Consider the following 72089-nt stretch of genomic DNA (forward strand, 5'->3'; position numbering starts at 1 on the left):
TTTTGGGCCCCACTCCTCTGCCCCTAGGGGGTCAGACCCACCGATTACCCCTGGGCCCAAGGATGCTCCTGACTAAATTAGGATAAATTCCCTTAATCCCTACAGTAGAAGAAGGATTTTAAAGGTTTTAACTCTATTTCCCCAATTTGGCCCTGCATCTCTGCGACCAAGGGGGGGGGGGGGGGGGGGGGGGGAGGGACACAACCACCCTTTAATTGAGTCCCCTTGGCCTAAGGATATTCCAGACCAAACTTAGTCAAAATCTACTGGGCTGTTCAGGACTAGTAGCATTTTAAAGGAAGAGTTGACGAACTGACACAAAAGTCAGACGACGGACGCTGCGGTATGGCATAAGCTCACCATGGTCCTTCGGACCAGGTGAGCTAAAAACACTTTACATAGATTCCTGACAGGTTTCCGGATTTACAACAATACTTAAATGATGCAATGTATTCTTATAGTAAATTTTGTTTTTAATTAATTGTATCAGAACATGTGTTTTGCGAAAAAGGAGTATCAAAACTGTAACAAGGATAATCCATACCTTCTGTTTCTGTATAAAATCAATGTAGTGTAGCAGAATGCTCCTGAATTCACTAACTCTTTTGACAGTCAGTTCCCTAGCTATGTCCGCATCTATAGAATGTAAACATCAAAAATCAATCTATATGAATTCCATCAAATCAAACTTATCGTTTAACAGGACTTTTGACATATTTCATCTCATTTCTTTTTTTTCACAGTCTACACTTTTTCTATCAAAATAAATATTCATCAGGACACATAACATCCAACCACATATACAGGTTAAAACACACACATTTCTTCTATATTATTTATGCATATTTTATTTCTGGCAGATAAAATACAACTGCTGTATCCAGGAATTGTGTATAATTTTTTTTTTACAAAAAAGTAACATTTTACAAAAATAAAAAGCTTTATCGTATCCGAGAAACACTTTTTAACAATCAAATATTTAACTGGATTATTATATTCATACCAACTAGTCGTCCCTTTTTGAGAAAATCTTCCACAACTTTACTCGTCAGTGCAACATTTATCCTGTATCTTTTGTCATAGTTTCTGGGGAGACCAAGCTTTCCCTCCTTTATGGGTTCTTTCCTCTCCTCTTTTTCTAAAATAACAGTGTATGATACAAAAGCCATTGTAAACATATGAGCAATGCATTTTCTTGAACGTTTAATACCTTCATCTGTTGTTTGGTCATATATGGATACAAGGGTCTATCCGTCGTTTTATAACACTATAAAAATCTTATTGAAGATGCAAGGTAAATACAGTTTTCATGGTAAAGAGTTGGGAACTTTACAGCAGCTTTGTGTTCTCTTGAAAATATGTGAAAATAAATGTTATCAATAGTTATGTACCCCGATGGCCTTTTTTCTGTTGAAATGCTTGGTACTTTTCAAGGAAGGTCCAAAAATCATCGTATTGCTTTGTTTCCCTAAAAAGTAAAGACAAACAAAAGAGTTAAAATTGTAATTACCAACTTTTCATATATAACTATATCAGACAATGATCATAAAACCTGTATTTTGTTCAGAATATTTGCTGTCATGAATGGAACCATTTTATCTGTTTAATGCTTAAGGAAAGCAAGGCAATAAAAATTCTTTATATTATATATATACAGACAGAGATACAAGCATTCTTAATTTGAAGAATATCACCTAATTTACACTGCCTTGTAAAATCAGAACATTTGACTTGAATGAATCAGCTGTTTCAGCAAGCACTGTAGTAAACTAAAATTAAACAGCAAGCACTGTAGTAAACTAAAATTTCTTAATTAACTACCATTTTAATAAAGACTATTTTTTGAATACATACATGTATGTTCTTAATTAATAGTGTTACAGGTTTGGTATCATTTATTTAATCTCCTATTCAAAACTGTTATCAGGCTGCAGCCAGTCAAGAGGCAAAAGGAAATTCATAAGGTTAATTATGCAGCACTGCAATGCCAAAACTGGAAAATACCTATATATTTTATAAATTAGTACTGTTCCATACAGGCTGTTGACATTCTATTAAAATACATTTGTTTTGTGTTTATTACTGATGTTACATGGGCAGCACAAGATTGTGTAGAATGCTGTGATTTTGGATCTTGTATGTAGTAATTATAAGCATATCTTCTTGAAATAGAATACTGCATTGATTATTCGATAAATGTTGATTGCATTGTAAATGTGCGAAGTTATAGCCATGGTTGCTATTACAAAACATGTAGTTGATGAGTCAAAACTATGTGCAAGCTGCATTCAATGTGATTAAAAACATATCTTTAATTCCACTTAGATAAACGATGATCTAAGTGGAAATAAAGATCTGGTTTTAATCAGATTGAGCTTCATATATACCACTCATATAATCATGGACAAATAGGGGTCTGATATTAGGTAAGGAAAGTTGTTATACCTCTGATTACAAGGTGTTTCCTGCGAGATTCCTCCACAAAGGGATCATTTTTCCGTAGTACTGGTGGTGTAATTCATTATAATAACAAAGCTATACAGAGCTTTGGCCGTATTTTACTGGAGACAAAGTGGCACCCCTACACTTAAAACACTGTCTACGTGTTTGTCTGGTTATCTTGGTGGCTGTGTTTCATTGCTTCTTGTTTATAATGCACTTAATTGATGTTAAATATAGTTACAGTATTATTAGAAAAAAATATGTCCCTGATGTACAACTTTTGCATATATATAAATATATAATTAAGACAAAATATCACAATCAACATACTTATTTTTGTATAATACAAGTCTGTAAACATTATTAATTGACTATTTAGTTATAAAATACATACCTTTTGATAAAATCATCTTCATTGAAAAAGATTTTGTTAAGAGAATATCTATGTTTTCTAAAATCAAACGGTTCCTTTGGACCATCACTTTCACTGCTACTCTTTCCAGCTGTATCTTGTTGTGATGAATGACGTTGTTCGGAATCTGAAGAGGAACGTGATCGCCTTCTACTGCTATATCCCCTGGAAGAATTAACGTCCTCAGGCTCCTGTCTGTTTCCTGAAGTGACATTTCTGTGGTAACCCTCAGAAGTTGAAGGTGAGTGTGTTCTCTTTGTATTTTTTTTACTATGACCACTCTCCCTCTGAGGATCCCTGTCAGATCTGTGGATTTCCTTTTCTTTAGCATCAAGACTTGTTGCTGTATACTTTTTATGTTTATGTCTTTCTCCAACATCCCTCGATCGATGTGACTTTCTGGAGATCGACTTTCTATAACCATCCCTGTCACTATCACTTTCAGAATCATTTTGCTTACACTGCTGAATACTAGTATGATCGCTGTGACGGTGCTTACGTTTCTTGTCTTTTTTGTGCACGTGTTTGTAGTGTCTCTCGCCGTCACTACTACGATTATCATCAGAGTAAGATGTTCTATGCTTCTTTTTCTTCCCACTGTGCTTCTTTACGCGTTCACCTTCCATCCTTAGAAAACAAAACCTACCGTTACCAAACACATGTCATTTCATCAACATAACGTTTACTTTTGTTTTGACCGGAAGTTTAGAAACTTATAGTCGATAAAACGATAAAATCTAATCTGCTTGTCTACCTCTAATGAACTCAAACTTAATTTCATAAACTAAAATAAAACATTTGCTTTATTAATTTGGTCCTATTTTCAAAATTATGTCATATGTTATATATTCTATCAAAATATCTAAATATATTTATCGACTGTATTGTACTGAAAGATGTTTTCGTTTACTTCCGGATCCGTTGGATAGGAAGGCGGTTTTTATGAACCAAGAGGGCCACATTTGACATAAAACATGGATCTTGACGCTTATCTGTCGCAGTATGTATGCAAAGAAATATAGAGATCAATGTTGTATGTAATGCTTGTTTGAATTATGTACACCATTCTGCATGTATCGACGTCTTGGTTGTGGCGATATAATCAAAAACGTTAAATGCAGCATTGTGGGCAGACCTCTTGAGAGATTGTAATACGAGACTTTTCGTTGTTCGAATGAATATCTCTGTTTACAACAAATAATGTCCCTTCTTTACAGAACCAATCCAGAATGTAGTCTAGAGTTTTTTTCTGTCCCCTGCAGACTAAGCCATTTGACAGACATACACTGTATGTCTGGTGTACCAGGCCAGATATCTAATACACGTATATAATCTATCTGTCAAAATGTCTTAATCCGATGTCAGGGCCAAAGGAAAGTCGGGCTATGTTGAATGAAAACACGTAATGTAACCTGGTTGGTTTTTTTGCAATTGCCACTAAATTGGTCATATAGATCTGTGCTTGACAAGAAGAGGTCAATGAATAACAATTCTATTCAATAAAAAAGAAGTATCAGTGCATGGTATGCTTTGTAAAATTGGCAAAAAAAAGTGCACAAACATAGAGGTTAGAGCATCCTCTCACTTGAGGATTGATGGACAGCAATGATATACATGTTTAAAACATGTATATCATTGCTGTTAAACATTAAACAAATATTACACTTTGTATTTGTTTTTTTTGTTTTTAAATGAAATTGTTTTACCTTTCCTAGTTATAGATCAATTCCTTGTATGATTTGTTTAATTACGCATCTAAATTGTTTACAGAGGTAACCAAAAATGTGTAACATGACTGGACTCTGCCACTTTCCAGGTCCAACTGTCAACCCAGGTTCAATTTGGTTGGCCTCATGATCAGATTCCTCTGTTTAATACACTACTCTTATCGCAACTCTTAAAATACCACAAGAACACCCAGTGTAATTAAAACAGTCAACTCCTCCTTTATTAGCAGAAGACCCCTATTATGTTACAGTCAACTGTAGACCTAACAGGAACGAGTAATAAACAACTTAATGCTTTCCTTATTCAGGGTCAAAGCTAGAACTTTGTACAATTTACAAACGTTGCATAATGTACAATAATAAGTAGTGATCTATTTAATTATCTTATACTTAATTCTCTATTACATTACAGTATTCTTTACATTTATTTAATTGCACAAATAATATTCTATAAAACACCTAATCTATATATAATTATGTTTCATCACACTAATTACAAAATGATCATGATACACATCATTTGCAAGGAACAATGGAAATAACTCTGAATCATCCCTGTTACAAATGTAATAGTGCAATTGAAATATTTCTGACCTGTTCTGTTCACAGATATCAAGAGATTGAGAGCAAAGAATTCCTTCCTATGAAAGAGGAATATGTCTGTACAGACTTCTTGATGGATATGTCAGAATTTCAAAAGGTATCTTCATGATCAATTTTAACTTAATCATAAACATATAAATTGTTCTGTATAAAGGATGCGACACCTTTCAACATATATCATGACCGTAATTTCAGTTGATCTTTACTTCTTTTATATCTTGAAGGATCACATATATACATATATAATGTATAATATGCACTTTTATACTTTTATTAGTGGTGTGGCATTCATTGATATTGCGAATAGATCAGTAATCAGAATAAAGGATAACCTATGATACTTTAATTGTTTACCAATGGATGGCTGTCCATAATCATAACTAAGGAAGTTAATTATCAATATTTGTAAATTTGCGCATGTGTTCATGTATTACTCGTACATTTTAGTTTTCTGGTACTGTTTAGGATGATGAACTCATATACTGTATATATGGTAACCAGGACGTAAAGCACAAACAAACCAAATCATATAGATATAACTAGTCTATAATATACAGTTACAGGAAGATCAAAATAGCAAATTGTTTTGTACTCATGATCAGACACATTAAAAGTAAAAATGTGTGTGAAACCCTTTATTTCGTTGTAATATTTCTTAGCAAAAGGCACACAGCAAAGTTTATGTACCCAATATGGAAAGTCGGCTGAGTTTTTACAAGTTCATGGGCCAGGATCCAGAAACATGGACAACAAAGGCAGATGCAGGTATTTTACATGTTTAACTAAAAAAAAAGAGAATGTCCAGGTATAAACATGGAAGAGTATTTTCAGTCCGTTGTTAAACTGGTACAGCAAAACTGGTTGAACTTTGCATTAACTAAAAGTTTCATTATTAGGGCCCCGTATCAGAGATACGGGTGCCCTATAATAATCACTGTCTGTCCGTCCACAAATTTTGTTCCTGGCTAATAACTTTGGTATTAATTGACCGATTTACATGAAACTTGGTCAAGATGTTCAGTTTACAAAAATACACACTCAGGTAAGAAGTCAAGGTCAAAGATCATAAGGTTTAAAGGTCAAGGTCAAATTTTGCATCTTTTCACTGATGAGCATTTTGTTATGACATGATGAAGCAAAGTTGATCAGAATTAAACAAGGAGTCAATTGACCGAAGGTCAAGGTCATCGGGTTAGAGGTCTAGGTAAAAGGTCAAGGTCAAATTTTGTAGCTTTTCACTAATGAGCATTTTATGACATTATGAAGCAAAGGTGGTCGAAATTAAACAAAGAGACACACTGAGGTAAAAAATCGAGGTCAAAGGTCAAGGTCATTAGGTTCAAAGGTCAAGGTCTATTTTTGCATTTTTTCACTGATGAACATTTTGTTATGACACTGAAGCAATGTTGGTCAGAATTAAATAAGGAGTCAACTGAACAAAGGTCAAGGTCATTGGATCAACGGGCAAAGGTTAAATTTTGTATCTTTCCACTGGTGAATATTTCGTTATGATGCTTTGAAGCAATGTTGCTCAGAATTAAACAAAGAGTCAATTGATCTAAGGTCAGGGTCAAAGGTCAAAGGTCAAGGTCAAATTTTGTATCTATTTCCTGATGAACGTTTTGTTATGACATTATGAAGCAAAATTGGTCGGAATTCCACAAAGAGTCAACTGACTTATGGTCAAGGTCACTAGATCAAAGGTCAAGGTCAAATTTAGTATCATTTCACTGATGAACATTTTGTTATGACACTATGAAGCAATGTTGGTCAGAATTAAACAAGGAGTCAACTGACGAAAGGTCACTGGGTCAATGTCAAGGTCAAATATTGTATCTTTTTACTGATGAACATCATTTTTATGTTATTATGAAGCAAAGTTGTTCAGAACTTAACACCGAATCAAATGACCTAAGGTCAAGGTTACGGGGTCCAAAGGTTCAAGGTCAAGGTCAATTTTTGTATTTTTCACTGATGAACATTTTGTTATGATATTATGGAGCAAAAATGGTCGGAATCAAAGAATAATTCAACTGACCTAAGATCAGGGTCACTGGGTTAAAGGTCAAGGTCATTTGGGTCCCAAAGACAAAGTGGATCTCTGACTTAGACCCTGGCTCTTGATGGAGGAGGTATTTAAATGAAAAATTAAACATATCAAAGCTAACAAAATGAGTATTGCACCGGTATTTACATTTCTGTTAGCCTAGCAAATATGGAGGTGGAGGGAAACAAGACTCACATCATAGTACATGTTAAATGTATATTTTGCTTCCTTGCGATTCTTTTTGAAGTCCAAATATCAGACGTCAAGCTCAGCTATATGGGCAGATTGCTTCTTGATGATTATGATGGATATATTGCCACAAGACGGGGCCCTTACTAACCTGTCAGTGTTCTAGTATTACTCGAATAGTAAAAGTCCAACAATCGTCAAACTACCCATGTTAATACTCCTTGAAGAGTACCACACCAATATATCATATATAGGTCACTATGACATGTACTTTTGTTTTATTTTCTGCTTCACTGGTTTTGAGTGAGTTTAGATCCATTTCCATCAAAGCAGGAGTTGTTACTTTATCCTGTATGAAATTTGGCTTAATGTAATACATGATGTACAGGAATATCACAGGAAATCTTCACTGCTTTAAAGATAAATACAGAAACAAAAGTATGACTGTTATCAGCTTTGTGTACATGCTCCACTGTCAATATTTCTAATGCAGATCTGGCTTTGAAAGAATCATCTGAAAATCTTGTAGCAGAACAAAAACTTGTGGATGTGGAGAAGGAAAACATAGAAAAACTTATAGAAAAAACAGTGGAAGGTGAGTGACAGTTTGGAACACATGTGTAATGTAGCATATAGGTGTTATGTAGGTGCAGTGCGTAAGAAGTGTATATTAGCGTTGTGAACATGTCTTTTTTCTTACTTTTGATAAGTCCTATTGCTAAAATGTATAATGGGGTCTCAAAATGTTGGTGAGTCCCACAATTGAAAAAAGCATGAGCACAGGACTCAAATGTCTTATGTTTCAAACGTTACTGGTAGTCTAGCTATTATAGTGTACATGTAGTGCAGCTGAACTTTAGTGTAGGAATAGTGAAGTGCAATGCACACTATGTGTAGTCTAATGTAGTGTACTTCACTATAATGTAATGTAGCATATATATATGTGTACTGTGGTAAAGATATTATGTAGTGAGGTTATACTGGTGTCATTTGGCTCTTTAGACTAGGAATTATTCAAAACAGATTTGTTGAAAGAATTTAACCTTTCCAGTGAAAAATAGAGTTCCCCAAATGTGCACTGATGTATAATAGAATTATCATATTGCAAATTTCAGGAGAAGTTCTCTCTTTTGTGCACTTAAATATTGTATTTCAAAAGAGCTAAGATGATTGAATTAAAATTGATGTCAAAGTAATATTACAAAAATGGGTGATTTTTCTTTCAGAGTATGAAGCTCTACAAAAGAACATACAGCTAATAGGTGAAAAAATACAGGCCATCAAAGGAAAGGTACAATTTTATAGATATTACGTAAAATCAAAACCCATGAAGTACACGCACAATGCCCCTGCAGGGACAAACCAGATGGCAGGCGACAAGTGTACAGATCATTGGGCAGTTAACAATATGGCCAATGTATTAGAAATAAGTTTTGGTTTAATTGCTCTACTCCCAAAAGGAATGTCGGTGTAAATACTGTATAGAAATATCTTACGCTGCTGAGTGATAAAATTTATAGTCATGGGGGTAAAACTAGTGTCAGCCAGGGTACCTGAAACGTACATATCTTTTTTTGGCCATACATTGTTTTAAATGTGGTAAGTGATAGCCTATGGTAAATATGGAATACTTCTGCTGTTGATAAATAAAGATCTAAAGAACAAATTACAAAATTAAAGGAACTCTTCCAATATGTAATATATTGCCTTGTTTGAAATTTTAGTATTCCAAGTACATCTAAAATATTTAACATTTTCTTGCAGAAAACAAAACTTGAAATCTTAAAAGCTAAACAAAAAGAAGTGCTGGCTAATTTGGATGAGGGAATCACTCGTCCTGCAGAGTTCTATATCCACAAGAAGCAACAGGTACAATGAACTGGATCCTATATATCTTGTTCAACAGAATATCAAGTAAAAAATCAAATGATTGAATACATCTCACTAAGAAATCATTTGTGTTCTTTCAATCATTTCAAACCTGAAAAATATGCTGATATACTAGGTAGTTCAACTGAACTTAGTGAAAACATATATATTGGCAATGCTTATGAAAAAGTATTCGAAAGAAAAAGAAAAGTGTTGCCTGATCTCTTCACACATATATTAATAATGTGTTGTGTGGTGTGACAGGAGGAGAAGTTTACCAAGTTGGTGTCAGCCATAGAACTGTGTCAGGCATCCATCGGCAGGATTGAGGAGGAGAAAAGGGGTCTGGAGGAAACGTGTCGCAGACTCCGTGTCACATGGGAGGCCCAGCAGCAGCAACAGCTCCTAGATAGCCACAGTGAACAGTCACAGGTCAAGGTCATGGAGGACAAACTCAACAGGTCAGTGACTGGAGAAGACTTTGTTTACCAATGGTAACATTGTGGATGACGAGAAATCAGTTCAGTTCATTGGTTTACATTTTACACAAATTATATGTCTAACTTTGAGCTTTTAGAACGAATCAGAGTATTTAGATTTAATAGTGGATGTGCTATTTGTAAAGTTTTTGTTACTGTAATTATATACTCTCACTGCAAAAAAGATTGGGAGAGGGGAGCGGGTTGTACTGAAACCAGGTGGACTGTCCGTCTGTAGACACAATCTTGTTCACACAACTTCTACAGTTTTCAGCTAAATATCAATAAATTTCACTGATGCACGCAACATACTTTGCACCTGTGATTAACATTGGGATCTGGTGATTTTCATGGGAGTCATGCCTCCCTGTATAAATTTTGTCTGCAGTACTCCACTTGATTTTTGCATTTACATCATCAGTACCCTACATACTGATAGTTGTGCACTTGTGATTTATTCGGGATTTCCACCATTCCTACAGCAGTTGGACCTTTTAATATGAAAATTAAAATTTCATTTTAGACAAAAAGATTTGCTGTCATTCATCAAACGGCAGGGTAAAGTCGATATAAAGCAAAGATCAGAATTTGGACACTTGGTGCTGGAACTACTGAGTGACGAGGACAATGAGAATATCCCCAGAATGTTCCTTACTGCCAATGTAGAGCTAGACAGTCTGGACTTAGAACACCTAACCAGTGCCGAGAAAGAGGTACATAGATGTAACAATGACACTCATAGCAGGCAGCTGTAGGGTATTCAAGATGATGAGAATATTAAAATACCTGTTGTGTATACATTGTTTTACTTTTGTTAGACAACATATCTTGGTCACCATTAATTGAAGGCTGAATGTTAAATAAGATCTTGTTAGATATATATTTATGTGTTTTCCCCAGAAATGGGCAAAGTATAAGCAAATTTGATCTGACAAAGTAAAGGGTGAGTGTTTATATCATTGCAATATTTATACATGATTATTTCCACAGTCAGGTGACTGCAGCCTCCACACTGAGGACATCATATCAGAGGGTCTGTCTAGTAACGACCTGCGACAACTCGTCACCAAGATGCAGGACCGCTGGAATACTCTGTTCCCACTGGTCCAGGAGATGAAGAATGTTTCAGACAGGTAAATATTTTATCATGAATGTTTTAACTCTTTTATATATTTTATCTCCTGTCGTCCTGTAGCTTGCTACTGTGGAGGGCACAACACCACCTAAACCACATTGCTCATCGTATAAGGTCACATGGGTCAAATTTGTAAAAAAAAAAAAAAATCAAATGATTATTTCCATCTTCTGTAAAACCATGCAATCTCTATAGAGCTAAGGTAAAATTTTGTTGTTGTTTTTTTCAAATATATTACTTTGATCCTTTATCAAGGTCACAGGATTTAAGTGTTCAAAAATTCAAATAACTAAGAGTCATGCCATTTGTTTTCAAGCTTCCTTCCGTGTAATATAATCAGATTTGTTCAATTACCTTGAAACCCTTTTAAGATCATATTTATCATATGTGATACAAACAATTAGCCTGATAACTTGATAACTCCTTCAAATGATCTTAAAATCTAGAACTGATCATCGCTATTTGAAATGTTGTAATCCTCCATACTTTTGCATACGTAGATATTGTCATAAAAATCTTATGCAAAAGATGTCCAATTAGAAATTAGAAGAATCATGTATAGAGACAGTTTACTTAAAGACTCTTTGTCAACTATATAGTCAACTGCTTGTAATGTGTAAAAATATATACTAAGAATACCTATGTGTTGGGAATTTTTTGTTCATTAAAACTCTATACACTTTTTATGCACATCTTCTATTAGCCGGAATTTATTAATTACACGTTTTTATTTAACACAGTAAACAACAGATGACTTACTTGGTGTATATTTTTCTATCAATCAGACATGCTATAGACTGGATACAGGATAAGAACCTCCTACGTATACTGGTGGGCAAAGGTGGTTCTATCATGTGTACACTTCACGTACCCGAATCCTACCCGTTCTCAGGGGAGATAACCCTACAAAAGACCTCCAATCTGCCATCCAATGTGAAGGAAGAAGATATCTTGGTAACTGAATCATCCTACAAATTTGTTCAATGTTAATGAATATTGATAGGCCTAGAAACTTTGTATTTTTACACTGCATCCAGTTAAATCAAAAGCTAAATTCTACAGAAGTAAAATGACAAGAATTAGGGCTTGTCTATGGGTTTTTTTTGTGAATTCTTTCCTGGGAAACAAACACTCTTAACTTTCTGGATGAACGTGAAAAAAGTACCTGAAATTCTTCTCTGATATCAACTTATAACCTGTTGTATCACTGCATTTTTTGAAATGTTCTGTTATTTTTAACCTGTGAGAATTGACATATTAAAATTAATATGCTTTAAATTTGAAAGCTGTTCACTTTCTCTTTCCGTCTCCAGTTGTAGCTCATATTGGAAATGTGGATAATTTTGGTGTAGCTTGACGTAAAGGGAGATAACCGTATGAATTGTTTACTGCATACTTACATGTGCATTATTAATTTTTCAGCCTCCATCTGACAACAGAAGTTTACAAGGATGGGTTGATTACCTAGAAGATATTTTTGGAAAACCATGATCATCTCTGCCCATGTTATTTTGATAAAGACTCAATTACAACTTTTAACAAACACCTTCTACTCCTTTCTTATCTGTACCCTCTATTTGCCATTATTTGTGTACATTTTGTAAATTAAATACATGTATGAATAATTTAGCAATTTTTGTTGTTTTAATGATTTCTTAAGATTATTTTTCTTGCGCCCAATCAGACATGAGTTTAGAGTTTATTTTACCCTATTTAAAATGGTATTCTGGTTGGTGGTCTACTCTCAGGTTTAGAAGTAACCTGCAATCGTTCTATGAACAGGATCTTAAAATGATTATCTGCTCACAAACATGGATTACGTACTCACACCTAGGAGCATATATATGGAGTTTAATAAAGGTATTTAACACATTTCATATCTGTGCTATGAGCAACGCCCATTACGATGTCAAACGGACTAATGTGATCAATGACGTCATTTGAAGACGACATGCATGAAAGTGTCTTCCCTTGTTTGTCATGCTGCTACCATATAGATAGGAGGGAGCATAGGTTTACCCATGTTCATCCATATGTCTGTCATACATTCAGTTGTATTTCTACTACCTTATTCTTTATTTTGTTAAGCCCCATACAAATGCTCAGTTATATGATACTTTAAACAAGTTTGGGTTTCAGAGGAATGGGAATAAACGGTTAAAGTATATGCTACTACCAACAGAGAAATGTTTGTCATTACTCTGACCTTCTCCTTTAGCAATCAAACCTGGATGACTTGAGGTCACTGACACTGGCAATAAGAAATGTCATCATTCTGTTGTTGTAATTTTTAGTAAAAGATTTATGAAATTTTAACACAAAAGTAAGCTAGTGTTTAAAGATCTTGGTACATAGGTCGATTTTCCTTTTACTATAAATAGAAAATGTTTGTCACTACTCTACCATTCTTTACTGTGATGCGATTTGGATGAAACGTGATAGAAGTGGTCAGCAGGGAATTATCTTCACCATATTTGCATTTTCTTATCAGAAGGTCACTATATTTTTGAAAAAAAATGTTTGTCATTGCTCTTCCATCACATTTTAATAAACAATGTTTGTCATCATCTTAAAGCTCCGTCCTCACTTTTAGATTTTGATCAAACAAGGTCCAATGCTATACACCTCTGAACCAGTTCACAGTGTTCCATAGTCCAAGGTAAAAGTCACTTTTATCGATGGAAAATTTACCAATGAGAAAGTTTTGGAGGGTTTCATCTCTTTGGTTAACTTGTCCAAATGTACCTGGTTATATCATGTTGTGATAGATGCATCCTCGATAACTTCTCTGTCTACCTATTTATTGTTTTCAATGTATCCACATGCACCTCATCCTCGATATTGCAGGGGTTACACAGCCAGCTATTTGATTGGTCTCGGGTAAAAAAACCTGACTAATCATACCCTTTGAACATTACAGAGGAGCGACGCCCGACTTCACAACCAGTCAGTTTTACCGTTACGCGACCGAGAGATTCTTCTGTTTACATATTAAAGGATCAAACTATTCTTCCCATCTCACCTACAAGGTGATGCGTCTTCAATTTTACTATGACATATTCAATGGGTGCAGATAGCGAAACCCATGGAGTATTGAGGATGCAGGCACCTCTAAGTGCGTGGGTAGCCTGTTGTCGTCCTACCGTATCTAGGTCATGATCCGTTTTCATAGGACCTCGGCTGGTGCAGGATACAAATCAAAATCGTGTAATGTGTTAAGGTTATCTCCAATTAAGGATGGATACCAATCGAATAAAAGATATATATGTCTATTTTAGTTCAACAGTGTGTATCGTCTACATTTCGAAGAGAGTTGGCAAATGTGTTATTAATGAAAGTAATTGAAAGTTCTTTTCTATCAGCAATACATATCGTACAAGTTTTAGTTTTTCTTTTCCTTCTGAAGATATGTTTGAGTAGTGTATCTTCTGACAAGCAAGATCCGCAAACTCTGCTTTAATTGGACTGCAATTCAACCTAAGTTATTCAACGAGTAAAACACAGCTTCATTTGAACAAGAACATAATCTGGAAATGAAAGACCACAACAAAAGCTTTATTAGTAACTATTTTCCTCTGTTGTTTAGCATGTACTTAAAGTAGTTCCGGTTTAGCTATAGTTGCTCATGGAAAAAATTGGCGTACATATTCAATATTGCACTAGTAGATATTGTGTAAATTTTATCACTGAAACTTGAGATCGCCAATTTAAATATGTTCAAAGTATACCAGCATGGTTTGAATTCATAATTTGAACTTGGGAAATCGGAAGATCTAGGGGCTAAATAAGCATGTCATTCGTACCCATCGTCAGAATTGGCCCTACCTACAGTACTTCAGAATTAGCTGTGATGCATTGTTTTGTCATCCGGATACAAATATGTTTTAAATAATCAAAATAAATGCTGTTAATGGTTCAAATTATTTTATTCAAGTAAAAGACACAGTGTCCCATATTAATATTATAAAACAGTTAGCACAGGTTGAAAATTACATGACTGGATTTTAAGTGAGCTACCTGTTCATAGTTAAAATAAACATACAAATGTATCTATATGAATTGAACACTGTAATTAGATACCATCATGGTTTGTTGCTAACACATTTTTAAAACATATTATACAATAACATATGTACCTTAGAATGTCTATATTACAAGTCTTCGCCTACGATTAACCATAAATGTTAGTTAAGAACGAACTTATTTACAATGGGGTCATTGATTGAATTGCCAGGTTTTAGTAGAGAATAGCGGTGTGTATATGATATCAAATGGATGAAAGTAAAATTATAATGATCGGCACAGACTATGTACTGGATTAACTGTAAAATAGACTTTAGAATAACCAATCACACAGTTATCACTAGAGGAAAGTAAAAAAGCTAAAAAGAGTTTTGTTCAATCAAATTCAAATTATTACCATTTCTATAAATAATATAACTGCCAAAAAAATGATACAAAGAGTATCCAATCAATCGTACATCATGTCCTATTTATGATATAAAGTGTACCCTACCTTAAATAATACTCCATCTTCAATCGTACATACAGTATCAGTGTTTACTTCATGTCCTGGGGTGTTCTCGTGCTCAGTTCCCCCACTTTTTATAGAACAAAGCAAAGTGTTGATATAGGAAAACAATGGCAAACCAATTATAGTCTGTTTCATACTTACTCCACAGGTAACTTACCTGTGTGAAAGTTGCCCGTCTGACTTGTAGCTTTTCTGTGTACGTGATATGTTAGATTAATTTTGGATATATATTTTTTATGTTTTAATAAAAAAAAATGGGGGGGGGGGGTATGAAATTGATAAAATTAAATAATAGACACTTATTCCCTCAAAAGGGCTGCTGCATATTGTTTATCATATACACATGATACAATCATTACTTACATGATGTACAACAAAGATATATAACAATAATGGGCTTAATATAAGTTTAATAACTTGTGCCCAAACCATTTGCATGACAATACAATATGTTTAAACTAAACTATAAAAATAGCTAAATAGTAACAGTTTACAGTCAAATATATCAATACGTATACATTACATTTCATTTACATTACACTTTTTAAGCCTGAAAATACAAGACAAGCTAAAATATATACTTAAAGGACTATGGCAGAAAACTGCCCAAATTTCCCCAAGTCGGCATTTATGAATACAGGAAACAATATTAATAAATGAGTAAATAATTTCTAGCAGCGATAATGCACAGAATAGATATCAAACCAATTGAATATGATTTTTTGAGCTGCTGAGATATTAGGTATTGTAATATAATACTGTAAATATAGCCATATTCATTATATCTATGAAAGTGACTACAAATCATCCTTTGGCTGTTTCGGAAAGTGCTCAAAATAATGAAAATCATGGTAAATCAAGTTACTCAAAACTGAGACAGGTGTTTCTTGGATTAAAACAGATTGTATTTCCATATTAGTGTATGTCCGATGCAGCAGAATGTGTAACGCAGTTTACTTTTGACCAGAAGAAGTGAAACGTGCAAGTTCAAATCCATGTTCAGATTCTCTTTTTTTTTAATATTTAGGAATGTGATCTTTTTTCTTTAATTAAATAATGAAATATTTTTCAAATCAATGGATTTTTTTATTGATATTTTGATAAAATACAAATTGATATATCTTCTAAGGAATCATGTCATAAAATCCCTGTACAGTAAAGCTTCCCTTTGTAGATAAGACATCATTTTGAAAGCTATTTATGAATTGTTTCACCCTCCAATTGGCACTAGTAATTTAATTTATTATTTAAACACAAACAAATGATGCCGAGATACAACATAATGTGGGATTGTTGCATCAAAAATAAAAATGTCCGAGGAAAAAATAAGAACTGTTATTATCGCAAATATACACTACAGTCTGACAGTCAAGTGTCACACATTTCTGTTGTAATCTATCCCAGATGTAAGAGATGTGCTGCTGCGTTCGCGTACTCATAAAGTCCATCGTCCGGTTCTCAAGGTGTGCTTAGACTTAATGGTAAAACTCATCGTTATCTCACTAATTAGCATAGGTCCGCCGACCGTCGTGATCACTACTAGGTCAACAGGATGGAAATGAAGTTATTAAATTCTAACATCTTAGACTTTAGATTAATTTCTTTTTCATTATAGTTTAATTATCAACTGTTAAACACCACACTCTTAGTCACAAATATCCATTCTTACTAGGTATTTAGGCATCTTATTAAATGTTATAATAATTAAGAAAAGTTTCATTTTATAACTATTCATATCATTATTTTAATAATATGTTTAAAGTACAAAATTATTACTAAATAAAATAACATATTTATTATTGTCATATGTCATATCAGCAGCACAAGGACTACAGAATGGATATATTAGTTTATATATATATCAATTTATATATGATTAATATTGAAATATTTTGAACTTCAACATTTGTTATTAAAAATCTGAAAATCTTTTATGATGTATAATTAAATTAAATATGATCAGCTTTCAGCTTAGATAGAACACCACCTTAGATAGAAGGGTTAACCCAGGTAAAAACACAGGTAAATAAGGTAAATACTGCCAATACTACTCAGAAACAGACTATATATATAATCCTTCTAACACCATTCTTCTCCCCATGTTATTTTAAAAGGTGGGGGAACTGAAAACAAGCCCATGTCCTATAATAAACAATGTTAAGGAATGCAACATTGCACTAACAGCTTTTCGCACGGGTAGATTCGTTCTTTCTTGATGGCCCATAGATGAAAAATAACAATATCAGTGCACACGTCAGAATTAACATGAAACCCGTGTAGAAATGGAACATGCAGTGTAGGACAGCTATTGCTGTCGCTAGCGACGTAACCAGTACTTTTCTGTTGGTTACGGTGCTTATAACATTGAGGAAAGACTGTGTGGTTAGACCTATGTACTCCGCTCCCACCGTCACATTGTTCTTTATATTCGGTACTCGTAGAGACGCATGCAGAAACACCGCTGTCACAAACACAACAACATATCTTAGTACATACTGTTCAATCACATTTAGCCATTAGTTTGTACATGATTTATTGACTATATACATCTGGTGTAAAAATAAAATAAACATACTTGTGGTGCCAACATTTAATATTTATGATATTTAGGTTTTTCAATTTATCTCCATATTTGATGGCAGCAAGATTACACGAGTTGATTTGCAAGAAGGCTACTAAATACAAATTGGCTCTGATCTTTATCAAAATTAGCCATGATGATTTTATATCATCCGTACGCATTATGCATCTAAAATATGAGAGAGCCATTTGTACAATCCATGTCGCAGAAACAGTGCAAAATTTTGGTCGATGTCCTTGCCTTTTCACGCTGTCGTCAGATATACTGATTAATCTGATTCGTTAATATACTGAAATAGACATTCCTGGTACATGTATTTGATACCAAAGTTTTACTTTTTGCACAAAGAATGTACGTGTTAAACGTGTCGCAACGTTTCAAGACCGACTGGTCCCTTTGTCAAGCTACGACTGAGTGAGAGATTTGTATCATTTACTACTTGTGCAACGATGTGACGAAATTGGATATTTTTCATACCGCTCGATTCGAGACGTTTCGCCTTTCGATAGGGAGCGTATACACACTGCAGCATATAGGTTCAGGTAGGGTGTAGATATCGCCCCCTTCCCCTGTTATGTCAGTATCGGGTCATACAGATGACTCAGCTGGTGTCCCCCCTCGTCTCTGTTCATGTTCTGAGTTTTCCTTTTTGATGTAGTGTGTATACGCTCCCTAGCGATAGGCGAAACATCTGGGGTCGAGTGGTATGAAAAATATACAATTTCGTCACATCGTTGTACAGGTAAATGATACAAATCGCTCAATCAGTCATTGCTTTACAAAGGGACCAGTACATTGTTTGTGTAAAAAGTAAAACTTTGATATAACATATTTGCAAACTGATGAATCTTATTGAAGATGGTACATGTATTTGTTAGCTGTATCCATACCATTATAATCATTTTGATACCAAATATAGCTATATTTTACCATTTATAATTTACAGAGGATGTACGATGATTTACATATCATTCTATTGAATTTTGAAACATTCATTGAGTCAAATTGAAAATAGTGTGAATATTTGACTAATGATTCGCAGGTAAATAAAACATTACTATATATATAACTTACTTTTTACAACCGTTAGCTTGCAAAACATGTACCGCTCACTAAATGATAAAATGTAGCAATATGAGATGTCTACCAGACATCTTGTGGCGTGTGGCGTGAAAACGGTACACTTGTTCTACCCTGACGCTACACAATCAATGCATTGGAAACACTTAAGCGACAGCGATATTTCATATTAAACGTTTCTTCATTAATCTTTTGCTTTCACATTGCCAAGAAAATAACGTGAAACTTTGTATATAATCAAAATGTCATATTTAGTTTAGTTTAAACAGTATTTTATTCAGTATATGGCAGTGACAAAATATTACAAATCAACAGAGAGGATTCGAAAACAAGTACCTAAGTACTTATATTAATTCGGCTCCTTATTAATAAACTCGGCAGTGGGACGGCACTGTTACATATATTTTGATAGTATAACAGACAAAGAGAAGAAGAAGAAATCAGGGGGGAGGGTGGAGGGGATGCATCAGGAAATGAAAGAAAGTGGTTATGAAGAGAATAACGGGAAGAACTGCATTACTTAATTGAATCTGGTTGGAATGTGATTCATGAAGAGGTAAGCCTAATGAACTCTATATAAGGATGCATTAAATACATTGGACATCTCTAAATTGCTTTACGTTGATTCCAATCAAAAAGTATACTGATATCCTGCAAAATGCAAGAGTGTTGTAGTCTATATCAATTCAGTATCAACAAAACTCATTAAGTCTAAATATCATACTGGCATGTCACAAGTTTTGTCGAACAACATAGGTTTCAAAATCAATGTACATTGTTTAAACAAACGCAATAATTACCAAAAAAAAATAAAAAAAAAAAAAATAACATAAATAAGTCTTGCACTAAAATCGTTTCGAGTTACAGATAAATATTTGGACAGAGTCAAACATATTTAAGGTATATTGATCTGGCATATCAGGATTTTACATACAGCAGTAGATTTAAATTATTCCCATGAGGAAGATTTCTAAAACATTGTAATCTTAATTGTTCGAAGTTAGGACAAAAGAGGAGAAAGTGTTCAGTAGTTTCAGCAGAACGGTTACAAGAACACATGGGACTTTCAACTAAGTTACGTAAAAATAAGTGATTTTTAAGGGAACTACAGTTCATCCTCAGTCGAGCGTGGTGAATTTGGCCAAATCTACTTTTGCAGTAGTAGTAATAGGAAGGAACACGATTATTGAGATGATAGTCTACATTCACGGACTTCTTAAGGTTAGTGAGTGATGGGTTGTCCTTAACGTCATCCGGAAGAGCATTCCATAAGTCAACAGAGGAAGGTAGAAAAGAATCTTTATAGAGTTTAGTACGACATCTTATTTGACAGAATTTATTCGCGTTTCTAGTATCGTGGGAATGAATGTCAGAATGACGAGCGGGGAGAATGTTAGTTAAATAGGAGGGACACTGACCATGAACAATCTTATGAAGTTGTGTTATTTTATGTTTTCGTCTTCTTTCAATAAGAGGGTCCCAACTAGTTTCTAAATACAATCTCTCATGACTTGTTAATTTAGTAGCCCCAGTTACAATCCTGGCTGCTTCGAGTTGAATATTTTCTAGCAGTTGGCTTTGGCCTATCGTTATATTGTCCAATATCACATCACCATATTCTAACAAAGGTCGAATAAAAGTAAAATAAATAGTTTGAAGCGTTTTTCTGTCAATAGTAAATTTCAGTTTTCTTAAGAGGCCTATTTTCTTTTTTTTGAAGCTTTGTTAATTATATACTGAACATGATCAGTCCACCCTCCATTAGACGAAATAAAGACACCAAGGTGTTTGTGGCATGTTACCACTGTTAGTGGGTTGTTGTTCATAGACAAAAGGGGATGAAATGGTTTGTCATTTTTTCTGCTTACTGTCATTGACACTGTCTTACTAGGATTGAAATCGACAAGCCATGTTTTTGACCATTCATGAATTTTGTTTAGATTATCATTCAAGAGATTAGCGCTCAGATCCGGCAAATCCACTATAACGTATAAAGACGTGTCGTCAGCAAACAACTTTATAATACAATTAATATCTTCGACGATGTCATTTATAAAAATTAGAAACAATAATGGACCTAGAATTGACCCTTGAGGAACTCCAGCAGAAATGTAAGTTAAGTTTGATTGTTTACCATTGATGACAACATGGGCCTGTTCGTTTATGCGGAGCAACCGGTTTGACCGTTTATAAATGTAACAATTTCGGGTATAAATCCTGGCGGACCTGCAAATGTGTATGCAGGCCTTGCAAGGCTTTCTCAAGGCTCGCCTGAAAGCAGCATCAGATTACTAGGTCCGACCTTATTTGATAAACGAACAACAGTGGTCCGATCGGTTTGACCGTTTAAACGAAAACGGCCCATGTTGACAGCGATTACGTAAATAGCTCGAGAACCAATCAAATAATTTACCTGTGATACCTAAGTTTTGGAGTTTAGAAAGAAGGCCACGATGCCATACTCGGTCGAAAGCCTTACTAATATCGCAGAAGACCATTCTAATTTCTTTACCTTTATCTAAAGCAGAAAATATATCGTTAGAAATAGATACAAGTTGATTTATAGTGGAATCACCGGATCTGAATCCCGACTGACAAGATGAAAGTAGGGACTTGTCAGTTAAATAGTTATAAACATATTTATATATACACCTTTCCATCATTTTACCTATGATAGACAAAAGAGAGATAGGACGGTAATTTCCGAGAACAGATGGATCATCTTTTTTGTTCACGGGACTAACATACGCCCTCTTCCATTGCGACGGGAACTTATAAGTAGTAAGAGAGTGGTTAAATAATGTTTGAAGTGGATAACTAAGAACTTCGGCTGCTTCTTTGATTAGACGAGGGTTTATGAGGTCAGGACCAACAGCTTTTTTGCAGTCAAGAGAATGTATTACGTCAAGAACATCTTGGCGGGATATGACAATGTCAGAAAGAGTATGATTATGGGATTTGTGTAGTTCAGGAGGGTCAACATTAGTGTCGTTAATATTAGAATGTGAGCTGAAGAAAGTGTTAAAGGCATTGGCTTTGTCTAAGTCGTCGTGTATAAAGTTACCGTTATCGGAAATAGGAGGAATATGCGGTTTTTTTTTGCTTGAGTTAGACATAAGACGATTAACAATCTTCCACCATTCTTTGCTACTGGTATTAGTATGGTTAAGCTTTGTACATATTTTTTTTTAAATAATCACGTTTGAATTTACGAATGGCATTTATACACATGTTACGAGCTTTCCTGAAATTCGACCAGTCGTCAGTATTCTGTGACCGTTTAGCTTTGCGGTGTATATACTTCCGTTTACGAATCAATTTTCTAATTGCACTATTCATCCAAGCAGCATCATTCGCTCTTACAAGTATATCTTTATTAGGTATGTACTCAGTTGCAATTGTAAGTAAATAACGTGTAAATTGCTCTGTACTTTTGTCTATGTCGTTGATGTCGAAAGTGCTGTCCCAGTCAACTTTAGAAAGTCTGTCACGATATTCGTCGTAGTTGCCTAGGTCATATAGCCATACCTTACGTTTAAAACTGGATTTTAGGGGTTTTGAAATGTTAATAGTGCCATACACGGGACAATGATATCTAATAGGCTGATCGAGGAAATTTTCACCGACATGACACATGTTTACTAAAGAAGGATCACTTGCGCAAATTATATCTAAAAGGGAGGAAGACGATTCAGTGAAGAAAGTAGGACTGGCAACGCTTTGGGTAAGATTTAAAGTATGTAGTAAATTACATAGGTGTAGACAGTGATTAGTGTCACTTAGTAAATTTGCATTGAAGTCACCAGTTACAATTATATTAGAAATTCCGGTACTGAAAGCAAGATCTATAGAATGGGCAATGTAATCCCAGGAAGAAACTGGTGCATCGGGGGGCCTATAGAAAGTCCCATATAAAATGGACCTTCCAGAAATATTTAGCTGCAACCATACGCACTCAACTGAGGGTAACTCTAGGTCGGGTCGACGTTTAGAGGAAATTTCATTGCTTACATATACTGCCACTCCTCCTCCTTGCCTATTGGGTCTGCAGTAACAATAAGGGGGTGCAAAACCAGGAAAGTCAAAATCAGAAGTTATCTCGTCAGGACTAAGCCACGTTTCGGTAAAGGACAGGATAGTTATATTATGTAGTTCACTGAAAAGAATATCAAGTTTTTGTTTCAAACTTAGGACATTCAGGTACACGAAAGAATAGTTGGCGTCATTAAATAAAGTTGTAAAATTAGAAGAACATGATGAAACCGAGGAAAGATCTGATTCAGACTCACTTGGCCCAGGGTTACTCTCAACATCACCAGAGAGAAGGAGCAAAAATCTAATTATTGACAAAGTGATACATAGCGTGGTAGAGAGAGATACAACACTCTTAACTTCATTAGGTACATTCATATCAGTAAAAATTGTTTGTACCTTAATCGGAGTAAGTAAGACATTCGCCAATAGCGGTAATACATAAAGTATAAATAAGATGTCTACAAGCATAGCTCCAGACATACATGTATGGTTACAAAATACAGAATAACAACGATTGTAAAAAAGGCCTATCCGGATACAATACAAATTAGGGCAGATCGGCATCCAAGTTACAGAGAATAGTCTTTGGAGAAACATGAGAAATCGCATCCGGATAGGGTGAATAGTGAACCATATCGTACTAAGACCAACAGCAGAGTTTTGAGTAGCAAAGTATAATGCAGTGTAGTATTTGAGGAAAAGTATATTTATAATGGGGTGAACGTTGTGAAGGGAAGGGGTCGTGCTAAAAATGAAAAGTAAGGTAGTCAAAAGGTTGGAGAACATGATGATCAATAGATGGATCAGGAGGATAGAACAATGCACTTGGAATGAGATAATGGAGGAGTACGCTAGGAGAATATATACACATACATCCGTACATACATCTAGAATAAGGACATATATAGCAGTATAATAAAAAAGTGATGTTTACCTCAATATAATAAAGTTTAAAAAGACAAAGATTCACACAACAGAGAAGACATTTCAAGAGATTTAATTTCTACCCTAAACGAGATCCGCGAAACAAGGCATCACTATCACTCATTAGCTAGTCAGTACTATTGCAAACTTAAAGGAGCGTTGACAGAAAATGAAGCCAAGTGACCCGAAATGGATGGATTGGCAATAGCAATAAATGTTCAAGGCAGTGTCGCGGCAGGGCATAAGTACATTGTAAAATGAAAATAAATTCGAAATGTTTCGCAGATCACAGGGGCCAGTTCACTCGACATTTTAAAGTACATACATACATACATACATACATACATACATACATACATAACGTACATACATTAACATGGAATCGGAGGATCACTGATGTTAAGTAGCTGTAAGTACAATGAATCAGAATAGCACGTTTTTGTTTCAAATCATATTTCATAGCTATGAAAGTCATTTTATAACTCATAGCAAAAAAAACACTGCATGGAGATAATATACGACTGTAGTATAAATGGACACTGTACTGTAGCGATGTACGAAATGTTGATACAACTATCCCGACCAAAACCAGGAAAACTGCATACATGTGGGTGACACATCTTATCAAAACACTCAAAAGGACAGCTCCATCATTTTGGGATATTTTCAGTCGACCTGTAGCCCTCACGTATACAATGGTATACACCAGAATTGCTGTTAAGGTGAAGGCTAGGACACCTCCAGTAACCTCGGACACAATAAAAGTCCTGTAAGAAGACGATATTCATGTAGGAATTGACATAAGTTTGCCTCCGACTTTACTGGTTTCTATGATTCTGGTTACATGTATTTTAATTTAGACAAATTGATTGAGTGCTTTATAATTCGGTATTATTAGTTCTTGCCTCGTTCTCGATATATTAAAATAACGGATACGACAGTCTCCTCCTCGTCAGCTTCACGTCATTTTAACATGCAATTAATTATTTTGTCATTGTATAATAAATGTGTAGTAATAAATGCGACTGAAACATTCAGCGATCATATCTCTCCGGGAACTATTATATATAATATACAAGTATACGCTAATGGACAGGTATTAAACGCATTTGTTAAAATAGTTGTCAATAGTGTTTTGCCCAAATGAGGATAAAAGACTGCTAGACCAGATAACATACACGCAAACATGGCGGTACGTCCTTTAACTATATTTCCTTTTGACAGGGAGTTACAGTCTATTAACAAAACCAACACATGTATATGGCAAGAGGGTAATCCCAACAGTGTAGACAATATGAAGTTCATAAAGATAAAATCAGAAAGAGGTTTAATACCTCCATCTTGACAAACATGATGATAACTATGTACAATGTACCAATAGTTATCATCATGTTTGTCAAGATGGATGTGACATAGAGGTCCGGGGACATTTAATCCCTGACGAAGGGCTAAGCCCGAAAGCTTGGAAAAGAGTGACTTTAAAGTTTCTTAATATTATTGCGTTCCCTATAGGAACATAATTATGTTTATAGACAATTAGAAAGAGGTATGTTATAATGTATTTCTTTTGTATTGATGTATGTGAGAGTTCTGTGTATCTATGTGTCTCGATAAAAAAACAAATAGAAGTATGTTATAATATATTTCTGTTTTGTATTAATGTAATGTGGAAGTTCTGTGTTTTTCTGTGTCGCGATAAAAACCAAATATAATAATAATAATAATAATAATAATAATATACAACATTTATAAAACGCCCTATATAATTTGTAAAATCACTCTAAAGCGCTTTACAACATATGGATAATAATATTAGTTATAAATGTGAAACAAAAACAAATCACTGTTATACATTTAAGCAAGCAGACAATCATTGCAATGTGCACATAATATATTTCTATTTTGTATTGATACTGTATTTTTCTGCGTCTCGATAAAGGAGCGGATTTCTCCGAACACTTGGCAGCATCAAATTGTCTAGACTGTTGTAATGACCTCCTTGCTCCATATGTTTTTAAGTAATTCCTATCCTACACACATACGTTGCAATGATCCAGTGTTATTTGGTTATTTACCGTTGATACTTATTTCCTTGACCCAAATATATATATATATATAAGCTGAACTTATTGTGTCTAAATGTAATTCGCCCAGATGTGGAACATGTAAAATAATTATTGAAGGTTCTACTTTTGTTTTCAAAAATGGATTTAAATTCACTGTACGTTCTAGTTTGAATTGTAGTCGAAGAATGTTATATATGCTATAGTTTGTGTAAAATGTTTGGAATTTCATATTGGCCAAACTGGGCGTGAACTACGTCAAAGAATGACTCTTCGCAAGCAACAAACAATCCATGATGACCTTAGATTTTTACAAGTGAACAAACATATTCATAACTGTTCTAACAATAACTTCAAAGTGTTCCCTATTTACCAAATGCATTCATCTGATGTGATAAAGAGGGAAGTTAAGGAGTTAATGAAACTGTTGAAACCCAGTCTGAATAGTTCACATTAAGTTCAACGTGTCATGCTTTAAGCAATTGCTGTGCTTTAAATATTATTGTTAATATTTTATTGTTGCCGTAAATGAAACAATTTGTATCTCCCGTATTTTTTATTGTTGGTAAGATCATAAAGTTATGCATTTGTCTAAGTAATGTAACGTCACAATTTAGCTTGTATTGTTGTTGACGTCATGGATTTACGTGTATGCCTTCTGTGACATCATAATGACTTTGCATTATTGATTACGTCATACTTTCTTGTGTAAACAACTATGACCTAATAATGCCTGTTTTCAAAGAGTCTCCTGATGAACGGGGAATCGATCCGAGAAAGGCCTAGAGACGCTATCTCTGTCTTTTGTTCTATTTATATATATATATATATATTTAATGTGCATATATGTTGATATGTAAATATATATGTAGGCATATCTATTCTTTTGGTGATATTACGTCACTATACGACTCTAACAAAACGAATCTATAACAGTACCGTGGCCCTTAAAAAATGACAGACATTGGTGAGCCCTTTTGTCGATTGTTTGTTGTTTTATTCGCGATATAAAAGAAACTCGGTTACGTCACTATAATTATATATCTTCTTAGTCATTTGCTAAATAGTAAACACCTGTATATACATGTTCAATTGTTGGGACTTTGGTATATGAACGAGAAGATTTTTAAACGTAAATTACAGGATTGTTTTTTTCTGTACGATATAATAGTTCAAGTTCATAATATTTCGTTCTCAATTCATACTGTTCAGGTAATTCATTTCATTGTCCTTCGAAGGACACTAAATGATAAAAATAGGTGTGTGTTAAATGAAAGAATAGCTGATAAGGCCCGAATTTAATCACGCGATACACATCTGTGACTCAACGTACACATACTATACATGTCCACATATATGCCCTTATTAGCTATTACTATGTAAATGTAAGTGTGTGAAGGGTTATACATATATAATGATCTACTGCTAATACAAAAGTGGGTATATGATACCTCATGTAATTTACTGTTTGTATTTTTAGAATCAGTACATAAGTGTGTGTACACAAGCGGTGGGTCTACATGTATAGGAGTAAAGAGTCCCAGAATGTATTGAAGGCTGGGTGCGATCAAATATGGCAACGTAATATTTGTTTTATGTGTTTAATTAGTTTTGTTTTTGCTTTTTATTCATTAGTGTGCAATAGTCAATGAAATCATATGTAATTTAAAATGAAATCAGTGACGGTGAAGTGTTTATAAGGAGACAAAAATGGTTAAGGTTTTATTTTGTTTACCGTCCTATTTACAGTTAAGGTCATTTAAGGACTTGCCCCTATGTGTAATGTATTTAAGCATTGAACTGTTTTTGTATGATATTTATGATCTATTTGAATGACACAGCTTTGCAAGCAAACAAATCATAATGCGCGTCATTCAAATAGATAATAAATATCATACAAAAACAGTTCAATACTTATATTTACGTTTTCTCTGCCTCTTATGTTCTTTTTTAACTTATAATTTATAATTAAAATTAAAAATGCCCGCCTTATCGACAGTCCACACAATTTCGTTCAATAGTTTGAACAGCGTATTGTCGCGTGCTGATTGGCAAACAAAGTAGTACTTTGACATGTTAACAAACACTTCAAATTTATTCCACAATTTAGTATCAATACAATTGCGTATGATATGTCTATAGGGTGATTCCAGTTTTTCAATAGAAATCTGAGCTGAAAGTTAGATTTGAAATTGTTTCGATTTTCCCCCGGAACAAATTTCGCGCATGGATAAATACAGTGAACACCGTGAATGGGACCTTGACCTCCACGAGGGAGTTATTTTTGGAAGTTAATTCGAACTTTTCTCTTTGCTCATTTTGTGAAGAATCCAGGCGTGAATGTATTTGTTGATTGTATGGGAACCCGACAACAGTCGGTAGATTCTATAACAGCATCGTTATTTGACATGTCGTCTGAAACTGAGGAACCGTGGATCCGAGACGCGTGAAACTGATAGCGTTTGAAGTGAGTGATCTTGCGACGGAGCACAGGTTCGTTACAAATGTCTGAAATGACGAATGTTTATGTGTGCTGTGACTCATATCAGTAGGTCTGTAACATATGTGTCAGTAGGTCTATAGAATATGTGTATTTCAGACATTTATAACGAACCCCTGTTGATCAGTGCAGTGTAACAGACGATATTTCTGATAAATTGCATGAGCGTTAAAATTGTTTCCATTGCCGGCATTGGTGATGTCAACCGATGTGCATTTTGTACGATATTGCAGACCTTGGTCTTGTATTCGTTGTAATAAAAGTGTTTTTTATCTTATTTTTTTATTTTGCACATAAATTTACAATGACATTATCAAATCTCCCAATGCCCAGCGATATTTCAGCAGCCGTAATGTTTATTTACATTGGATATTGTAGTTCCGGTCAGTGTTGTAAATAATACGCTAAGAATTGTGTCTCGTGCGGCATGGTAATTATGTCTCGTGCGGCATGGTAATTTTATTTTATTTTTAATTTCTGAAAGAACTTTAGTAAGTATTCTTTAATGTGTATATACATATTATGGTTTAACTCGTGGGGTTTTGTGAAACAAATTATCTTAAAAATTGGTAAAAATGAAGAAAACTCCAATATTAAGAAAATGGTGTTGTACCCCATTTCGATACGGAGGTCTTAATAATAAAGGATTTGAAACTTCTCTTTATTTTCTTTTATTGTGGTAGATTATATCTGTGAATGAATAAATATATCATTACAACTTGTCTGCTTTTGATTTATTGTTTCTAAAAGAATATTTAAGATGCAGTTATTTATGCCTATTTATCTAAACCAGAACCCACAATCTAACATTTGGTTGCCATGGCAACCAATGTGTCCTGGCAACAGAAATAAATATGTTTTCATCAATCTTGATTGAAGTCAAGTTAACATACCAAATTTGGTCATGATCTGTTGACCCCCATGTATCACTCATTGCATGATTCTTACACGGAGCCCTACTTAAAGTACCATCAACGACACAGCTTTCAAAGAGGCTATATAGTGACAATGCCATGCAAATGTAAATATACGTGCATGTCTGTATGTGTGTTGTAGGCGGTATGTTGGCGTATTTGCCTCATAGCACGGCTCTGAGGTCGACTTTATTATGCTACCGCTCTAAAATACAGCTCCGAAGACACCAACCATAGTATTCAAAATTGGTATTAATCAATCAACCGATACTTTATTTCAGTGTCAGGCATCATTTACATAATAACATATCACAGTTTAAATAATGACATTTAAAACATTAGAGTACGTTACAATATGATGCCCAGCCGAACTCGGCTTATGAGACACTATAAGAATACATTGTTACATTATGTACATCATACAACAAACTTTCCATAAATAAGACAATTATACTTCACAATAAACCAAATGAGATAAAATTCGATAACTCCTTATAATTTATAATACTCTATGTCCAATACAATAATTCTTTATCTCACTTGTCTTAAATTATCATTGTACGTCTTTATCAGTTAAAAGTGAATGTCTGTGTTTTACCTTAAGATAAGTATTTACTTTACAATAGCTCAAATAAAATTAAAAATTATAGTTTACAATGTATAGTAAGTTATACAATAATCATAACATATATGAAATAATTCACTTGTCATAAAAATATCATCACACAATAATTATTATTATTAATGATAAAACCAAACCAAAACACTCTGAGGAATTCCGTCGATCAATGGAACCTCTCGAGTCTCGTTTTCCTGACCTAAAATATAACTTGAACAAACGTATATGAAAGACTTTCTGGAAAATATAGAATATGACTCACACAAAAACAAATGAAACTTACAAATGGGGACATGAGATTTAAGGTCTCTGATATGAGGGGGAAAGGTGTTGAAAAATACAATTTTACCGATATCAATACGACAAACGAAAACGTAATAATAATAATAATATGTTTACAATAGAATTAGTTGTAACTGTTAAGCAAAAAAGGCGTATAATCACCATTATATATTAAGCAAGAAGATAAGCATCTCAATGTGCACATAAATGAATAAATACAGGTTGGTATGAACATGACGTTTGTGCAAAGAGCCTTAAATGTCAACCGTAATTATGATTAAAAACTTTAGATGAAGGTCAATCTGAATAGAAACTCAAAGTCCAACAGATTGCGGCGATGATCAACACATGTTTGAACAAGAGGGCTTTGGAGTGAAGTCGGAACACGAAAGCGACCAAAATAGATACCTCCCACTCTTCGTAGCTGGAATTCGTTAGATCTATCAGTACGATCGTTGCCTTCCATTAATTATTCAAAATCTATCTTGCATTAAATTTACAACAACCCCACATATCTACTTCAGTTTTGGAGAACGGAAGTTGAACTAGTGCTGTTCCCTTAAATATGACCATTATAGAGTGAATCTTGTCAGATTGGCTTTTACCTTTTCTTTGAGTGTCACCTTTTTGGCAATGTTTCAAAATTTGAATGCCTTAGCTAAATAATGTATAGAGTTAAATTTACAGCTTCTTTTGTTTGGCAGTTCAGACCTACCAGAGCACCTTAATACTTACGTTTTAGACATGTCCATCATTTTAGCAAATCCATCAATATATTTTGAATGGTGTTTTTTATTGTGTTTATGGCGGATTGGTCTAGTGGTTAACATTTCGGCCTTCCACGCAGACGGCCGGGGTTTGATCCTCGGAGTCGTCGTACGCATGGAATATCAGAGAAAGTGTTTTTCTCCTGCTTACACAACTCCAACAACCCAGGTGGAGTATAAAATGGTCTGGGATGGATGTTGTGGTATCTGTGCTGTAGCATGCAAGTGAGGTAGCACTATAAAAGATGCCGTTGGAAGCACGGTTCCACTACAAAACAGAACACAATACATCTCGAGCACACACGCAGGCATACACAAATAGGGAGATATTAGCCAGGTGGCATAGGACTAGTAGTTAGCGCCTGATAAGGCAGCTCCTGCGAATTCCTCAAAAAAATGAATTAGTTAATGTACATGCTAATTGTATTAACTGTATATCTATGTACTGTAAAGCGCTTTAGAGTGGCTAATGTTAGCTAGATAGGGCGGTATATCAAGTGTTGTATATTATTATTATACAAATATTATATCTGCTTCATGTTTATGCCTATTGTTATGTTATTGTAAATGTATGACGAGGGGAAGCAATGCTAGGTTGTAATAACTTGTACTAATCCTTGTTCAATTTTAATTGGGAATAAATAGCAAGTTTAAAACAGTCTATATTGAAGATGCAGATTGCTTAAACGTAGGTGTACAAATAAGAAGATCATATTCTGCAATAGTACTGGTGGATATTTTGGCTAACATAATAAGATGCATAACCACTCCCTGACATGCACATTACACACTCATTTGGTCGGAGGTCCTTTTACAATAATCTTTGAGTAGAATGTTTACGTACTTATAATACTACTCGTGATATGTATGGTAATATCTCAGAAACTAGTATACTAAATCGTTTGATTACTAGCCTTCTGTCTTTAATTGTGCAAAAGGATATATGCCAATGCCATTCTTTAGTCTTTAAGGTTAGAATCACATGCATTATTTTTAATATCCAAGATGAAGATTCATATTTTCTTTAGTTTGTGTCCTCCCTGTCTTAATTTATATTCTCCATGCATATTCCAATGCATTGGCAGTTATGATTTTCTCGATGCCAATGTACTTGAGATCAAGGCTCCATGGATTTGATTTGCATATAATCCTATGTTGGTTAAATATTTTCTTTAATATATTCACAATATTATACACTACCATTTATGTAAACTTTCACGGATCACATTCACATTCTTCGAACAATCTAATTGAATTATCTAAGAGGCACCATAGTTCATTACTAGTACACAAAGAAAACATAATTAGATGCCAACTTTTCCTCCTTGTTTTTTTTTGTTGTTAGTCACTTTTGAGGAAGGTTACTGCGACTTTTTTTATCAATTATGTGCGATTTTCATTTAGGTCAGTTTTACATGACAGCCTAGTTTGAAGAAACGATTAAAAAATAACAAATAGATTTGTCGAAATGAGACCACTAATTATCTCAGGAAGGCCTCCAAACTGACCTTAATTTCATGATACGTCATGACGGCATGACCCCAGGGTATCGTAATGTAAAAACTAATTATCGGTGGTAGCTACCTGAAAGCCCAAATTGGCATCATTTCTATCCGTTGAACCTCCGCTGGCATCTCATGATCTGGAGAAACCCTCAACACCAAATATGCATGTAGGTATTACTGCCATTGTACTTTCGATTTTGAACTAAGTAGAGTACCTACAATGTATAGAACGCAACAAGGTTGTAATAAATCAAATACACAAACGGGTTCAGAATGAAAAATAGTATGTGTCTTATATCAGTACCATCTAAAATATAGTGTAATGTTTAATGCACGACTCAGAACAGGGCATAGTTCTCCAACATCATTACAAGACAACATTGAAGTGGAGAGCTACCGTAAAAGAACATACCAAGATCTCATAGACGGTACTTTGCAATGTTTCACTCCAGGTGTCTACCACTGGCTGTAGGGACAGGACGATAGTCCAGGCCCCCGACAGGACGTCATGAGGAAAGACTTGCAATCTTCAATCATCAGGAGGTGCAATCTAATATGCTGTCAACTATACAATGATATACAATAAGATGTTCCATGTCTGCCCAAGAAAAATCCATATGTTTACATAATGGACAGTGATACAACTTTTTTAAATTTTACGAAATTAATAGATTCAACCAACTGTAGCCAGTGGTGTGTACTACTTTTACAGCAAAGAAAAACCTTTCCACAAATATAACAAAAAGCTTATATATCTATAACTAATGTGACTAAGTTATGAATCAAAAATGTTCCATGAATGTATTGAAGCAATTCGTGGCATTGATGTAATCATGTTGTGATTTGATGTTTATGCGCTATGTGAATTTCAATAAATATAAATAATTAAAGTATTTTACATTATGTGTGGATCAGGAGAATGTCTCATTTAAGTGCCGAGATGACTGGCTGGCTATTTATCTAATCAACACAATTTTTCTATTGTGTGTATGTTTGTGTTGATTAATATGTGACACCCTCTACTGCACTTTATTTATTGATATGTATGTAAGGACACAAAATACCATAAGAAAACAATTGTTCATATATTTAATTTACTAGAGAAGCGCAAATAATTAAAAATAGGTTCGATTTAATTGAAGATATCTTCAAATATGTTGTAGAAATGTACAAATATGTGCAACTATATTCTTTATGTATTAATTTGATGATAACAATCTGAACAATCTCACCGTTGCAATTTAGTAAAATGGTTTTTTTCACATGAGAGCAAATCAATATCCGAAATTCGGGCTATTTGCATTGGTAAGAAATGCTTTAGAATCATCAGAAAACCAAAAGCACAAGGCTTGCAGATACAACCTTCAGAACCGCTCTGTCTTCGCCCTTAACATCCCAATTGGGTGTCCCGTTACTGTACACACTACTGAAGCAGAAGAAGATTTAAACACATTGATCCATCTAAAGCAACAGTCCCCGATATGATTTATTTGAGAATTCTAGAATGTATGCTACTGTGTTTGCCCCAATAATATGCACTGTTCTATACATATCCTATGATTCACGTCGATAAGGTCTCAAATGGTTGGCACAACTGCAAATGCCAACACTTTTCAAAAACCACCGAAAGCAAAGCATAATTTGACCATTTTTTTGTCACAACTGCTTTTGTTGATGCTGACAACATATGTCAAGTAACCTCTGACAAAATTGAGTTGCTTAAGTGTATTTTGACATGGCCGATATCGGCTATCGTACAAATTTCACTTTAATACCCAGCTGTTGACTACCAAGTGGTAGCAATGAATGCTAATTGTTGCCACTGGTTAACCTTTCACCACTTTTCGTTCATAGTTTCCTTCATGCAAATTATTGTCATTGGTAACCACAAGTAACCGTGTACAGCCATTTGTAACATTGTGTAAAAAACCTGATTGTAAAGCAAATGTAGAGATGTTTTGAGAAAACTAGACTGGTTAATATAAGGTTTGTACTTGAAAATGTCAAAATTTAAGGATGAAATATGGGCACTAATATACAAACAAACACATGCAATAATCCTACCTTACAACGTAGGAATGTGAAACAAACAACTATATCAGTAAATTTGCCTTGTTGAGCCGTGGATGAAATCATCATCGAAACAAACCATTTTTGGGTATACGTTTCTAAAATCCAGACATCTGTAAGTTGAAAATCAACATATCCACACCTACTTGAAATGTCATCTACACATAGATTAAATATATACAATAACAAAGGGCCGGTAAGCAAGTAACTATGTTTCTATTTTTAGACTCAATGAAGATTATCTACCTCGAAAAGGCGCGTACTTTAAAGGCCTCATACAACTACTAATTTATAATATGTTCTTACCAAAGAAAAGATAAATAAAAATGGCCGGCGTTTTCTTTACAATGTAAATTCTGTCAAAATAACGTTTTACTGTGATATCACCCTGAAGAAATTCGTGCTGAGATGCCAATATGGCTTTCACACAAACTAACCAAGCACGTTAGATACATGAAAAAAGACCAGGCGTCATTTTCTGTATGGCGCAGAGGACCTATAGTTTAATTTCATTTTCAATTTCAACAGATGTAATTGACTTTATATATGTCAATTGGTTTGGACAACATGCTAGGCCTATTTAAGTCTTTTCCAAACTTATTTACAAACATAACATATATTCTGTCATAACAATCCAAATAAATAGTGTAGGGGAAATAAACTCAATTTAGCTTGTGAAATAGATATTTTTCAACTATTATTCAATCATTTTTTGTTGATGTTTTAGATATTTGTTGACAGCTCATCCTACATAAAATCCAAGGGATACAGGCCCAAAAGTCCCTACGTATAAACACATTGGCCATACACGCACTGGATGTAGGATAAGTTACCAAGAATTAACATGTTATCATAGAGTGGGCATTCATTTTCATGTCCACATCTAATTGCTGTGTTCAAATGATCCATATACAGGTCACTATTTAGGTTGCTAGCATGATTTCGAAGCTGACAAATTATGAAATTAAATTTTCTTGACCCATAGTATTTAATTTCATTCGTACGAAAGAAATAAAGATCATTAAAATACAACTCTAAAAATTGAGAAAAGCACTACGAACTGGAAGAGTTTTCTGTGGTCTGAGGCCTGTAATATTGATGAAAAGACCGCCGTTTTTTTGTTATATCACAACATAGAGGATACATAAAGATGATCTACTAATATAAGTATAAAAGCCAGACTAAGCATGAACCACGTATATGAATTGTACATGCAGTACAAGGCAGCAATGCCCGTCACTGTCCACATTACCAGTACTTTTTTGCTGATTCCTTTGCTTAATTCAGAGAGGACTGTAGTTAAATCAGAGTATTCCACTTTCACCGTCACATTGTTCTTTGTATTCGCTACTCGTAGAGAAGCATGCAGCAGCACAGCTGTCAAAATCAAAACAACATATCTGAGTACATACTGTTCAATAACAATTTACCTATTAGTTTGCACAGGATTTAATATCTAGAAAAATGAATTGTAACTAGCAGTCACTCAAACTAGAAACAATATGTAACCTTTCCATGGCTGAAAAGGCGCGGTTGATATTTAATGTAATTGTTTATATCCAATTGGAGAGCATGTGATGCTGCATATCAATTTATTGTACTGCAAATATCTGAAAGGTGACTGAACTATTCTATATAAAAATGAACTGTGATGATTTTAACATTAATATAGCCCATGTGTATTAAGGCATTGGAAGTGAAATAGCCATGTCGCAGAAACAATGCAATATTTTGATATGTTTTGTTTTTCATGCTGTCATCATATAAGGTACATATATCGAAATAGACAACACTAGTTTTTAATAGCTGTATCCATACCATTATAATCGTTTAGATATAAATATAGCTACATTTTTATCATTTATAAAGAGTGTTTTACATACCTTTCTCACATTGTCATGTCCTATAAACTATCATTCTATGTAAATTTATTCTCAGCAATTTTCAAGCATTCCATGAGTCAAATTGAAAATCATATGAGTATTTTCTCTCATTTCCCTTTTGTATAAGATTAATAGAATCTTACATGGGCTGTTCCGTGGACAGGGATATCTCAACCCAAATGTAAGAGTTTGGCTGGTCAGCACGAGGCTTGCCGAATGCTGGCCAGCCAAACTCTTACACGAGGGTTGGGCTATCCCTGTCTATGGAACAGACCCATCTTTGATTAATTTTCTCACATACATACAAATAAACAAATTCCAGTCGGAATAAACATCGACTTATTCTTGCGGCAAACCCCAAAGCCCTAGGGTTGAGACGGATGATTCCCCAATCACAACAATTGTATGACGTCACGGAAACAATAAAATGACGTCACGTCGACAATCCATTATTATGACGTCATAGCGCGTGCCAGCTGTCTTTCCCTACCCCGTGTAAGATAGAGTTATATTTTCCCTAGCAACAACGGGATCACCGTGAAGTATGTGAGATAGAGCTGTCCAGGGTAAGAAAGGGTTGTAGGAAAGGGCCTGTTTCCAGTAATGTTAATTCTCCATAGGAGCCTGCCCCCGTATAATTTCTTATCTAGCTCAACTACTGTTTTTTTCTTTTCCGAAGAATAATTTTACACCTTTCCGACACCCAGATTTCATAATTTCAGTGAAAATGTATTTTTATAAAGTTGTCAATTTCAGCATCAAAGACATAAGTTCGTAAATAAAAGAAGGTTATCTCGAAATTGTAATTCGCAACATAGTATAAATTTCTTTTGATAAATATTTCCAAAACATCGTGTTTATTCATAAAACATAAAAAAANGGGGAAATGAGTAACAACCTTGTCTGAAACCCTATTATATAGCTTATTATATACAAACTTTTATATTGAATATCAGAGCGGATATTTTCATGACAGTTTTATGATGTGTAACGACGAAATAAATAGTTTCGATATAAAGATTTACACTGAGGACACCCTGATACATGAATACTGTTCTATCTCAAGTTGTCCTCTTCTGAATTTTCTGATCGTGTGGCCTTGTACATTTATCCGTATCTTCTTGTCTTTGTCTATACGTTTACGGAATCATTGACTCGACGCTAGCTATTCTTGTCTCACTTTCCTTGTTTTATTGTCCCATCTCCAAAGCGTTGTGGCTCTGTCAGGGTTGGGACCCTGACTTGTCTCACTTTCTTTGTGCCTGCCGACCACGCCACATCGAATAGATAGATTATCCATATGAAATACTTTATTTTGTTCTAAGTAATCAATCAATTCTGCGCTTCTTGGAGGTATTGAATGTGATTTATTATATTGTCTTGTTATTTTGTGTAATTAGTTGTTCGTTATTTATCACACATTTTCGCATAATTGTACCAAACTACTAAGTATTAGCTGTTTACAGCAATCATCGGTGGCTTGCTATTTTGTTACTTTATCGACGCTTCATAAACCAATCGTTATTGTTTCAAGATGGAGGGTAAATGTGTTGGAGAAGGGTGTCAAGTATACTTCAAGAAACGTAGTGGCAATAAGAACAGAAGTGCACGCAATGTAAATAGTCCACAATATAAATGGCTCCTAGATACGCTGGTGCAACAAGGATTGATGTCAGCAAAGGAACAAGCACTTATTTGCCAGAAGTGCTACATGAAGTATCTTCGGAACAAAAATCAGCCTGAACCTGAACCCGAGCAGAACCAGGAAATAGAGGAAGAAGACGACTCCCCGTCCCATATCCTGCCGTTGCTGACCCTTCATGATCTTTTGAATGGATCATCTTCACACAAAAAATGCTGTCTCTGTCTTGTTACCTTTGCAAGAAATGGAACAAAATCATCAGTCTTACCAAAACGTGCAAGACATCACCTGATCTATTCACACAAACTGTGGTGTCCCACCTCATCCCGCGTCTGCTCCATTCACCTTATTGGTAACGACTTAGATCCGTCTACAGAGGTTGTCCTTGATGGTAGAGGTTCCTTGGAATCTCAGTTACCATCAAAATCGTCCGAAATCATTAATGACCTCCTAGAGGTGTCGCACGTCCTTTCACAGAACCAGTCTGCGTTTACAATAAGCTTTTCTTCTCTTGATGACTCGGCATGCATGGCCTGGACAGGTTGGTCCAAAGATCAGTTCCTCGAAATCCACTCGCACTGTTCCCCATATCTTTCATCTGGTATATATACCAAGACTACACACGATGCTCTATTACTGTTCTGGGTAAAACTGAAAACCGACATTTCCTGGAGTCAGTGTTCTTCTCTTTTTGGAATTTCCAAGTCAAGTGTGTCCAAAACTTTCCACTCCATAGTACAGGCATTAGACACATCGATAGTCCCACAATTTCTAGGTCCGGATCACTTGACAAGAGAACAGTTGCTCGGGCACAATACTGTCTTTTCAGAAGCATTTTTTGGAGATAAAGCCACTGCCATATTAGATGGCACCTATATTTATATCCAGAAAAGCTCCGACCACAAGCTCCAGAGAATGTCCTACTGTGGCCAGAAGAAGAGAAACTATCTCAAATTCATGAGCATCGCCTTACCAGATGGCTACATTCTGGACACAGTAGGACCATTCACTGGCAGCGAAAATGATGCTACAATTACAAAAAAAGTCATGGACAAGCTAGTTACTTGGCTACAACCAGACGACAACGTTGTCGTTGACCGAGGTTTTAGAGATGTCCTACCAGTTCTCGAAGCCTCTGGCCTCAATGCTAGCATGCCGTCATACCTGAAACCCGGTCAAAGTCAACATTCTGACGTCCAAGCAAATCTTGACAGAACTATCACCAAATCGAGGTGGATTGTGGAATCCTATCATGGTCGTCTGAAACACTGGACGTTCTTCCGAACGCAATTGGTGTCTAACAGCTTTATCAATGTCATCGAGGCTTTGCTTCGAACCGTCACAGCCTGTCTGAATGGTATTAGAGGACCGATCTACCAGAGATCTCCAGAGAGAGATGCCAAAGATAGGCTAATGGCTGAACGTATGAAGGACCGTTTGACAACACCGAATGGTTTAGCTCAGAGAGTCAAGACAGATCCGGATCTATCTAGACGGGCAAGGTCCGAGTTTGTCAAGATGGATGCATCTTCCGTACTGTTTCCCCGTCTCGATCTTGATTACTTGAGAACCATTACGTGTGGAACGTATCAGATATCTCTGGCTCCTGGTTACATCGCCGAACATTTAAGTGATGACGGAGACTATGAGGTGTGGCTTTACCAGCACTCCCCAGACCTTCTCCGATGTCAAATACATTCTCGACACAAAAGCCAAACGAAATATAACGTTTGGATACGGTTCACCGTTTCACCCGATGTTGAGGCCCCAATAAAGGACTACTACTGCCAGTGCCCAGTTGGAGAGAGAACGATGGGAATGTGTGCGCACATCTCCAGTATCTTGTACTACCTTGGGTATTACAGGACGCTGGAAAACCCTCGACCATTACAACCACAGGTAAAGAAATTCCGACAAAACTTGAAATAGTTTTCCATGCGGCAACGGAGTGCATATGTCGAAAGTATGTTTGGGGCTCGATATGAAAGATCCCCGTTACCATGTGACTAACCAAACTTATAAATATAGGTATTATACAATCGCCCGTAGCTATGAACACTCCCGTAAATGCGAAAACCAACCAAAATCATAAGGAACACGTTTTGTTTGTTGTTCTGTCTATTTGTCAGCCAATGTCTTCAACCACGGGGACTTGTGAAGTAGCCATCTTGGATTTTTTTTATGAAAAAGTGTTTCTCTCACTTTTTTTCATATCTGTGTACATATTCTCAACATACCGAGCAAATACTCTCGTTTTTTTGTTAATTATCTAAAGAAAGTCGAAAATCGGCAATTCAACCATAGGCTAATTCAACCCAACATTTGAAAATGTTCCACCACTTACATTTTGATGATTTTTCCTCTCATCAATAGCATATTACGTACTGTTTAATAGGATAAAAATTGGTTTGCATCCAACGCCCATAAAAGGGTGTATTCTCTAAAAAACACAGTTTTTGTGTCTAAAATGTTATCATCGAAAATGGCATTTTTGAGATTGTTTCTTCCATAAAACAGCCAAATGGCGCGATGGAAACATGATTTTTTGTCACAATCATGCCATGAATGTATTCTTTACGGTGACCATCATTTGATTAGATTTTCATTAATATTTTACATAACATGCACATTTTATCAACACTTAGACAGCTTCTGAAAGGTACAACTTTGAGGAGCCATAAAAAACAAACCAAGTGACCTAAATCTTTATACTTTATAGATTTGTGACCACAACGGCATGGGCAATGCACCACCAACAGGAAATTTGAATCAGAGAAGGGGCCGTTTTGGAAACCGGCCCTTTCTATCTTACACCCCATTTCGCGTGACATGACGTCACAATTGCTCAACAATGATGTCACGTCACGAATTTGGAACTCTCCGATGCCGCAATGCGGAAAAGGCGACGTGATGAAATTTAAAACCTTTTACATTATATAAACCGCACACGTTAGAAAGATGATATTCATTTTCCTGCGCAAAATTATTTGCCAATATGGGATATGCTAAATCCGGCTGGCTGTTTCGTTTTCGTCTAAAAAGCTCAGGGGAGGGATTGATATTTTCAAAATGTTGGCCAGTCCAAACACATTTTCATTCTTTCTGAGCTTATTCTGATGGTGGGAATGAGAGAAAAATACTCTTTCATGCTCAGGGGTGTAGGATAAAGCCTCGGGTTTTACCAAATTTGAAAATCCCGAGGGTGGAATTTCCCTATCCTACACCCCTGAGCATGAAAGAGTCTTATAAAACTCACAGTTATCACAGGTAAAAAAAAACCAGGGGATACGAAACTGACATTTTATAACCGTTTTGTGCAAAACAGCTCACCAAATGATACAATGTTGTTATATGAAATGTGTACCGTACATTTCTGGACATTGAAAGAATACATTTATTCTATCTTACGCTAGACAATGCATTTGGAAACACTTCTAACGTTCTTTGTTCTATTAGTAAACATACGTTTATTTTTCTTTCACATACGTGAACCCATGCATAGTAATCAAAATGGCATACTTACGAAACATCGAGATAACTATCCCGAGGGACAGTAGGAAAAATGCATACATGTGGGTGACACATGTTAGCAAAACACCCGTCAAGACAGCTGCAACACAAGCAGGTGTCAGGAAGTGTTGGAGTCCACAGTTGAGGGATATTTCCAGTCGACCTGTACCGCTCAAGTATACAATGGTCAAAATCAGGCTCGTTGTTAAGATACAGGCAATGACTCCTCCGACAAACTCGGCCACTATAAAAGTCCTGTAAAAAATGACGATATATATGTGGTAATTAACATAAGCTTCAAACTTGCTTTCAATTTCACTGGTTGCTATTTGCCTGCTTCTATATTCTCACATTTAGAGGAAATGGTAGAATGTTTCGTAACTGCATAGCGGGAATTCCTCATTAATCCTCATTATATTGAAATTAAAGATACGACAGCTTCACGTACTGACAGTTACCTTCAGTATGACGATAGAAAGCCACGTCACTACGAAACGTTACGACAACGTGACCATATTAAAATCAATAGTTTTAACTTGTTTATTGACTTCAGTAATAACAGATCCATCTCGTCTGCTTATGCACTGCATGAGCATCAGTTGATTTGCTAACTACAGAGTCTATTGTAAGCATGACAATTATCTGTAGAGATGCGTCCAATTGTACTGTAGACTACTTAACCATGGTATTCTACAGCCAGGCTTCAGTTAGTCCGAATTATTCTGACGTTTTATCGACTTTTTTTATATCGGTCTGGCGTCGATTAACGCCAGACCGATATAAAAAAAAAGGTCGATAAAACGTCAGAATAATTCGGACTAGGCTTCAGTCTACTTGAGGAAATTATGCTCGAGCATTATAACTTCATTTCACTGCCTTTCATGGTATAACAATTAATTAAATATGGCTAAATATTGGCTACCTACATATTTTCTGGATGTCAACATCCGCATTTGTAGATATTGATTCTTCGGGCCCAACTTTTTCTCATAGGAAAATTCTTTCTGTAGTGGGTCGGGAATTCCATCCCAATGCGATTGATAATTTCAGTTTGTCGGAAACGTTCGTCTTTAACATCCTACGACACTTTGATTTTTTCCTTTTATCTTTTTGGAAAGCCGACAATATGCTAAAACCATTTTATTCTGAAGTTCTGCTACGCAGATTTCATCCAGTATAGGTATTTATGTTTGCCCAGACTACCTACCAAATTTTTCATAACTTTTTCATCCCAAATCCAAGATGGCCACCATGACGTCATATTCTTTTTTTTCTTAATTGAAATGACTTGTTTACTAAAAGCAACAATCGATATCATCTTTGGGTATGTTATGTAGACCAATAATGCAAATGATTTTCTTAGGAAACATTTTAATGTCAAAGGTCTAATAAGTTTGTGATCAAAGAATAAATCAATCTTAACGTTAAATAGCCCGTCAAATTGTTAGCCAACAATTTCTAGTTGTATGTATTTATGTTTTTGACCAGAGTTCAATTTGTGTTGCTTTGCTTTGGTGTGTGTTTTTATCCATTGGTACGGTAAGGATGACTCCCTTAGTGTTATAACAGGTGCACAGAACATTTCTTATTATAGGTCCTTCTGTGTATTTGGCATTAATTTGACCCAAAATGGAACATTTCCTAAAAAAAAAAAAAAAACATGTTTCGTTTCTGGATACCAAATTTGTTACTATAATGAATCTTACAATGCCTTTAGCTTTCGTCATATATACAAATTTGGTATTACCAGCATGTGTGTCTATTCATAGGGCTCATTTAGTTGGTCCATGTTTACTTGGTACTTTTAGCATGCCGATTACTTAAATTGGAGCACCTCAGAATGTAAGTTAGTTTATGAAAGATTTAAGATATGTTTCTTCATTTTAAGAAAAAATTAAGAAAGTTTAGTCGTTTGTTTATCAAAAAATCCATTTATACTAAACATTTCTGTGCCTAGAAATGTATAGCATATTGACGTTATCGGACCATATGATTTTCCGAAAATTAATTTTCATTTCATTTCTCGTAAATCACAAATATATGGCTGGCAATCAATCGTAACTGAAACATTCAGCGATCGACTCTATCCGAGAATGAATTTATATATTATGTACAATGATATGTTAATACACAGGTATAGAGTGCATGTTCTTTTTAAAATCCATTCTCAACAGTTATATGCATGAATGACGCGAAACAATTCCTAGTTTAGACCAGATAACATACAAGCACATATGGCTGTACGTCCTGAAATTCCCTTTATCCATTACATTTGTAATGGGAGGCTTAACCAGTCGATAATCAGATTAGCTTTATTGAAGACAATTATTAAAAGAACGAAGCCAGTTGATACAGGAAATATATATATATACTGTATTGTTGTGTATTGCGTCACTATATCAAACATACAAAGCTGACGAGTATAACAGCACAGAAATCCTTTGTTAAGATGACAGAGATTGGCGAGGCCTTGTGAATTACACCATTGCAAAACCTTTGTGGTTTTATTCACGGTATAAAAGAAACTCGGTCACGCCACCATAAACACATATCATCTAACGCATTAGTTATAAAGTTTATGTTTATACAGGTTTAACAACTATATGAAATTATTTTTCAAAAGTTAATAAAAGAGATTTTTTCTGACTTACTTGACATGTAAACTGTATAGGTCGTTGGTTTTACGACCAAAGTGAAAATGAAAATAGTGTACATCTTTCCAAACCTGTAGCTTTTAATTGTAAATAAATATTAAATAAAGAAAACCTTATTGGATTAATTACTGTTCTAAAGAAATGTTTGGTTTACTTAAGTGTAGGGCTATAAACAATTTACATGAATAATTATACATTTCACATTGACTATGAACTTGTGATTTGGTATCTTTTCGTTATCACTTTTGAATTTTACTTACAAAATGGCCAAGCAATACGTATACAGGATCGTCAGATAATAGTTGGTTTGGAAAAAAGTCAGGTTTTCGTTGATGTTCGTCTTCAATTTGCTTCTCCCGTTTGGGTCAAATGGATTGAACACAGCGAATCGAACTGGATTAATCAGAAAATCCCTGGAATTTCCACTAGGTGGCAAAGATACACTTATCCGTTCTGATTCTCCTGGTGTTGGTAAACTTCCCATTTTATCGTTAACCAATTAATATATCACTAACGAAAGAGGGTGACGTCCCTAGAAGTCGATCGATACGTCATATAATTCGCTGTTTGTATTTTTAGAAGAATTTACTTGTTGTATGTAGTTTCAGTCAGTGGGTGTAAAGTACTCGCACAACTAAATCAGCCAATCAGCAACAAGTGTTTGATTACGTTTGCAGTTCCTATCTAAAATCAGATCCGGTTAATTACTGAAGAACTGAATGAATGAAATGCACACGTATTTAACTTTTGAAAAAAAGTGTGTCCCTTTAATATATTTCAATATCTGTGTGCAGATTTATTTGCATAAGGGCAAAAAGTCCGGGGCGTTTCTGTTTTGGCTCACCAGTTTTGCCTGTAAATGGGGAATTCGGAAAAATATTTTCGTTTTAGCATTTTATGTATTCACCAAATCCGCGCTTTTGCAATGGGGCAAATAAACTCAAATACCCTCTCTATAACACATACACACATGGGAGCACGAGTACATTACACACATGGAGACACGTCCCTAAATGGCCTTAACTGTTAATAGGACGTTAAACCAAACCAAGACTCTCTGAGTATTTCCGTTGCTCCAGGGAACGCCTAGAATCTCGTATCACTCACACAGTACTTGTTACAGCTATATTTGAACCTAAATTGAGGCGTTCAGAGTAATTCTACACGTTTTAAGGGTTTAGATCATCACGTCTCGTTCATCTATATAGAGAATTACAAAAATAACAGCCAACGGGATTGCAACATTTTATATATCTTCTCTGTAACGCTTGAAAACCCTTTCGTTTTCAAACGCCTCGTTTGACAATAACTCACATTTGGTCTTTGTGGTTAAATCGGCTATGTGGTAAAGGCAATGGGCTCTGTCCACAGGTCGGTGTAACGTTGAAAATAGAACCGGGGAGCCGTTGAAAACTGACCCTCCCGTTGAAAATTGACCCCATAAGAGGTCAATTTCCACTTGTAAGCCGTTAAAAATTGACCCGTTGAAAACGGACCCTTACTTTGTCTGAAGTACCAAACGATATCATGTACCTATGCGTCCATCGTCCTACCAAATCAGGTCAGTGTGACCTACTATTCAGTATTTGAAATACACTAACTGACATTATCATGGGGTTCAGAAATATGCACATTCTGTTGACCTAAATTAAGTTAATTTGACCTACTTTTAAAATATTACCCTACATTACTCAAAATTGTCATTGGGTTCAGAAATGAACTCAAAATTATTGTTTTACCTAATTCGGTCAATGTGACCTACTTTTGAACAATTAACCTACATTATTTAAAACTGCAATTTGGTTCAGAATTGTACTTTTTTGGGGACTTTTTGTTTTTACTCCGTTTCTTATTATTATTATTATTACAAGCGAACCGGTAATAAGATTTATATATTTATTTTAAATGCCGCCGTGACTATTCTCCATAATTATGTTTATTGAAGATTTAAAAGAAACTGTGGTTAGCTATACATGTTGCAAAGCAAGGTTTTTTTTTATAAAATTACTGGATATACTATTAAAGTGGCAAGTGGTAACGAACAAAGTATGACACACAGTTAATTATGAGAACTTCCAATGTGCAAAGAAAGGGCCATGCATACATGTAACTCCAGTAAAAAAAATAAAACATTGGCACGTGGTTCCATCTTGATCTGTAATCTATTATGATTAAGCCACACACAAAGTTACAAATTGATATGGTAAATGGTGACGAAAAAAAGTCTGGGAAACTTAAATTTGACTGCCCCTGCCAACGACAACGGACAGAGTGATCCTTAATTGTTCGCCATGCTTCTCAGGCGACACGACAAAGAAAGGCAGAACAGTGAAGACAGAAAGGAAAGATTTAAGATCCCAAGTGTGTTGCAATGGGGGCAGAAGATCTATTTTGGTCTGTTCAATGTCCCCCAAGTAGTAGACATGAAAGAAAATCCCCGATTCTTCAGCTTCAGGGGGCCAACTTTTAGCCCCCCCTCCCCCCTCCTATGTACATTGTATGTAAATTAAATTATGGTTTGACAGATTTTGACAGATTCGATGACTCAAGTAGAAGATTGTTTGAATCATGTAATCTTGAAAAGAAAGTGAAGGGACATAACTCTTCATGTAGACTCCAATTCAAGTAATTTGTGCTGATCTGACAGATCTGTCAATTCAAGATCTATCTGTACACCAATTTCAAGAAGAATTACACATTATTATATGTTTCGCATGTCTGAAATTGTCTGACATTGTCAGTATGGTAAGTTTTAAGCAAAACTTCAAAACTATCTAAAATTTCTGGATATTTTTTTCCAAAAACAACGGGAAGAAAATCTACATTTCAAAGAAAGTGGTAGCTATGGGAGCACCCTATATATGTAATAAACATAAAAATATTGGTACTTTGCAAAACAACAAGCAAATTTTGCAAAACCACTAATTCTCAGAAATCACCTAAACATGACATATTTTATCTAAAAGGAAACTTGGAACTTATCAAAGTAACAAACTATATATCCGATGTATAACAGAAAGGAATGTGAGGAAATCATGTGCGGGACACAACTCACAGGAATATTATCAAAAGGAAGACCATCAATCATATCTGCACAAATACTTAGAGCAAGTGTTCCTAGTTTAAAACAGAGAGTATGAGTATCACTTGAAACAAATTTTAAATTATATAAGAAATAATTCTCAGGGACACCATCTAAATGAAAATTAATTGATTGATATAACAGTCGAGATGCATTCAAAATCCTCCCCACATGGAAAGTAAAACAAACATTACAGTAAAATGTTCAAACCTGGCCTGCATGGTGTAAAGTATCACCTTTTGTGACTTTCAGCTTTTTTGGTGAATTTTGTGCATTTTTAAATATCTCCCATTCTCATCAGATGTATATGAAGTGCATAACAAATGGAAAAATAAAAATATGAATGATAAACTGCCAGAATAAGATGTATAGGAAAACAAACAAAGGGGCACAACTCTTCAAGTTCGTGAAAATCCAGCCCTTACTTTCTTCTATTTTTAGGATGCTTCTTCACCAAAGTCAAATAACTTTGGCTACTTCAACTTCTGACAGGTCAATGACCCTTGATGAGACTTATTTAGCTGTCAAAAATCAGACCAAAAAATACTGCAGTACAATTTTATGTTAACTTATGTATTAGTGGATTTGAACACCACTGTAAATATGAATGTTGAACAGAAATATTTTAACATTTACGGAACACATATTTTTTTTTTTTACAATCCTTTTAATCACAGATTTAGGGTTTAAATGTTGTTGTTGATGATGTTTAGTGAAGCGAAGAGATACATGAGCATCAATAATACATGATAATAACCAAAAAGTGACATTAACAGACGTGATATCAGGTGAAATGTACTGTACCGGTATAACCCTTTTTTAAACAGTATTCTAAAAGATATGATTAAGGTTTCAGACTCTTTTTCGGTTATCAGTATCTTTTGAGGAAACTCCATGTACTGTAGCAGAAAAATGTCAACAAATAATATGAAGTGTATGTATAGTGCAGTGGATATAGAAAGCTCAATTCCTAGCTGCTGTATATTTGTTGAAAGTTGTCAAAGAATTAGATATTTGGCAGACCTTTCTTATACATTTGTCTTAAAAGTGGTTGCGAGGATTTATAAAACCCAAAAAGCAAACTGATTCCTATTAATTGAAAATTATTGAAAATAACGTCAGGTAATTCGAGTAAAATGGACTTCCATCATAATTTTACATATTCATAATGTGTTTATACAGCCTCTCTTAAGAAAAACACATTCCATACATGTTTTCAGCCTGTTTTTGTTGTCATTTTCTGTCCAGCATGTAACATCTCCTCTTTGCTAGCCAGGCGTTCATTTTGTAATTCACATATTCATGTATTCAACCTTAGCGGATTTAGCCTTGTTCTCTAAGCTTTCAAATTACTGAACGTGGCACAGGGACTTGGCACGAATTACCATCCTATGGTCCACACTTTTTGTTTATATCATACATTATATAATACACATATGTGAACTGAGGGTTAGACATTAATACCAAGTCCCTGTGCATGTAAATAATAATGGCGGTACCCAGTACCAAATTGCCTTGTCGACTATGTCATGATTTATGTCAAAAAACAAAGGACAATACTTAAAGAAACATTTTCTGTATTTGATCAGTTGGTAGAGATAATTGGCCATATTCTAACTGTAAATGATAACCAAGGGAAATACATAGGCGACCAGTGCTGAAATAAACTGGAAAGTTTTAAGTTTTGCTAGTAAAGTGTCTCTGCTAGGTGGCAGGGGAGGGAAATTAAACACAAGGCTAAATCTGCCAAGGTTGAATAGTACAAATTTAAATTATGAACCATTGGCTATTGAAGATGGTGAGATAACGAGATTAGATCGTAAAATAAGATGTGTCTTCAGCAGTATGCTCCAGTGAAATGACACTATAAAGTCAGCATCAGTCCTGAGCTATCACAAGGAGACAAACTGATGAACATACCACAGACTCCCAAAACACAAATTAATTATGCACGAACTCACCACACGCATGCATCTAGCATATGGGGAGGCCGTCTTTAAATGTACATTAAACTATACTAAATCAAACCTGAAGTTTATTTTGACATAAAGATCTTATTTATTTGGATAATTTCATGGAAATGATGAATTTTAAACAAATGATTTGTCAAGTTCAGCTTGCATGCATTGTATGAATGTTATTTTAATAACATTGTACCCATATGAATCCGTGATTGTCATGAAGTGGTGATATATTTGAATTTAATACATTTGATGCTCTATTACCTGACCTGGAATGCATTCGTAGCCATACCGAGACAATACAATACTGTGGTATAACTGTATATATATTGTGTACATAGTTTAAGCATCTGCGAGACCAGCTGTTCTAACTTACAAATGTAAGTACATAACATAAGGGTTCCCCGCCGTTATTATCCCCTCGCAACGACAGTTCGAGGGGATATAGGATTCCGCCCGTACGTTTGTACGTTTGTCACACTCTTTGTCATCGCTCTAGCGACTTCATTCCTCAACGGAATTTCATGAAACTTCATACAAGTGTTTGGTATGACAATACCTTAGACAAATTCGCATTTCGGGTTTTACCTTGAAGGTCAAGATCACTATGTTTATTTTTAGAAAAAGTTTGTCTTCGCCCTAGCGACTTCATTACTCAACGGAAATTTCATGAAACTTCATCTTGTATGAAGTTTCATAAAAAATCTGGAATGATTGGTATTGCAATGTCTTAAACTCGTTTGAGTTTCGTTTTTCTACGTCGAAGGTCAAGGTCACTGTAAATGAACCTGTTGTTATTTAGAACAGGCGGCTGTTTGTTATTCGGGGAATGGATACACAGACAATATAATTTCTGTGTTTATTTACAACAATAATGAATGTATTAGGCTCTCACTTTCTCAATATAATACTTAATCTACAAACGTTCATACACAAGAATGCAGATATACATAACCAGGATAAAATGTCATCTTGACACACATGTTACAAAGCCCACACAGAAAAATAGGAGAACTTTATCTAAATTCCAACTGAGGTAGATACATGTTATAACTCATTAATATGGTTCAACCCTTCAAACAGACCGACTTCATTCAAATCCGGTTCAAAAATCTATATGAGGGAGATAAGCTTTTGCAGAACTTTGGCTCCATCTATCCAGCCAGCCCAGCTGCTAGCTGTTGAAGGATAGCCCAATTCGATATATTCTGTGCTTGCGATAGAGTCGACTGTAATGAATAGAACATAATGGAGAATTTTATTTTTGACATATGCGTTAGGTAACGCAGGTGTCTAGGGGATCGCGCATACTACAAAGTTTGCTTAACGTGGAAATGCACATTCGATCGTTATGCCATCTAGCGGCTGAATTTTTATTTCATTGACTAAACGTATGCAAATGATACCTTGCATTTCACTTCATTCGTAAAATGTAGTGACGTCATTTTTTTGGTAGCCAATGAATGCCAGAGAACACATTCAGTATCCATTTCGGTATTGTATTTACTGGTCAGAAACATTTGAAAATCATATCAAATCAATAAATATATTCTGATATACTTCCTTGTACGATATCATGCTTGCTTATATGCGCTTCCAGGAGCGGATATTTTCTTCTGATCATCCGCTAACATTAAAGTATGTGCTCTGTTTTTAAGACTGTCGTTTTTCGTAGGAGCATAAAACTGAAATTCTAAAGATGTCAGAATTTTTTTTCCAAAAGATGAATGTTTTCAAACTAATAATGCATTGAAGGATCATTTTTTATGCAACCAAAACTATGTATCATATGCTACAGTACACATGTAAAATTATCTTGCTATGGTGAGTTATCAGATATTTACAGACCTATTATCAGCCGGAAGCCATCTCAAAACATGTGCTCATCTTAGAATAAAAGTATCTTATAACTTTTGTATACCAAAAGTATTTTGATTATAGAAGGACTAGGTCATGCACTACCAGTGACAAAATATCAATCCAAAATATGTGGTGGAACATATTCAACGAAGGGATAAAATGACCATATGGTCTATACATAAGAATTCATGGCTATGTGTATAACATAAACATTATGACTGAAAACTGACAGAACAGAAGAAAATATTTGTTCCAGTTTAGATGCAATCAATATTTAATCAACAGAGAACATGATTGGAAAAGATTCTTTGATTTATTCTTTTTCAATGTGGCCACCAAAACATTCATTCTACTGCATAATCCCAGACATATTTCTTGCAATATCAATGGAATTCAGAGATTGTTTGTTTGTTTGTTACTTTGTTTTTATATATTTATTAAAGTTATACGCCGTACTAACAGCTGATGACATTTACAGATATTGTTTTGAAAGATGCAAGAGTATGATATGTGCTCGAATGGCAGACTCGGTGATCTTTGGCCCAGTATCCAATTGAGACATGCAGTCACAATCTTTAGCACTTCCTCAAATACAGGAGGCACGGTAGTCTAGTGGTAGGACGCCGGGCTCGTGACCGAAGGGTTGCGGGTTCGAGCCAAGCCCTGGCACTGTGTTGTATCTTTGAGCAAGATACTTTACTCCGCTTGTTCCAGTCTACTCAGCTGTAACTGAGTACGTGGTTGGGTAGTGCTAGAATTGTTGAATGCTAGCTGAGCGCCGAAATGGCAGCACCGGCTGTATTCTCCCCAGGGAGCCGAGAAAGATGTTGGTTGGTTGCAAAGGCCCTATAACCACGGATAATCATTTGTGAACCGCTTTGAGACGACCTACGAACTAGGTTGTGATAAAGCGGTATATTAGAATCTCCAATTATTATTATTATCATTAATTATATCAATGAAGCAATTTGATATTAATCGAGTTCTAAAAATTATCGAATGCTTAAGACGGCCATAAAAACGATCCATCAGGATTTAGTAACTGTTCTGTCAATGTTAGCCTTCAGATCAGAGTGTTGTCTCTGACCAGTCTTAAGATATGCGTGCGTACTGGTACTAATACCAGATGCCTCTTACATTGGCAAGACATCTCTAACACCACGATCAACGACTACAATGTCGTCTTGCTATTTAAGATAATTACGCTCCTCCTTCTGGCCACCGTATGACATTCTGCGATGCTTATTGACAGCACTTTTTTAATATAAATATATGTACCGACTATTAAGGCTGTCACTTTGTCTCCATGTTTCTGAGAATAAAGAATTGTATGAAAGTATTTGTCCATGTTCCTACTCAAATGGTTAGGACCAAGGAACACTGGAACTATAGATTTATTCAATGCTTGTACTACAGAATGAAAGGCTTTTGAAACACCAGGCAGGGAAATGCCAAAAAGAGCGGAACACTTAATTACAAGAGATATCAGTTTTCATCATAACTCATAACAGTAAAAGAGCATTTTGTGTAGTTTTTGTCTATACTGAAGAAGAAAGAAAAGTGACAAAGTATGAATGGATTTTGAGAAACGGTTCCTTGACCAACCTGTTCAAACTTTGCAGTCAGGGTCACTTGAAAGTGAAGGCTGATTGATTCTTTCATAAAATGTACGACACTTCTAAAAGGTCATCAAATATTTAAGATGACCTACTTCATAATCGAGAATTCAAAGACTCTCTTCCGTATAGTATAACCTGTGTTCAAGGGTTCACGTCATTGCCAATAAGAAGAAATAAGAATATATGTGATGACACAGAACACCACAATTTGTGTGTGAAAATTAACTGATGCCTGGCACGTTTTTGCAGAGTTGTAGATTTGCTTCCCTTCGAATTAAAATTGTTAAAACAAAGACAACAATTGTTATGTGAACAGGACCCATAAAACACAGGTCCTTGATTGTTAAGAGAGGAAAACTTCTAGTAGTTTCATCTTTAAAACCATCGGTTTCAGATTATCTTTTGCGCAGATACCTTATGTAGCACTTCGGACAAATACTGTCTTATTCATTTGAGCTACCTATGCCACTTTGAGTCAGTATATATCCAAAACCTATTTATATCATAGATTTGTTTTTACATTTCGTGTACCTTTACGAGATTTCGCGAAAGTACGATGGCGACCTTCACCAATACATTTACCCCTCATTATGAGATGAATATTAACAAATGAGTATGAAATATCCCCTAAAATCAATGTAAAAACGAAAGGCTGATGGTAAAATATATAAGAACAAATTCTAAAAAGTGACAAGGATATTACATTTGATCTTAAAATTGATTGGTTACAAAAACAATATCAATCCCGCCAAGTAATGAAGCAAATTTGAATTTGGATTTTTTGTGACCTAACATGCACTGAAAGGGTTACTGTAGGCTTGCAACGAATTTCATTACCAATTGCCTGTAATCAGGTTCATTGCTTTTTGGTGGACGCCAGGGAGGTGTCTTATGCCCTCACCTTTTTGGGTACACAGGTTACTTTGTTGTGCGAAATGAATACTTTCCACCACATTTTTGGACTGGTTTTTACCATACATATTTGAAATAACACCACTTCTTCATACTATGAAATATTTTGGTAATCAAGAATAATAAGAATGAAAAATCCTATATTTTACATTAATTTTTTTTTTCACAATTCGATTAAACTGGATGATAAATATATTATTAAAGCACTGTATGAAAGAAAATGTTCTTTCCTAAGTATTACGATGCAAAAAATACGATTTATTTTTCAGAAAAATACTTTCAGGCTGATATTCTTTTTTTTCGACCCCCATGCTCTAACTAGGTTAATTAATCATCTAAATAATTAGTAGAGTGATTCAAAGTAATAACATCAGATGTATAATGAGGGGGCAGGCGCCTATGTAATTTTAACATAGCAGGAAATAGTCCATTTTAAGTTTTAATTGTAAAATGTATTTCCTGCATGAAAGATTAGTAGGTAGTTAAGTTTTATACTTATTTACGAGAAACCAAAGCAACGGTAAGATTATCTATTTCTTAGAAAGATTAATTAACAAAATTCACTCGGGTATTTTACAAAAAGGAAAAACCAAAGCAAGAAAGAATTTTGGGATTTATTTAATAGAGACCCTTGCAGAGTACAAGGCGGCTGGCAAGCACAGGTATCTAACTTAATTTTGTGCAACATGACATGGTTCAGATGACATGAATTGCAAAATAAACTTAAAATCTGGAATGGTGACACGGCTCTGAAAACATTATGCATCCGCCCCTGACAAGTCTATAGAAATAGATACATGTGTATAAAAATGGTTGAACTGGTACAAAACATTACTAGTTATCATAAATGTTAAATATTGTCTAAAAGAATAAACTTTGTTACGATGAAAACAATCAAAATGAACGACGAATTCTGTTTTGTATTTCAGGCAGCACTGTAAGAATTGAAAGATGTGGATAAATCCATGGAGGCTTGGATGCTGCAATGATCTGGATTCAACTGGATTGAAACTGAAGATCCATTGTTATTATTATCATCTGCAATAAAGAGTTTATATGTAATGAAACTAATTTATATTGCTAGACATCGTATACATGCTGTGCAGTTGTGGCCCAATGTGGAATCGAAAGTTTCAAACAAAGCCAAATACAGGATTTCGAATCAAATATTTCAAATTTTCCCTGTACAAGACTTTTCCTCTGATAAGGTTACAGCCCCCTCACGTTTCCTTCCCAGCTTGACATTTTCCTTATTGGCTGCTGCATTTTGCGACAGTACACGGAACCCCCTATATAGGCATTGAGCCTCTTATTGGTATGTCCTCGAATCAAGTTGCAAACAATTATTAAAATCAAATGGTTCGAATAAAGTGTTGAAAATATAATATGTTTCGTAGCATTTTCTTGACTCGGGTATGAGGGAAATTCTGTTCTCGGAAATGTTAAATCTTAAAGGTTGACCTGAAGATTGTCCACGAGATGTATTTACCAAGGAGAGTTTGGTTCAAGGTCTCTCCTCCACCCCTGCAACCCCCGTCTAAGATCACTGGTATAACTGTGTATCAAACACTAGTATAAATACAAATGCATGCAATACACAAACAGGTGAGTATTAAACCACAAGATGCTTGAAAATCTGGAGATATGAACTTTACCTGGCAAAGCTAGTAAATTGCAACACAACCTAGCTTAACTGATCCTCAACTTGGAAAAGTCTTGGGATGTGATTAACGGTTGCCTCAGCACAGTTCATGATAGCACACAGTTTTATCAGAATACACTTAATAGATTACTTACTTATAGTTTACATATGTAAGAAAATAGTATTTTTAATATTGGAAAAATATGAACTCGAGATATTTTCACAAGCTTACCCTATTTGTTTGCACCAACACTAGTTTGATGTGATTCAGATATAACAATATTTGCTTACAGTAAGGTTAGTTTTTTAAGACACAATGTTAATTGTACTATTTCCGAAATTTATATAAATATCTGGATAAAGATGTTTGAATTGATCTAATATTGAAAATATTATCAAAAGCATTGACTGATTGAAATTGCACTCCGCTTCGGAAATAACAGCAATTACACTATAGCTGATACGTAGTGTAAAGGATTTCTTTGTGTGCTGTGGGGTGTTGATTTAAGTTTCATACTACAACCATTAACATAATCATACAAAGAAGTGTTTACTGACATATGACCCATGGCAAAATCCTTAGTTGACCTGAAGGCAAGTATGACACACATGCACTACTGCTGGCTCGTAGACATATAGAACACCCTCTACCAATAGGAACTAAGGAGATGTTGCAACAGTATTATAATTATGCATTTGTAAATACATTCTTGGTTTTTACAAAACGGCTTTTGCCAGAAGCTGAGCCAAAAGCTTTTTGAAACAGTAATTTTGGTTGGTCAAACTCCTCGGGGAGGGGGATACAATTCAGACTATTGCAGACACAGACATTAAATAAGAATAAATATCATATCAGTTTCAAAACACAAACGGTGTTTAACCTGCATCACAACTGACTGACTGTATTGTGTTCCTTTTTACCTAAAATGTTATATAACTATGGAAATACGTGTACTACAATATATCAAGAAAGCATGTGCCTGGAGAACTTTCAGTACTTTGATCTAATTCTGAGGGAAGGAATAGTCATATTCAAGCGGTCAGTGGTCCATGTTCAGGCTAATTTATATTCTCCCTCATTCCAATCTTCCGCATATAAAATAATTAATTTCAATTGATAACACAAACACATAAATGGGATTATAGCTCGTTGCTCATTCGATTTTATTCACAACTTCTTCCATCTTTCCACAAACATAATACACGCACAATCTAACCCCTTACTAACCGGCATATTTTACCTATCTTATTTGATTCATCTAGACTAAATGATAATTTCGTAATTAAGCCGTACGTGTTACTGTGGTGAGCAACGAACTCGAAAGAGCGCACTAGCACGTGCACACACTATATAAACCCTACGTCACGTGACATCCACCCCGATGACCACGTCACCGTTAGCTCATGCATATGCATACCATTGAATTTAATTTCGTTTATATTCTCCCTCATTCCAATCGTCCGCATATAAAATAATTAATTTCAATTGATAACACAAACACATAAATGGGATTATAGCTCGTTGCTCATTCGAAAACCACAAAGGTGTGTGTGACTGTACGTACGATACGCATTCAAATATTTAAATTCTTAGATACTGATAATTGTGTGTTTAACGTATCCTTAATATATCCATCTTTTGCCACATCTGACTTCCAACGGCCATGGGCCTTCAACAGACGTGCAGAAACCGCTTGATTCTTCGACGCCTCGCTAACCCCCAATTGTGCTATCTCATTGTATCGAAGGAAACCTGCAAATCCTGTCAAAATCATGTTACACAATCTCAAGTTTGACAAATTGGAAATGTCCGATCCATATTTGTGAATTATTTTCTTAATAATATCCGAAGAAATTGGTTCTTTCTTTTGAATTTCCTTGCATACCATACGCCTGGCGCCTTCCATCAACATCACGATTAGTTTGTCCTCACACGGGTTACACAACAAGTTCACATCGTGATATCTTTTTATACTGTAATAGGCGTTTACAACCGATTCAGACACATTCATTTGAACTTGAGCACTGATGAAGACTGCTACTGTAGAAACTGCGGCAGGTAAGAAAGTTAAATGCTTTGATACGCACCAAATCTTGAAATTCTTGAAATACGTGTCGTACTTGGTATTAGTATTGTCACTTTCCGTATTATCGAGGGAATCTGTTCGACCGCCGCTCTGAATACCGGAACTCCCAACCTAATCCCATATCGCACACCTCTGCGAGCGGATTCATTATGGCCCTCTGTAATAAACAATCATTATCTTTCAAGGTTTGTAACAAAACCTAACCTTTTATAAAACTAGTATGCGTAACCATATTCCCATACAGCATGGCTGTTAGTTAATTAACCAATTACATGATTAATTAACCATTTACATGACACTCGATACCAGCATGGCTGTATAAAACATTTGTAACCATTATATAAATTACATTACAAAACACCTCGCCAACTTGTAAACATTGTAACGGTACATGGTACCTTGCGCATGCGCACATGGTGCGGGCTGCAGGTTTTACCTATACTCCCATGGGGAAATGTATATTTTTGTCCGGGCACATGGTGCCTGACCTAGATCTTTTGAAGAAATTTATTTTTAGCGCAAGCACGTTACTCTCAAACTTTTCTTTTGCAAAAATACTATATACATCTGAACCCTTGACGAAAAATTGTGATGGTTTAACAAATTCTAAATGATCTTCTATGAAATCATGGAATCTGGACTTTTGTTCATTCCAAATAATCGGCCAATATATGGCAGACACCCACTTAGGAACAATTAGAATACCCTTTGCCTCACACAGCTGGGAATGCGTTAACACTCTCGGGATTAAACTCGGGGCGGAACAAGCGAATTCATGTCATCATGCCAATCATAGGCAAATGCGTCTACACCTTTTGTACATGGTACCCAATATTTTGAATAAAAAATGTCAATTTTCTTATTGTTAATATCAGCAAATCTGTCACAGGTACATGGCCCCCACTTATTGTTTAATACGGTAAAAACGTTGTCAGATACTGACCAATCATCGAAATCGAATAGTTTGCTGTACTTATCTGCCTCAACGTTCAATTCTCTAGGAATCCACTCAACCTCAATCTTAATGCCAAATTTTATGCATAACTTGTAAATGTTTAATGCAATAATTTGCAAAATTCCAGACATACTGCCTTTGTTTATGATCCTCACAACATTTTGATTATCAGTATACACTTTTACAAGTTTTCCTGCTAAAATTTCTCCCAATGAAACTAGAACAATTTCCACAGTTCTTAATTCTCTCCAAGTAGAACTCTGTAACTTTTCCTTCTCATTCCACATTAAGTGTACTATGTTTTTGTCTGACTCAAGCATAAAACCTGCCCCAGCGAAACCGCTTGCGTCTGTAAATAGAATACGTTCTGGTGTTGAGTAAATTTTTGAAACAGAATTACATGGAATATCAATTCATTTTTCCCCTCATTTGATATTGAAACTCGTGCGTCCCAGTTGTCCCTCTGACATATAAACATAGACAAATGTCTCGTCATCAGCTGACATATACTGCCCAACGCAGGTTTAAAAGATATGATCTTTCCTACCACTGAAGCCACATTTCTAGCTGTTAAAATAAATTTCTTATTTTTGAAAGCGTCAACTATCTTTAAAATAGAAACTAACTTTTTCTTGGAACTTCCAAGCTTCCGTTTTCCAAATTCCACAAAAAACCTAACCATTCAATCTGTATTGTTGGATTGAACTGGATTCTTTTACGAACTTGGACATCTCTAAACACTCAGCTTTTTCATCACACCACCATCCGTCGTCTAAATACACCACGATCGGAATTCCATGCATACGCCAATATTTCACAAGGACACGTACAACTTTGCAAAATATATGTCCAGCACTACTGAGGCCAAAGGGCAACACAGAAAACTGATAAAATACTACTTCATTTCCGTTTTTCCAAGAGAAACCAAGAAATTTTTGATGTTCTGTATGTATATCAATATGGTGATAACCACTTTTAAGAATTTACACATATAATGACCTTGCTTTGCATAGTTTAGTGCTTCATGTACACCCTCAAATTTTACCTTCATTTTTTCAACATACTGATTTACATGCCTTAAATCTAATACCAGTCTCTTTTTTCCTGCACTGTTAATCGACACCGTTAATGGATTACTAACAAAAGGTTGTTTGACTTCCTTTATACAGCCTGCTTTTAACAATTCTATTATTGCTTCCGTCACGAAATCAGCGTTATTAAAAGCCGGTCTGTTATTTTTCAACATGTTTGAACATGGGTCCCTTACAAATGGAATTCTATATCCATCTTTGATGGTGTTTATAATAACACTTGGTGCTTATAAAACATTTTCCCAAAATAAAACATGTTTTTTTAAACGTGATTTTAAACAAGATTTTGTTCAAACTCATAATCTCTACCTTCAGTATACTCAACTTTCTCTGACGTCACTTGTGTCGCTCCTCCGACGCTGTGTGCCCCATCACTTCTGTGCGAAGCTACTGCTGGCGGCGTTTTGCTGCACACATTGTTGCCCCTCCCGCTGGCCGCTGCTGCTGATGACATGGGACAGTTCCTCGCGAAGTGACCAGGTTGTCTGCAGTAATAACAGAGCATGTCTCTGGCCCTGTAAGCATTTGGTCCCTGTTGCTGCCCATATGTTTGGCTAAAGTCACGAAAAAAGTCACCGGGATTGAATGCCCCCGCCTGACCCGACTGCTGGCCACGCCCTGCCGGTTTCCTTTCATAAGGCTTTCCTCGTGTCGCAGAAACTCGTTTTCTGACCGCTCTGCCCACGGCTGCACGCAGCTTAACTGCGTCATCATTGTCATCAGCCAAAGGGTCATCCATGTATTCGTGCACCGTGTCCCACCCATGGCGGTCAGCAATTTTTAACAATTTGTTCCGTTGTTTTAACGCGACCCTTTCCTCCTTTACAATGTCTTTAGTTTGAGAAAAACTCAGTATGTTTTCAATGCTGTCCAAACCGGCTAGTCTGTCAGTGTTAAAATAGAACTGAATTTTGTGTCCCTCGTGTTTGAATGTGTATTCACCAGTCACCGGCCTTTTCACGGACTCGGTTGTCGAGCGCGCACCTTGAACACTACTCAGTATCTCCTGTGTTTGTTTTTGTAGCACTCGCTGTAATGTGGTACTGAATAGAGAGACTGCGTCCTCGTTACTGACTATATTCTCCGCGGCATTTCCGTTATCATTGTCGTCGGACTGTAAGGCTATATCTTCCTCGCGTGTGTCATTGTTCGCCATTCCTATAATTAAGCCGTACGTGGTACTGTGTTGAGCAACTAACTCGAAAGAGCGCACTAGCACGTGCACACACTATATAAACCCTACGTCACGTGACATCCACCCCGATGACCACGTCAACGTTAGCTCATGCATATGCATACCATTGAATTTAATTTCATTTACATTGGTAAATTTGTGATTCAAAGCACAACGTTAGTGACCCAATCATTGCTTGTGGCGGAGTCACATTTGTTAACGGTAGTGTGTCGAAAACTACAGTAAGAAGGTCAGAGGAAAGCTTACAATACTTACAAGATGGCCAACCAATACGTATACAGGCTCGTCAGATAATAGTTGGTTTGGAAGTAAATCAGATTTTTGATGATGTTCGTCTTCAATGTATTTCTCTCCTCTGGATCAAATGGATTGAATACAGAGAATTGAGCCGGGTTAGTTAGAAAATCCCTGGAATTTCTCATAGGTGGCAAAAATACACTTATCCGCCCTGGCTCTGCTGGTGTTAGTGAATTCCCCATTTGATCGTTAACCAATTGTTGAGAATTAATATATCATTGACAAAAGAGGGTAACGTCTCTAGAAGTTGATAGATACTTAAGATAATTCGCTGTTTTGATTCTAAGAATCGTGACAGATGGTGTAAAGTGCAACTAAATCAGGTTAAGTGCAACTAAATCAGCACGGGGTATAACCGAATGCGGGTAACTGTAGGCGAATTTGTTATCACAAAACCAATTTTGGATTATAGTTTCGGTTTAGAACTGGTTCGTCTTTGGTTTCAAAACTGGTTTTGGTTTTACTACTGTTTAAACAAATATCTGGTTTAACATAAAAATATGGCTTCAAAACAAATTTGTCCAGCACTAATACTTCAAATGTTTCTCAGTTATGATGATGACACGGATGATATCCTCGTGTTATAGATTTGTTTCCGCGCACTAAGAAGCAGCCGCGATTTTGTACTCATATCGATAGAAACTGCTGAAATGACTGTCATAGACATGTGTACAATCTACTAATGGAAACAAAAAACCAGCAAAATAAAACTTTATTTTATAAAACAAGAACAAACATTTTTCAACACCTGCCGGAAGTATAGCAGTTATGTTTCGAAGAAAGACTACTCTGATACATTCGCAAATCTTAAAGGTTGACCTGAAGATTGTCCACGAGATGTATATACCAAGGAGAGTTTGGTTCAAGGTCTCTCCTCCACCCCTGCAACCCCCGTCTAAGATCACTGGTATAACTGTGTATCAAACACTAGTATAAATACAAATGCATGCAATACACAAACAGGTGAGTATTAAACCACAAGATTTGATTTTTGATTGTCAAATTAATTATCGAAACAAGTTTTTCAAAATTGCATATTTGTTTCTATTGATTTTTTCAATATGTCAGCTTAAATAAATTCATATCATTTAATAAATGTATTCGTTTAGTTATAATAGAGATGTCTGCGCAGCAGAGATTCCCGTAAAATCAGTCGATATCTTAAACAATTGAACAATTCCAATCGCGCGATCGGGCATCACAATATTCACCCACAAACGCATAGTTATATCACTGATGCGTTTACAAGCAAAACCCCGACAGAATTTTAGAATTATGGCTATAATCTCTGAGCAACTAACAACGGAGCCTTTAAACAAATCGTATGTGATGTTGGTAACTGAAAGTGCTATCATCGTGAGGATGTGGGTATCTGTCGGAGTATGATGAGTGTAACTGTTTTGCATAATGCCGTTTAAATCACAAACACGTTATAATAAATCGATATTGACTGATCTATCGCTTAATTTTCTATCAAACGAAATGTCTGACGGAAAAGGTATTAATACTTTTCATTCTGTTCTCATCAATTTGTACCCATATTCTCTGAATGGGTATTTAGGGTAGAGTGCGTGAGGGCGAGACGTAAAAATAATGTCAAGAGTACACAACTGCAATATGTATTTCAGTGAAACATTAAAAGATGTGCAATAATCTATGAATCAATATGTGAATCAATTTATGTTTCTGAAAATCAATATTGCCGCATATGCATATAACATCGAATAGATTTATTCCATCCCAATTTATTCTTACCATTTGTTGCTCATAAACTGTACTCATTAAGGTTACATGTATTTCCTGAACTTATTTGCTGAGAACTTGAAATACATGAGTAAACTGTCGTGCTAAATTATAAGTAAAACGTTTTGAACAGGACATTTACTAGACATACAACTTATGTATTGTTGTTTACTGTTTGAGTTATTAACCGGTTACTCGATCGGAAGATTTTTCGAGTAACCGGTTACTAAAATTCGACCGATTTGACAACCCTACTTTATATAGCGGTGCGTTTCATCAAGTCATTCCTTTAGGCATGGAACTATTTGACAGGAGCTATTCATTGAACCTTCACCAAAAAGCGGTTCACCAGGTAAAAACATTTCATTGTGTATCCTGCAGCAAATGTTTTTCATATAAATCAAACCTTACAAGACATGCTCAAAAAGCACACCCCAACAGTGTAGGTCAATAGAATCATGAAAAGAAAAGAAGGAATTTTCGGCAGAACAATGATATACAAATTGCCAAAAAACATGTTTATATTGTTTTGCTATATTTTTTTTAATAATCTAGAGATAAAAGGAGCAAATATTTTTGACATACCATATTTGATGTCGACTTTATTTAACCTAATGAGTATTTGGGCTGCTCCAAATAAAAGAATATTACAGTCCATTGTTGAAGTACATGGGTGCATGAGTTGATTATATTTCATCTGCGTGAGGTATTAAATAGCATGTGACTTAAAACAGATAACCATATGCTTATCGTCGTTGACGGTTACACCAAGTGCTGTAGGGGCATTTCCATGGGGAGTACACAAATTGACCCAATATTGATAGCACTGGGCCCTGCAAAGCTAAGAATCTCCATTGTAGAATATCTTGATTTAATTCTCCATAGTTATACTATCTCAATTTTTAAACTCATACAAATACTTTTACATTATGAATGTACACGTAAAATTAGAATCACCGTTGTAGATTTTATTACTTAACTCTTATCAATTATAATATCCCCTTTTGTTACCTCCTACAAATACCTTTACACTGCGTACAGTAATGGTCGTCATACAGGTGACAAAGACGGAAGTCTTACATCTTGTAGTAACAACGGAACAAGCCTGATTGATTACTTATTAGTTGATTGTGATTATATTTCTAATGTTATAAACTTTGGTACGGGCGAGTTCAATACTCTTTCTGACCATTCACCAATGTATTTTTTCTCCTTCAATATCAGTACATATAGCAATAATATTGCTGATGACCATAACGGTGCTTCATGTATAGGTAAGACATGTAAAAATGTAAGGTGGGACAGAGATAATGTAGATAAAATATGTAATGGTCTTAACGTAATAGTTGAAGAACTCCTTGATATATGTGATACGCCTTTGGGTACTCATGAAGAACTTGATAGATGTGTAGCAAAATTTTGTGGTGATATAAATGACGTAGTTTTACCTTACTGTGACGTTTAAATTGCTAAAAGTACATCACACTATCCCCGTCAACATAAGGTGGAGAAAGAGGACAAACCGTGGTTTACTGATGAATGTAAAATGAGATATAATGAGTATAAAAATGCATTGTTTAATTTTAATGTTTCTAAATCCTGTGAGAATCATGCTGTTCTTATAAGTAAAAAAACAGGCTTACAAAAAGTTGGAATATAGACTCAAACGACAATATAAACGACAAGAAGGTGATATGGTTGAGTTTCTTAGAAAGAACAATCCGAAGAAGTTTTATAAATATTTTTCAAAGCGTAAAAACAGTGTATCCCAACCACAAATTAATATCAATGTTTTTTTAGAATATTTTAAAAGTGTTAGTAGTAACACTGGTGATATTGATGCTACTACTCAGGACTTTTATGATGACATAGATTTAACAATATTTGAAAATTTAGATAAACCATTTACAGAAGATGAGGTACATATCGCAATTAGAAATTTTAATAGAGATAAAAGCTGTAGTGAAGATTTAATCTTAAATGAACTTTCGTAGATTGTGAAGACATTTTAACCCCTTGTATAACGAAGCTTTTCAGACGAATATTTGAATCGGGTCTTTTTCCGGAAGTGTGGTCACGTGGCTGCATTGTCCCAGTACACAAAAAGGTGATATTAATGATGTTGGTAATTATAGAGGAATTACTCTTGTCAGTTGTAAGGGCAAACTTTTTACTGCAGTTATAAATAGAAGACTTAAACAGTGGGATAAAGAAAATTCAATTATTACTGATGCCCAGTTTGGTTTTAAAGCTGGTCACTCAACTGTAGATGCTATATACGTACTTCAGTCATTAATTAATAGATCTCTAAGTAAAAGGAAAAGGTTGTATTGTTGCTTTGTAGATTACAAAAAGGCTTTTGACCTTATTGATAGAGGGAAATTGTGGTGTAAACTCATTAAACATGGAGTTCAAGGTAAATTGTTAAAGATTATACAATCCCTGTATGAAAATGTTAAATCCTGTGTTAAATACAACTGTCGTATTTCAGAATACTTTTCGAGCAGAATCGGTCTCTTCCAAGGAGAAGTTTTCTCACCAATTTTATACAGTTTATTTGTCAATGACTGTGAAATGAATTTTATCAGAGAAAATTGTCAACCAGTTGAAATTGGTATGATATCCTTAGTTTTACTTATGTACGCAGACGACACAGTTCTTATTGCAGAAACACCGCATGCTCTACAATCTATGTTAGATGCTTTATGTGTGTATAATAATGTATGGAAGCTTACTCTTAATGCAGATAAAACTAAAATTGTCGTTTTCAGGAATGGTGGTATTGTAAAACAGGACGAAAGATGGTGTTATGACAATAGCGAAGTAGAAGTTGTTAATGTATTCAATTATCTAGGTATGCTTTTTAATTTTAACGGAAAATTCAATAAAACTCAGCAACATGCCGCAGAAAAGGGAAGGAAAGCCTATTTTGCATTATCAAGCAAATTAAAAAACCAAAAATTTGATAGTGAAACATTATGTTCTGTATTCGACACTTATGGAAGCAGTTTATTGGGGTATGCAAGTGAGATATGGGGTTTTCACAGAGCTTTAGAAGTTGAAAAAGTTCATACATATTTTTGTAAAAAAACACTAAGTGTGGGTAAAAATACATGTTATGACCTTGTATATTACGAATTAAGTAGACTTCCAATGTATGTTGTTCGGAAAATGAAAATATTAAAATACTGGGTTAAAGTGAAAGAAACAGACAATTGTATATTTAAAGCATGTTATGAACAGAGAATATTAGATAATGATGATTGGATTATAAATATACAATCAGAATTGAATAAGTTAGGATTAGGGTATTTATGGAATAACTGCTATGAAAGTAAGATTGTGTACAAGTTAATAGAGCACAAATTTTATGTCAGATCTACATGATCTAAGGGAGGTAACTGTTACATTCGAACTCCACATTATAAGTTCTGCTCTACTTTTTGAATTTAAAACAATGATCGTAATCCCTTTTGTCTTGATAATTTGGTGCTGATACTTTCCCATGCTAAACATTAGTCATATATTGATGCAATTCATTGCAGATTGTTTCTAAAACAAGTGTAGGAAAACGGTCCCAGTCAGCGACGGTCCCAGTCAGCCCCGGTTCCAGTGAGGGCAGCTCAGCTGTTTGATACTGTTGGATGTACACTCAATTAGTTTCAATTAGTTTATTCTGTAAGCCTTACGACTCATAAGATACAAAACACAATATTACCAGGTCAAACAGAGTAATGATGTACAGGAGAGTGATAATTGTATATAATCGTATCACATACACACATACAAGAATGTGATAATACTATAATGACTGAGAGCGCTTCTTAAAAGCAAATCTTATATATTTACAAAGATTACACACATCTTTAACATTATTAGCACTGAGCGATTGAACAAATTTAAATACACTGGGACGACTAAAATAATATGGCTTCAGGTATCTCACCCGTAAACCTGCATAAATAGGACACTTAAGGATGAAGTGAAACTCATCCTCAATATTATGAGTATCACATAATGTACAAACTCTATTGGACCTAGCTAAATTATTGTATCTTCCACTTTCAATATTGAGCTTGTGGGCGCTTAAGCGAATACATGAAATACTGTTCTTATACAACTGATCAATAGGTTTTTTCAGGTAGTATTGCAGACCAAAATTATCTACTAAATGCTGATACAATGTTCCTTTTGGGGAATTCTGTATTTTAGACAAAATTTCTTGTACACGTATATCATAAAATCTAGGATGCTCTAAGCCAAATTGGGATGAAATCCTTCAATCACTATGGTAGAAGGATTTTAAAGGTTTACCTTTATTTCCCCTATTGGGCCCCGCCTCTCTGCCCTCAGGAGGGAGGGGCACACATCCACTGTTTATACAAATTGAGTCCCCTTGGCCCAATGCATCGTCACTACAATGGAGTGTATACGAAGCGAACACTTGGCTAGCGAATATCGGCCCAAGGATGCTACAGACTAAATTAGGATAAAATCTCTTAATCCCTACGGTAGAAGAAGTGTTATTTATCGTGCTAATTAGAGTTAATTACAGAGCAGCCTCTGTGGAAGTTTAATGAGGAACTGATGACAGATTTTTTAATGAATTTAAGAACAGGTATTCAACTTTTGATACATTTGGGAAAAAAGCTCGGGGCATTTCTGTTTTGGGTCACCGTTTTTATTTGTAAATTGGGAATTTTGAAAAACAACTGTTTAGTATATATTCGTCTAGCCCGAGTTTTCTCTTGCCCTGGCACCAGACTTAGATATTTTGACAGTTAGATGTCTGGTGAGCGCACTACTACACGACAACGTGCAATTCTCAGACACCGTATCGGAGAGAGTTTTGAGTTGCTGACAACAACAAAAACTATTATAACACAAAACATACCTCACATATATCGATATATGGGTTATTTATTGATCCAAATCCGCCCTTATTATCACCAACACATGCATCATTCCGCCAGTAGAGTAATCGTTTTCGTATGAAAAACAATTGCTAAAATCTTGAATTCCCTGAAGAGGAGCGCAAATAATTAAAGATAGGTTCAATTCAAAATGTTGAAAATAGATTCAAATATGTGCAAATATGTTTAATTATAATTGATGATCACACTCTGGACAATCTTACCGTTGCGATTTAGTATATCTTTTTTAATATCATGAGAGCAAATTCATATATGAAATTTCATGCTACTTACACTGGTAGGAAAGCTTTAAAATCATCAGAGAACCAAAAGCATAAGGCTGAAATGTTCAACCGTCAGAGCCATTCCTCACCCTTAACTAATAACATCCCACTTAGGCGTCCCGTTAGTGTACAAACTGCTAAACAGAAAAGGTTTTAACTACATGCTTTGATCCATCGATCTAAAGCGACAGGCCCCAATGAAATACTTGTGTTAGTTATATTGTATGCTACAGAGTTTTCCCCAATGGTACGCACTATTCTTAACATATCTTAGATTCGCGCCGATGAGGTTTCAAATGATTTGACATCAACAAAACAAATTCTATAAAAAAGGATAAAATATTACACCCCGAATAACTACAGGCCTGTTTCCCGTGTAAACATATATTTGCTGTAATTTCCTGAAGCATACGATTGCTTGTCAGCATGGCTTCAGAGCGAAACACAGCAGTGAGTCTCCACGCTAGTCCTCTTTCGTGAGGCCTAATTATAACGGGATCCAAACTTATACTTGATTATACTTGACTTTCGAAAACGTTCTATATAATGTCCCTCATAAGCGGATACTCATTAACCTAGACAGTTACGGTGTGTAAGAAAGCACCCACAAGTTGATTGAATTGGTTTTGAGTTCCCGTACTCAACAGGTAATCCTTCGATGGTTGTAACGGACTTGAGCATATACAATCAGCGGTAATCCTCAAGGCCCAGCCCTTGGACCTCTCCTGTTTCTCGTCATTATAACCGACTGTCCCTTTTCCGCTAATTCAAAAACACGTCTATTTACTGACGACTGCATTCTCTATAACACTTTTTTAAACTGATAATCCTCGCACACTTCCAAACTAGGTCCACTCTCTGACTTTTTAGGAAATAAACATATGTGATATTCAATTTCACCCTAGCAAAAGCACTTCTTTTCGGTATCTAGATCAAGGATCCCAATCCAGACTTCCTACAATCTTGGTATGGCCATACACATGGAAATGTCCAATTATCTAAGTATTCTCCAAGAAGCTTAATTGAATGCACCGATCGACCGGGGCAAGTGTGGGCCGGGGTAACGGTCTAGCCGCCCCTGAAATTGTTGGTCTTGCGCAAATATTTAAAACTTCAATTATCTTATTTAGCAGTTCATGTGACTGGGTTTTAACAACAAAAAGGGGCGAAGTTTCAAGTTTTCAAGTTTTATTATATCCAAATGCAATACAGCATATAGGTAACAAACATACATACTTAAATATTCAAAATTCATATGTGATGTACAAGATGGCGGGGGACAATTCCATTCAAATATATATATGCCTACAGACATGTAATAAAGATATCACTTGCAGTTTTACAGCATGATTTTTCGTAAAGTGGTGAGAAGTATATAACAATATAATCATATGTGTGACTTTACTACCTGTATATATGTGACGACATGAAAGGATGACATCATAATGAAAACACTACATATAACTTCAAACAGCCAGAAAGAACCATGGGATGTCATTGAAGTACTATTTAACGCGCTATTAACGAAGAAAACTCAATTATAAAAGTTACAAATTAAATTAGATCAGAAGTATGTGAAATTAGTCCATAACTACACGGAGAAAGTTACTTGTGGGAAGGTAGAAAGAAATATTTATGTCATGTACCAATATCTTCCGATAGGAAAGTTAAATTTTCCAACATGGGCGTATTTGTCATTTTGTTAAATTATTTTATGATAGACATTGAATTTCTCTTCCAAATGGTGTATAATCACATTTTCAACAAATGCCATACTGTCCAGAATGACTCTAAAAAGGGACCGAACGTGTCTCGGTCTCCCCTATGCATCTCCCTTTACACACTATGATCACAGGGACCTCATAATTTCTCACATCTATGTTTGGCATATATCATCTATCAATGAGGGAAAGCAATTTTACCGAAAGTCGATATAAATCCCACAAACGTCTAAAATTACCCTGAACACCTAATTAGTTAATTTAGGTCCAATTAAATGTTAGCTGTAACGAAATCTCAGGTGCCTGTGACCAAGATAGCTTTAAACATATTTTTCTGCGGTTGAGGGTGAAACATGATTTTGCAAGGAATCGTGTACTATGTTAGATAACCTAACAACTGTGTTGGGGGGAACAAATCTGTCGATGCTGCACCTATAGGCCTACTGTCAGGCGATACACGCATGCGCAAATGCCACCGGTTCAAGCTTGCTGATAGTTTCCTGTTTATTAAACAACTTCTAGGCTATTTAACAAGGTAGGCTATGTGTGTAATGTAAAACCAAGCGATTTATAAATAGATACGTTCCTGTCGAAACAAATGTATCGATTCTGTTTTATTTTAATGCAGTAAAAAACTGTTAGTGATATTACTTTCCTTTTGTATATATTTTGTACGATCGTCTACCAGATCATGCAGATGTACATTGTATATATGCGACTTCGAATCTGACGAACTGCAATTGATACATTAAATGTTATTAACTGCTGGCACTCAAAGTAACGTTGAGGTGACTGTAAATGGAATGGTCCAATGATATAAACGATTTTCTCAGTGATATTAAATGTGTAACAGGACAAGAATAGTGTGTGCTCCCACCGGGGATCGAACCCTCGATCTCCAGGTTCCTAGCTCTATCACTGAGCTAAAGAGAAATTCCCTCTATCTCGAAGCCCCCTTTTTAAATGTGTTTGCCCTCGAACACCACAAACGGAAATTAACTTTGGTGCGAAGCTAGTAGAGCGATCCTGATCACAATAATGTACAATTAAAACCTGCCACCACTTAACTCCCTACTTTCTAAATGTATTGCACGCCAAAATTTGAATACCACCACAGACCCATCCTGTAACTGTCTGTCGCCATCATTGGTCCCACCAGACATTTATAGTACTGTAACAGGAAAGGAAATATGCACAGCCAGACTGGGATTTGAACCAGGGACCTTCCAAACCCTGAACAGACCACCGATGTTCTAACCAATTTTGCTACCATGGTCGTTGGCGATCGACCCAGTCCAGTTTCACTACATTAATTCCTCCATCCTTTTTCAAAGTCTTTGCCCCTTAAGACAACACTTTTTACAACCCAGATTTGGGTATTCCTTGCCAAGTATTCACAAAGTAATTGAAAAATCGGTTGGTCACAGGCAGCTGACTGTTACAGCACATGTACAAGCCTTGTCTGTCAATTCACCTATAATATAATAATAAATTATATTATGGGTGTATTGACAGATGAGGCTAGTTCCTGTAACCATATACACAGCCAGACTAAGATTTGAATCCAGGTCAACCAATTGAGCTTCCTGGTTGGCGACGTTTGACTCAATCCTGAACTTCCATTTACTCTAAAAGATTTTTGTATCCAAAGAAGCACTGACTAGTCTCTGTAATTGCAATAATGGTCGTTAAAAGCTGACAGTGCAAGACAAGAACCACGGATTAACATGCAAATAGTAATACTAATCTTCTTGGCCAAAGGATGTTCCAGACAAAATTTTGTTATGTTCACTTAACCCTTTCACCGCACTGTGGACCACAATGGACTCATCCAGATAGAGCTATGGTAGAGTCTAGTAAAGTTACCTGGGGGTGAAGGGGTTAACTCCCCTTTTAAGAAGGAATTTGAGTTTTTGATTACTTGGCACAAAGCCAGTGTCTTTAAGCTGTTTGCAATGGTACAGCATCCATAATCCATCTGGCATACAGTGTCAATTATTACCTTAAACAAAAGTGAGAATGCAGTTACATTTTAATGTGAAAGCCAGAGAGTAGAAAAACACATACGACAAAGCTAGCTACACTATATATTACTTTTCGTCCATTTAGATAGATTGATCCTTTGATGAATTTTGATTGTGATTGTTATTTTATGTTGTAGATGAATCTTCCCATGGAAGCCAAAATACTGCATGCAGAACTTATAAACAAACTCAGTGGTCACCTAGACCCAAGTGTGGGACTGGAATTTGAACAGTTTC

General features: G+C 35.4%; 4 protein-coding genes across 5 annotated transcripts in view; 2 read left to right on the forward strand and 2 right to left on the reverse strand.

Annotated features, from left to right (window-relative positions):
* LOC110445643 (probable ATP-dependent RNA helicase DHX34) overlaps window positions 1-3538 on the reverse strand; it is a 65744-nt gene extending 62206 nt beyond the window's left edge. Inside the window, exons 1-4 of the mRNA XM_021490358.1 lie at window positions 2837-3538; window positions 1392-1468; window positions 1004-1138; window positions 545-636 (exon numbers count right to left, since the gene is read on the reverse strand). Of these exons, the coding sequence (XP_021346033.1) occupies window positions 545-636; window positions 1004-1138; window positions 1392-1468; window positions 2837-3480 (948 nt within the window). The 5' untranslated portion in view covers window positions 3481-3538. The remainder of the gene's footprint in view (window positions 1-544; window positions 637-1003; window positions 1139-1391; window positions 1469-2836) is intronic.
* A 226-nt stretch (window positions 3539-3764) lies between these two features.
* Window positions 3765-12525, forward strand: LOC110445545. Its single transcript, XM_021490210.1, has 11 exons — window positions 3765-3854; window positions 5191-5281; window positions 5844-5949; window positions 7914-8015; window positions 8647-8711; window positions 9185-9289; window positions 9554-9750; window positions 10292-10481; window positions 10759-10901; window positions 11689-11857; window positions 12326-12525. Exons 1-11 carry the CDS (start codon window positions 3829-3831, stop codon window positions 12392-12394), a joined length of 1263 nt encoding a protein of 420 aa, XP_021345885.1. The 5' UTR covers window positions 3765-3828; the 3' UTR covers window positions 12395-12525.
* Window positions 12526-35566: 23041 nt separating this feature from the next.
* LOC110445644 (PRA1 family protein 2-like) lies at window positions 35567-45055 on the reverse strand. Its single transcript, XM_021490361.1, has 3 exons — window positions 44727-45055; window positions 41826-42067; window positions 35567-36154 (listed from the first exon to the last, which is right to left on the reverse strand). Exons 1-3 carry the CDS (start codon window positions 44948-44950, stop codon window positions 35904-35906), a joined length of 717 nt encoding a protein of 238 aa, XP_021346036.1. The 5' UTR covers window positions 44951-45055; the 3' UTR covers window positions 35567-35903.
* A 25210-nt stretch (window positions 45056-70265) lies between these two features.
* LOC110445645 overlaps window positions 70266-72089 on the forward strand; it is a 3952-nt gene continuing 2128 nt past the window's right edge. The window contains exons 1-2 of one of the 2 annotated variants that reach the window (XM_021490363.1): window positions 70266-70363; window positions 71990-72089. The exon at window positions 71990-72089 is cut by the window's right edge and continues 246 nt beyond it. In XM_021490363.1, the coding sequence (XP_021346038.1) occupies window positions 71990-72089 (100 nt within the window). In that variant the 5' untranslated portion in view covers window positions 70266-70363. Of the gene's footprint in view, window positions 70364-70498; window positions 70617-71989 lie in introns of those variants that run through there. The other variant, XM_021490362.1, reaches the window with a different exon arrangement.

The sequence above is a fragment of the Mizuhopecten yessoensis genome, unplaced genomic scaffold, assembly GCF_002113885.1.
Source record: "Mizuhopecten yessoensis strain PY_sf001 unplaced genomic scaffold, ASM211388v2 scaffold2329, whole genome shotgun sequence".
NCBI classification, from domain to species: domain Eukaryota; kingdom Metazoa; phylum Mollusca; class Bivalvia; order Pectinida; family Pectinidae; genus Mizuhopecten; species Mizuhopecten yessoensis.

What these genes read in the sequence shown, in the direction of transcription:
- LOC110445545 (XM_021490210.1), top strand. Translation starts at nt 3,829, where the DNA reads ATGGATCTTGACGCTTATCTGTCGCA. An exon ending in TACAGGCCATCAAAGGAAAG is followed by an intron (nt 8,712 to 9,184) that starts GTACAATTTTAT and finishes ATTTTCTTGCAG; the next exon opens with AAAACAAAACTTGAAATCTT. An exon ending in TGAAGGAAGAAGATATCTTG is followed by an intron (nt 11,858 to 12,325) that starts GTAACTGAATCA and finishes TTAATTTTTCAG; the next exon opens with CCTCCATCTGACAACAGAAG.
- LOC110445644 (XM_021490361.1), bottom strand. Translation starts at nt 44,950, where the DNA reads ATGGGAAGTTTACCAACACCAGGAGAATCAGAACGGATAAGTGTATCT. An exon ending in ACGTATTGCTTGGCCATTTT is followed by an intron (nt 42,068 to 44,726) that starts GTAAGTAAAATT and finishes CATTTTTTACAG; the next exon opens with GACTTTTATAGTGGCCGAGT. An exon ending in GATAGTTATCTCGATGTTTC is followed by an intron (nt 36,155 to 41,825) that starts GTAAGTATGCCA and finishes TGATTTTGACAG; the next exon opens with CTGTGCTGCTGCATGCTTCT.